Source organism: Bombyx mandarina, chromosome 18 (genome assembly GCF_030267445.1).
Source record: "Bombyx mandarina strain Sakado chromosome 18, ASM3026744v2".
Taxonomy (NCBI): domain Eukaryota; kingdom Metazoa; phylum Arthropoda; class Insecta; order Lepidoptera; family Bombycidae; genus Bombyx; species Bombyx mandarina.
Window position 1 is genome coordinate 7011616 of NC_143224.1, and position 72089 is coordinate 7083704.

A 72089-nucleotide genomic window follows, 5' to 3' on the forward strand; every position below is an offset into this window, starting at 1 on the left:
CAGACTTGTAAGTAAGCGAAGTACCATTAAACGTTAAATCCCTAGACTTACGCATCTAATCAATAAAGCTGTGGTCACGTTGTAAAGCTTCGAAAACATGAAAGCATCGTTATTTAAAATAGTTATCGAAAGTGTAGTATAGTCTATAAAAAAAAAGTATTTATCTAATATATTTGTACACACAGCTGTTAGAAGAAACACGACAATAAGGAAAGTAAACATTACATGTAATAATTGTAGTAGTTTTAATTATGCTATAAAATATGATGTTTTAATATTTTAATTTCTACGATTCATTGAAGCTAAAAAATATTAAGAATTGCGATTATGTTTTGTTGATCTATCATTGTATATCATCAGCTCTGCTACTTTTACTATACCTTCTTTCCATAAAGTCAGTAAACCTTTACCAGTAAATATTTATTACCATCACAGACAAACAGTTCACAAAGCGACAAAGGTAAGCCAAACCAAAGATAATTTTCAAAGAAATATCTACGGTTTTTTGGCGAATTGATAATATGAGCGACAACGCAACGACACACCTGCTCCTTAATGTGCATTAATTTAAAAACCTTTACGTTGCAGATCCGGATAAGAAAATCTTTGATTAAAACAAACTTCAAAATAAAAAAAATCACCTTATTTTAGGGATTGTCATGTCAGGGAATGTCAGGGCCATGCTATTAATGAATATCTCAACTTCTTATCTAATTGAAAACTCTCATCAAAACATTAGGTTATATTGGTAACTTTGTAGACAGGAGTTCATGATGCGCAAAATATTCGCGACAAGTATGTACCGAATGGCGATGTAAGTGTGTGTAGGCCCACAATACGCCCGAGCATAAGAAAAACTGGTCCAGTTTAATAAAACCTTAATAAATCCCAACTCTATGGGTTTATTTATTTCTAAACTCCAAACAAAAAGTATCTCAGAAATAAAATTAGTTCATGTTCCCGTAATCGTTAATTAATGAAAGCGTTCTATTCCAAAAAACTATACGAAGAAAACAAAAATAATTGTTGAAATAGTAACTAAAAAGAATAGAATAACTAAACCATATAAATCAGTTAGTATTGTAGGTACATATTAAATTTGATGCCAGACAAGAACCTATCAATAATAATAACAATTGAAAGATGCCTCAAGTCCAAAGCAAACTAGGTAGCTTTGTACCTAACTGTTGTTTTGTTATATTATACCCGGAAAGGAATTGCGGCTAGAGTAAATTGTTTGAAATAAGTGACAGTTAGTTGCGAGTATACAGGAAATTGCTATTGAGTTTCATAATTTTAAACACAAAGACAGTCACAGTTGGAAATCTAAACAGAGCAACTATACAGATGACTATTATCCATTTATATATATTATGTATCTCTGTGAAAGCCTGTATGTGAAAATTATCTTTTCTTGATTTTCGAAATTCTTCATCAGTAAATAGTCAAATTCTGCTTCACTTTACCTAATATGTATTATGAAAATTGGCAATTATGTTAAATTCTTCTGATAACAAAATAATTAGGCAATTTCAATAAAGATCAAGCTGTTTTGACAATGCATATAATATGGAAAGTGGGAAACGTATACCGCACTGGATACTACTAATAAATTCGAGTTTGGATAAATTAAAATGTGGTATTTGCCCACTGTGTAGTTAATTTGTATTCGAATACCCGTAATCCTACTTTTATAACCTGCATGACTGTTTCATAACTGAAATGAGTAAAGACATAGAGAATAATACCAATTCATGTGAAGTCATAACTTACCTAGCCAGTAAATACCTAAATTGTTAAATTTTGCTGATTTGATTTTATGACACAAATTTTTATCATTATCGCGAATATGCGAATATACCACGTTAGGTACCTACGTATAAAAAAATATGCATATGGGGGTCTGTCGAAGCTTAGAGTTGGCTAATTATACACAAAGATATGTAAGGAACTGATGCTATTAGGAATAAGTATTTATAATATTTTAAGAATATAGTACATACGTAGTAAGAAAGCTAGTAGTAACTTGGCAGATTATGGACAGAACCCTAATCAGTGGCAAATATATACTTGTATCTGAAGGACGCATTTTAGGTCGTCAAGCTAACAGAGTAGATGAATATTAAAGAGTAAGTATGTATTTACAAAAATTGCATGACTTAAAACAGTAAGGCGTGGTCTACAGATAAATTTAAAAATTTTAAAATCGCACATAATAAACCGCAGCGGTAATTTAGGTAACTTTCAATAAAATTAAATACGAACAAATCTTCTTAGAACCAATAAATTTTGAGTAAACCAAATACGAAACAGTGTGCCTTGATTTATTTCGTATAACACGAGCTTCACATAAAAGGGTGACATTGATACACCCCGCTGTTTCTTTACGTTTAATGTTATTAGCCCGAAATGGTTTCCACTGTATCGTACTAGGACGGGTCTTTCATTGTAAAGCAAATGATAATGGTAATGGCTGGACACCATGTTGCGCGTTGTCGGGACACGTGACAATAAAGATTTTAGAAGGGGCACGGGGTACGTGTCAAATTCGAAGGATTTTTCAAAGTTAACCACATCCTCCTCTGTTTTTATTTGAATCATAAATTTTACGTATTACATACAATGTATTGTACTTAAATATTCATTGCTTATTTTTTGGTTCAGTTCAAATTTCATTTTATTACTCGTTCGAATGCTATTGATCACTATAGTGGCATTAAAAAATAAAACATAAAATTCCACTTATTTTGAAAAATTATGAATATTGTTTCTTATTTCCGTTGGAAATTCATATATATTTATGTGTGAATTACATCAACCCACTCCACATCTAGTTACCTCCCACTATAACGAGCACTTGAATGTTAGATAATTATTGTTGAGTTTGTATTGCTTGAATTTTTTTTTTTTTTTTTTTATTGCTTAGATGGGTGGACGAGCTCACAGCCCACCTGGTGCCAAGTGGTTACTGGAGCCCATAGACATCCACAACGTAAATGCGCCACCCACCTTGAGATACAAGTTCTAAGGTCTCAAGTATAGTTACAACGGCTGCCCCACCCTTCAAACCGAAACGCATTACTGCTTCACGGCAGAAATAGGCAGGGCGGTGGTACCCACCCGCGCGGACTCACAAGAGGTCCTACCACCAGTAATTACGCAAATTATAATTTTGCGGGTTTCATTTTTATTACACGATGTTATTCCTTCACCGTGGAAGTCAATCGTCAACATTTGTTGAGTACGTATTTCATTAGAAAAATTGGTACCCGCCTGCGGGATTCGAACACCGGTGCATCGCTTCAACACGAATACACCGGACGTCTCATCCGTTAGGCCACGACGACTACAAATTATCCTACTGTCGAAATTAATTAATTGGAAATTTAAAAGTTGCAAGAATATCACAATATAATTACAGACTTGTATTTTTTCCTGATGTAATTCAGAAAGTTCTAAAATTACTTAGCAAATGCCGTTTACTTTAAGAATTTTAATAACTTTTTGTTGTACTTAATTTTAAAAACTTCCCTGTTTCCCTTTTGCTAAGAGTTGAATCCTCAAAATAAATTATATTAATAATTATTTTTCTTGAAAAAATAATAATGCCAGGCACTTCTAGAGTTACAATCTCTTTGTGTGCCGCGCCTTTCTCATAGGATTTCATACAGCATGCACTTAGAGATAAAGGGTCTACTATTACGCCGATAATTTACAACGGAAACGGTTAAACAAACACAGATGCGCGTGATTTCATTACGATCAAATACTTAGGAATGTACTGTAAGTAAATGAAGTCATGATAAATGATAAACAGCTTATGCTTCAATATAGCAGAATAAAGGTAATTTTTTTTTTTATTGCCCTTGGTGGCAGACGATCACACGGCCCACCTGATGGTGAGTGGTTACCGTCGCCCATGGAATGCCAGGGACAGAGCCAAGCCACTGCCTACCGATTAGAGAATCATCCGCAATGCCGTTAATTAGGCGTTGTGTCACCAATCGTGAATCCCGGTTTGAATATTTACAATATCTTTAGAAATTCAGTTAAGATTTTCTGGTTTCTCAAGGTAGGTAGCCTAATTGAAGCTATGAGGTCTACCGGCTTCAGTAATCAGCTAGTATACGATCTTGTATGCAAATCGACCAATGCTTTGATTTGAGAAATATTTGGCAAAGAGTACCAAAGAAACAATTTAACACTTTCAAGAATGTAACACTAGCAAACTATGACGAATGTAATCGGTAATAATACTGTTATTGGATGAATTGTTTAGCTGAGGGATGTCGGCTGCAAGTCAGTAGCGGTTAACCGATGCGGGCACACGGAATGTTGAACCAGACGTTTGACATTTCGTAATTTGACAATGACTTCCATAAATCAATAATACTCCCATACTTTAAATACCTCTAGTGCTCGCCAAACAATCGATTCTAGGTCTTAATTACTGACACCTCAAGATTTAGATTCATTATATGAATTACATTTACGATACGTAATACTTTGAAAAATAAAATATTTTTCGAATAAAAAAAAAGTTTTCTAAAACTCATCAATAGTTAGTAAGCAAACAAAATAAATCGGGTGACAAACGTTAGAGAAAATACCATTCATCTGTTTTGCCGTTGCTTGTTTATTAAAATTGAAAACCGTTAATGCTAACAACATTGTGACCCGTAAGAAATAACTAACTATAATATTTCAATACAATTTGATTCGCAATATGTAGCATATGGACAGCATCATGGACACAAAAAATATCTATATATTAATACGTGAAGCAAAAACTTTTGTATCCCTTTTTACGAAAATTGCACGGACGGAGGAGTATGAAATTTTCCACACTTATAGAGAATATAGAGGAGTGAGGAGTAATATTTTTTAAAAATTATGCCTAAAAAATCAATACAAAAACATTACACACATTACCATGTATTTGACGCACACACGCATGCATACTATTTATTTATTGTCAAACTTTTGTTCTTGATGTCTGTGGTCAAATTGAGAATAGATTATATATTGTCTTTATTAATATTTTTCTATAGTGTAGTCTTGTTTTTTTTAAATGCTCAGGGTGTATAATTACAAGAAGATTCAGATTAAATCTACTTTTATGGTTCATTTTGTTTTCATTTGAAAATTTACAAGGTTTCGAACATTTCACTGCTTTCGTGATCTTGATTTGATTTAATTCGTCGAAATTTTAAAATTATTCTTCTAACTGTATTCTAATGATTTATAAATTACATAATTAATATATAATTAGGTAAATCTGTTTTTATTCAATTTTTTCTAATCTATCATGAAAATAGATAAAATTAAGAGTTTTTAAAAATATAGATAACAATTTAATGCTGCCCCATCGCCTATAAAACTCACTTAATACATATTGAAAAAAGTTAACCAAAAATTTATTTAAAACGATAATAACAGTAAGATATATATAAGATACCTATATAATATATCAAATAACTGTTGATTTTTTAACATAAGCATCACTTATGGTTTAAGTGCGATTTTCTGTACATACAAATAAGCTTTTGACGAATTGAAGAAAAATTTGTGTAGTAGTTTTGCTTTGAAGTGTAATACACTAAACTTGTCATGATAACGTACGTGTTTAATTAAACGTGTAATAATAATAAGCAAGAGAATGTACGTAATTACAGGCCCAACATGCTATTCCGCCAAATCTGGTTTGATATTAACGGATCTAATTAATGTGTTAATAATAGATTCTAATAACGGAATGTGTAAATTAGTTGTAACATTATTCAACGTAAATTTTGGTTGAATAATATCTAGTATTCGTAATATTTTTTTGTGATTCGATTTAAATCCATTTACATGCTGCCTCAAAAATATCGAATGAGCAATAAAACGGCCCACATTATAATCATCATCATCCTGTGCCAATTTTCTTACATTAAAGTAAAAATCTAGACAGTTACAATTTTAGACTTAAATTGATTTTCTTAATTTGCAAAAATAAAGACCTTTAAAGCATGAATTATGCATTTATAATGCACACTTACTTCAATTAACTAACAAGGCGATTCATCAAGCCGATTACAATTCCAGTTTTGAGAAATGTACAATCGTTGACAGATCGGCTGCCGGTGACAGGTTGCCCATAATGAATTCCGCAATTACAAGGACTACGTTCACACTCGACAAATTTACAAATACATCATTTTTGCACTCTAATGCAATGGTTTAAAGAATTATTTCCTTTGTTGCGTCAGCTTTAAAATGGCCTTTAGAAACCCACGATCTAATGATTCGATTAATCCACTGAATAAGAACTATTAGCTGTTTCCACGAGCTACATTCTAATTTTTTGCTCTTAATAGCTTTACTTCTTGTTTTTGAATAACTTTGAACATCGTAAATTATGGATTTGTTCTTGGTAATATGTGCATTGTGCAATATGTAAGAAGTATGTGCAATTTTTTTTTATAAACGAAGTATTACTGGTGGCCCGGTGGCCTTTCCAGTTTCACCAGAACAGGTATGCGAGCACGGGTTCAGCCATGAGGGGTAGGATTTGCTAACAGCTAACCACCCGAGTACCTCCAAAAGACACCTAACAACTCAAGAGTAGCTGCTTTGCAAATGAATCTACTACCGGATCGGAATCACGACCAGCTGAGAAACTCAGAGGGCTGATGCTTACGTTAGATTGGACGTCGAACTCTTTACCGAGTTCGTCGTGTACAGTTACCGAGATCCCTATGCTGCTCATAGTGTGAGAGGTCAAGGCGTATAATTCAAGAGTTATGGAACAGATGGATCCGTAAGGACGTGTCTAGGGCGTCGACGTTGACTGGCTCCTGCGTGATCAAAATTCGGGGAACATGTGCAATCTGCATCAGTATTTAGATCATAGAAACTATGATCTATGTTAGAATATAATGTAAAAATAATCAAGTCATTGAAATCAAAGTTAACGAAAGAATGTCGTTGTAACAAAATGAAAATAGTTATAACTAATTAATTTCGAAGTTGTGACGTTGAAAATTATTGCAACTGCCTGAATTATTCTGTTGGGAGCAGGTGAAATAACGCCAGCGTTTCTGTTAACTACTTCATGCTGCTTTCTGCATCTTAACTTCAACAGTAATTAAATTTCCTCTTTTTGATAAAAAAATTGCTAACTTTGTATGCGACAATAAATATTGTGCAATGGTTGACGTTAAGTAGCACCTACTTATTTAATGTATAATATAATAATAAGTTGAATTCTGATGTTTTTAATATTTAACGGCTTTTACGGATAAAGTTAAATATGTATTAAATATATGTGTTGAAGTCATGTCGCAAGGTGGCTTATGGAATTCGCTATGTGAATACTACGGGGTCTCCCATAACCGCTTAACGCTAGATCTGCCGTGAACTTGATCACACATGTAGTGCAATAAATAAAGGAAATCTGAAACCAACTTCGAGTATTTCTGTGTCCAACTATAAATTTTTATCTAAAAAAAACTCGCCAGTAAATTAATATTCAAGAAAAAATTAATAGATAAAGGTAATGGGAAGTTAGCTGTCGTTAGATAAATACAGCGAATGGTACTATTTACGTTCAACCTTTGCATGTTAGTATGACGTTATTGGCTTCCGAATGATTACATTAATGGATTCCACGTTTTAACGATCTTTTAGCTCTTGAAATTGACCATAAAAGAGATACGGCTTAATTTACGACCATCAAGATGTTACATCTAGCCGGCTACTACAAAATTACTCCCATGCGAATTGCAGCATCAAGGAATCAAAGTGTTTAAGACATACGTTTCCCCCTTTTTATTTCGGGTCGTAAAAAATCCATTTGTGATTGTGAAAAATAATTTAAGTGCCAACGAGAAATTCATATCACCGCTCACACAAGTTTATGATGCCACGCTAAAGCTGAAGTTAAATAAATAACCGCAGAATTCAATTCGACAAACCGTTATAAAATAAGCTGGAGGCAACAAAGTCAAATTGTTCCGAGCGGTTAACCACAAAGCATTCTGTCAGGTAAAGCATGGATTTCAAAGTTTACGCTTAGAATCGATTTCGAAATCCTGCCCTTTCAATATTTCAAATAGCACATGCATCAGTGTGAACGTTTTTAACCTTCTATTTGCATACCTGTTGATCTTTGACAGCGAAAACTCTCGCCGTTAGATCTCACCAGCGAGAAACATTTTTATTTTACATTACTCTCGTTTTATGCTAAAAATTTGCTATCGACAAAAATAGTAATTAGCGAAAATTGTATATAATATGTATTCAACGAAATTTTAGCTTTTCGGTTCTTGTGCACTTCACAGAAAATTAAAGAGACCATTTCTCATGGATTGCTTACGTTTCTTTTTGCTCGAACGAGTTTTATGTTTTCATTCAATCAGCTCTGTAGGTTTTGTGTGGATCAATGGCCTGTCGCCCAACAACAAAAAGTTTCTTTAAATTATTGCCGCGATACACGTTCCCGTGAGCGTCTTGAAAACGTCCCCCGGCTATCCCTAATACTCTACGAAACCAATTTGAATTCAATTTAGCTTTTTTTCGAACAAGCTTTTGTTGGCTCTCAGTTGTGTTTACCTTATTCGATTTCTGTAATTTCATTCATAACAAACTGGATTTGGGGTTCGAAAAGCCCATCGGGGTTGACAGGGGCGTTTGAAATAATATTCTCTTTGATAAGAACCGGTTTGGTGCCGTAAGTGGTGGGGTTCGTGATATCAGACTAGAGATTTTGAATGGGATTTGTCGATGTGAAGTGACAAAAACTAATTATATTCCACAATGAGTTGTAAAGGGCAAGGGATCTGTTAACAGTGAATTCATTATCGATTTCTATAGTTGATTGGGTTGGTTTGGTAAATTATAGACGTAGAAATTATAGTTGATTGATATAAGGTGGATCTCTATCAGCAAAAAAGGCAATAACAGAATCCATGATACACATATTTCTAAAACAATAATTTCACTCCTATATATGGATTATATCACATAAAACAAACGAATCCATTTTAATCATAAGCCCTTATACTAATTATTGTTAAACAACACTCAAACAAAGCTTAGCCAGTATTCTATCCTGCTTTAATAAAGGATAATCCAAAATATTACTTTTAAAAAATATCGCATTTTATCGCTTCCTTTTCTTCTATAGACAACAGCGAAATTCACTGTCTTATATTTAGTAGTGATCAAACTCCACAAATTAAGACTTCTAATAAATAATATTATATGATATTAATTATTTGCCACTGATGGTGATGGTGACTTGTAATCTTGGCTTATATGCTTCAGAAATATGCAAAATTTCTGCCTACCGAACCAAGCCATTGCCTATACGAAATATTATAAATGTTAACAAGGCACAAGGAAACATTTAACAAGATACAACATGTTTATTTTTATATATCAATCTCGTCAATAGAATTCCTAATAATTTTCCTGTCAATTTGTGCGAAGTTTATACAAAACAAGTATCCTGCTGGGAGAATGGGACAAGATAAACAATAACATGGCACCCCGTGGATACTTATTGTCTCGCTACGTCACCGATTATTTCTTATCTCCGACTAATAGACCATTGACAGCCGTCAGTTTGGTCTTAATAAGGAAAAAATGTTAATTTGAAAAGGACTAAAAACAGTTATTCAGTAGCATACGTCCGTGGATAATATGTGAGTTAGTTTAACGGTTTTTAAGAATGAATCATCAGTTAGATGTTTAATACAAATACTCATTTTCTTGTTCTGTTTTTCTCTCGTTGTTGAGGATCATGTTTTCTTTATAGTCTTTTCTTCATCTAGCTTTTCATTTTAACAGCTTTAAAGAATGGATTACGGAGATTATTGAGAAAATGCGCATAATGATATTTTTTGTCAGTTCATACAATAATTTATTACAAAATAAAACCTAAATAAAAAGCGAACATAAAGAAATATACCATTTTTCAAAATTGGATACTTAATAACTTTCATTTCGTTTTTATAATATTCTGTTCATTTGTCAAATTAAGGGGTAATCTTAGAATCGCCTGCGGCACCGTTTGCCCTTAGTGTATTGTGTCTGTTTATTAAAGGACCCTATTCTAATAACCCCGCTCCTTAAAACATACGAAGGGTAACATAATTATAGAATAATAATTTTATAAATTTTCAAATCTAAAAAGTTTCACTTTATTTAAAAAAAAAGGTAGATAGTTTCTATAGTAAGCTAATCAAATAATACTGCCTCAAACAATCGTAATTTCAAATAGATTGGCGATTGATGACCACATCATTGATTGTTGGTAGTGTAGAAAGTGGCTGGTAAATCGGCAGTAATAAACCAGTTAAGACTTCGATGGCTTTTTTTATTGCTCTTGTAGGCAGACGAGGCTCACCTGATGGTGAGTAGCTACCGACGCTCATGGATGTCAACAATACCAGGAGCGGAGCCAAGACACTGCCTGCCGCTTAATACTCTCCACAAGCCTCGTTTGATGTAGGATATGTGCTTTGTTTTGTTGTTGTGCTTAGGATACGTGGCAAAAAAAATCTCTGGAAGTGCACTGTGGATGAACGCAGTGGTTCTAGATAGTATGAATGAACTCTAGTCCGGTGGCGGGCGGTGCGATGGTAAAAACGAGATGGAGTCATCTCAAACTCAATTTTTGTAGAACTCCTATTATTACTTGTTGTGATCTTTCAGATGACAGTAGCTGTGGTAATAGACGTTGATAACGGGATGTTGGTTTAAGGCAAGGCTGCAGTTGCTTCGTCGCAGGTCAACAGCTCGGAGAAAATGACAAAGAGGAGATCTTGTACAGATCCAGTGTAATTTCTAGGTACAATATATCGACGATCCAAAAGTTGTTCTTCGAAACCGGTTCTTCTTGTTATAAAGCTTACAAGCTTAAATTGAAAATGTCGATAGCGCAATTTTTATCAAATATAATATTATGTTCTGGAACAGCTAACGCCAATGCCAATTGTAAGAAAAAAAAAGTGATATTCAGATGGAAGGTACTCACAGTAAAGAACAATTATTATGATTTAAAAAAATTGGAATTATTCGAACAAAATAAGTTAAAAGCTGTTTTTTCACGTGCTAGCAAAATCACTAATGCTTCACAAGATACTCTTATTCAGTTAAAAACACAATAATGAAAGAAGTAAAATCAATATGAATGGTAAATTACCGGTACCTCTTGTGATTCCGTACGGGTAGGTACCACCACCCCGCCTATTTCTGTCGTGAAGCAGTAATGCGTTTCTGTTTGAAGGGTGGGGCAGCCGTTGTAACTAAACTGAGACCTTAGAACTTATATCTCAAGGTGGGTGGCGCATTTACGTTGTAGATGTCTATGGATCCCAGTAACCACTTAATACCAGGTGGGCTGTGAGCTCATCCAACTATCTAAGCAATAAAAATACTAGATCGTATTCTAGATTCGTATATATCGTTTCGTATATACTGTTGTAATATAAATAAACAATTACGCATTTCGGTTATTAAAAGCAAACATTATAAATCAAATGAAAATAATTGTGCTTTGTTTAGCCCGGGGTCAGTACAATCAGGATTTTGTTAGGTTTTTTTTCACCCGAGACTCCATATTAAGATTCATTTGCATAAGCTGAACTGTTTGTTTTTATATGTTTTTTTTTTTGGGTGTTGTGTTAATTGATTTATTTCGACTTTTGATTGGGCAATAACTTAGAATGGTATTAGCAATTTTACTGTTTTAAATTGAAAACATTTTTTTTTATTTAACCCACATCAATGCTACTTACTAATTAAAACAATCTAAGACGATCAGTAATTTTTGGTATTGACCGAGCACATTCTTTAAAAAGAATAGAACTTTTACAGTACATAATATTATCTTTATTCTTTATCTTTATTCTTTATTGTACACACAGTTAATATAATATAGTAATTGCGAAAAGTTATAAAATGGCGAGCTTAACTCAACAATTGAGTTATCTACCAGCTAACCATTCTTAAAGAGGGAAAGCTTTACATGAGTGGGTAGAAGAGTACAATCTCAATATTAATCGAATTTTGCGGTGAAATTTATACCAGTAGCTATATCTAAATTTTTTTTCATGTTACCAGATTGAGAGGAAAAGTAAAAAAATATCCAACTACACTATTCAGAGACATTTCTATTACAACGGTCACTCAAATCAAATATGAATGAAAATAATACTCTTTGAGGTCCTCATTCAACAGCTTTCTAACTAAAGGTGTTGTAAAGACAGCCTCTCCGTAAGGACAGTTAATTAATTCTCAAGTAATCTTTCAAGACGATCGACGCTATCCAAAGTATCTTATGTGGTATCTAGATCCGATATGCAGATAGCTAATGCTGTGTAACAAGTATAACAGGCGTAACGAGTAATATCGCTGTGATATTTATCGGTCTTGATAGATTCAAATGAAAGTTGGGAGTGACGTAAGCTCCATCGTTAAAAGGTGTTCGAATTTGAAATACGATAGTTTGTAAATCTTAACTTTATAGTAAACTTCATTTGATCGTTAAATTATTTTTATTTTATGTGGAGAAAAATTGGTGTATGCCCGTAGTCAAATGTATACAACTTTCGATGCAATCAAAGTCATTCAGTTATGATTTAGTTGAGTCCTCAGGTATGTACCTATTTTTTCTAAATCATAATATTATAACTAAGATATGCTTACAAAATATTTTTGTGATGGTTATAGATCTGCACTTTTTTGGTGTAAGTATTTTGGAACGAAGTTCCTTATGGACGATGCGGAGGGTACCCTAAACGGGAAAAAACGTCCGTAACGTAAGATTTTTATTAGTAATGCACACAGTGTCCGATTTAACTTTGTAATAACGTACATAACATATTTTTATTACATATTTTTTATAAATCATTGTGAATAAAATAAAGATTAGTAAAGTAGTTTTTATTTTATTTTCATCAAAAAAAAAATTAAAATAAAAAATAGTATACCCGAATAATTAATTTATTTATACCTCGAATAGAACTCAAAATTAATATTTTTATAATAAAGAACTTCGTTCCTATTCGGCGTCCCACGACACCACATATCTTTTTTTAACAAAGTCTGGTATATTTTTCATTGATTATGACGTTACGTTGACAAAACGGTGACGTAAGTATTGGCTGCTTATGCCAATCCAAATTTTATGTTGAAGCACATGAGTATTCAAAAATACCACAAATATTGTAAATGTCCATTTTTGTGAGAATGCGAGTTCGCGTGACGCTTTCACGCAAAAATCAATGGATGAATTTTTAAGGAATTTCCACATTAGCTATATACTGTGTTATAATAACACATGAATGACCATTAGCTATAACACAGTATGATTGACCCGCGATTGCAGGTGCACGAGTAATTTCAAGAAATTAATGTTTTATGCAATCGACAGCGATCATATCTGAATGTGACCGGATTTCAATATTTCTTAATAGTTTTGGGATCAAACTTACCCATTCTAATATAACTAATTTTCAAATGCCATATAATTTTGCATCCGATTTCTTACTGTCCCATTATTATATAATACATTTTCTGGATGCTTAGTGAATGTTAACTCCAGGTTAATTGACCATAAATTAAGTCTTTATTTAACTCACCTTCTAACTTACTCCTCACGTTCAGATACGCGGGGTTAAATTTAAACAACACCACTTTGTCCACTAATTACGTACCTGTATCGCTGCTATGTTTTTTAATTAAGAAAAAAGTTCTTACTTGCAAACAAAGGCTTCTTCCAAACAAAGCAGTCGGTATTTTTATGTGCACTTAAAGATTTTGAAAATAACTTTCTAAGATCGTTTATGCTTATTAAAATTCTTGTTTACTAATATGGATGGATAGTCACAAGATATTTAACTAATGAGGTTGCTTTAACGATGCATTTTGATTTTATTGGCTTAAATCAGCAGAAGAGGTGACGGTCGATCTAGGTGGTAAAATAGGTATTATGAATAGTAGCCCATTGATATCTGAAATTTATTACAGGTTCTACTTATATATGTTTGAAGTATTAATATAATATGTTTTATTAGATTATTTGGTATTAATATTAGATTAGTAAAATAAGTATATAAGTTAGGCGGCAGAAGTAAAGACAAAAAAGTATATTATTAAATATTTATTAGATATACAAGGTGAAACGTTTTTAAAATTTTTCGGATCTCATAAATAATCGAGATTAATTTAAGCGCATTATTTCGCTTTACATTCATAACATTAATCATAATGGGATGTCACATCGAAAAAATAAATACAACGTGCTCAGCGTGAATACAAAATAAATTAATTCAAAACTGAAGTGCCTATTTAGTTTTTTTTATGGTCACGCAATAAAGCGAATCATTCTCATGGTTTGTTTCCGTATTGTTAGTTTTTAGTCGTCACGTAATATATTAGTAAAATATTGGTGATCTATTATATGTATTATTGTTACTCAGTGAAATTGTGACGCGTTCCACATTCCTTTAACCTAAGCAGGTTACAATAATTTATACAATATATTCACAATTTAACTGCTTAGGTACATTTTGTTTCGAATTTAATTAATAATAATGAACATGATTTATTGAATTGCTCCTTCTTTTCAAATTACAAGCCTTTTCTTAAATTCCATTCTGTAAATTTGAGATTTGGTGAAGCTTTACAATATCTAAGTCAATACACTAATTGATGAATGGCTGTACAGTGCACACAGTAATTTCTGGAAGTTTTCCGGTCCTGACCAAATGCTACAAATTTGTTCACTTGACATACGATATAACTTTCCCAATAAAACTGAGTTAGAGTTCGGGTTGAGCCAAACAAAGCAATGTGTCTTCTTTCACTGTTATCTGTGGCCTACACCTGTCTGACTTGGGTCTGTTTGTGGCCCGAGTTCTAATTAGCCTTGGTAATGACTGGCGACAGTTCATTAATTATAACAGAAACGGTGGTTTCGTGTTTGTAAACAAAGGATCCGTTGGTTTTAGAAGTGACTTTTTCACTTTTTTAATTACTTAATTCGTAACGTGATGAATGAGTTGACTTTAATTTAAGCTAAATGAAAATGGTAATAATCACATAAACATCAAAAAAAAATGTAAATATTACTCGTGGTAGGAGCTCTTGTGATTCAGCGCGGGTAGATACCCTGCCTATTTCTGCCGTGAAGCAGTAATGCGTTTCGGTTTGAAGGGTGGGGCAGCCGCTGTAACTATACTTGAGACCTTAGAACTTACATCTCAAGGTGGGTGGCGCATTTACGTTGTCGATGTCTATGGGTTCCAGTAACCACTTAACACCAGGTGGGCCGTGAGCTCATCCACCCATCTAAATAATAAAAATAAAAACTAATCAAATCAAAATTTAACCTAATATTTGCAATAATAAAACTATGTATTTGTCATACAACTTCGTGACCGATAGATAGTCCCTTCTAACCCCGCTAATCATACCTTCATTTGATGTTGCCCATTAGAGTAAAACAAAACTCTATTAATGACCCCGAAAATTACAAAAACAATCCTGAACATGAAAGAACGAAGAACTTGTGACTGTATCCGAAAGAGAGTTTCGGTAACATCTGTTGTTGAAATTTTGTACGACGCCAACGGTCGACTTTTGTAACTTTTTAATATCCTATGGCACTTTTACATTGTTCGTTAACTTTAGTATGCCAGGCACCAGATACGCGACCTATAATATTAGCAATTCAAAATTGAAAAATAATAACCGTACTAGAGAGAGAGAGAGAGAGAGAGACTAAAGAAATACAAACAAAAATAACAAAGCTCTAATAATATAATATACAGTTACATACAGTAATATGCAGTAACAGCAAATTCTACATTTTGTTGGCCTGGTGTCAAAAGCAGTTTAAATATTGAATTAATTATGATTAGGTTGGTTGGTTGAAGTTGTTGCTTTGTTGACATTGGTCAAAGCAAAACAGAGTAGAAAATAGAAGTGTGTATACCAGAATTTTAAATCTAAATAGTGACAAGTGCTGTGAGGAAAATAAAATTAAAAATTGAAATAGACATAAAATAAAAATATGTAGAGACAACTTTAAAGCTTTAATAGAATTTAATATATTTAATGTCGAAAAAACTTTCAAACGCGTGAACTATCGACCTAATACAGATAAGTTAAAGATGAATAACCTTTTTTAGTACAAATGGATAGTCATTTATAAGTAACTTTAATATTGTATATAGCTCTAATCCAAGACTAAACTACAATCTATACGATCACACCTCTAAGTTCAAAATGGGCAATTCAAAACGAGATCTCGAAGTATAAATCGTAATCAGAAATCAGAAAAATCAGAAACAAAACCAGTTAAAGGTTGGCAGCGGCTTGGCTCTGCCCCTGGCATTGCTGAAGTCCATGGGCGACGGTAACCACTCACCATCAGGTGGGCCGTATGCTCGTCTGCATACAAGGGCAATAACAAAAAAAAATTAGGGTCTACCACATTCAAAACACCCTTAACCTTATTTTTTTAATTAAATTAAAGACTCTTCGAATTACATAATTTATATTCATTAATCAAACTTTTTCGAATTCAAACAAACAAACATTGACGTTTTAGTGACACGTGAAAAAGACACCTCAATAATACAGTAAAATAATAAGATATCTTATCGTAATTAAAACTGACGTATGGATACAAAGATTCATTAAGTGGCTTGACTTCTTAAAAGGCTGTTGGAAGCTCATCACGGTGATTCAGCATTTAAAGTTTAGGCCCCTAATTTGAACGCCAACTTCGTACAATCTCACTGGTGATAATAAAATTTAAGATTGTACATAATTTTATTGTATTCAATTATTTTGAACATATACGAAGCCATGTGGCAGTCATTAAGCAATATAATATAAAACTTTGACCTCATGATGAAGCAGGCATGAGTTTGTAAGCCCATACATAACAATAAACAAGTTGAATCTTTATCTTCTTTAACTTAAATCTGGAGATTTAAGTTTAAGGTTAAATCTGAAGATTTAAGTTTCTATCTTTCAATAAATATGTAGTTGGGGTTTTCACGTCAAAAAATATGCCTATTATAAATATGCCAATTATATTATTACAATTACAATTATTTTAATAATTAATTACATATATCGACTTCAAAATCTCAATTATATAGTTGAAAATGCATAAATGTCGTTCGCTTAGCCCGATTAAAATTTTGAATCTATTAACAAATATATCGAAGACTCTCATAATAGTTTCTAAGCTCAACAGTTTTGTAACAAAATTAAGTCGATCGTTTTCGTCCTTCTGTTTGGTAAAACATCTAAAGTAATCTACTTTATTAACTTCATCGAGGATTAATAATATTTCATCAATTATTGGTGGGTATTGTTCTGAGTTACGAGGTGCTCATCATTTACCGACGTGACTGAAATGTGTTGAATGTCGCGTGAATTGTATTAATTTTACAATATCCGACATAAAATATAACCTCCTTTTTTTAAAGAATTATAAGTGGGGCTTAGCGTAGCATTAAGAGGAGCACAGATATCAGGTCATTTAATTTTAATCTTCTTCAATTACCCATGACCACCAGAACTACAAAATATTAGAGACGCTGGAATATAAAATGAATGAATGGATTATTGATAAAAAATTGTATAAATTTTTAAAGTCTGAGTCTACCCGTTATCATAGGGATTGCAACAGTGCCGAAATATCCTTACTTATTCAACGAGAAAATCACGTTAAGAACCCGTTAAAATTGTAATAAGGTAGTCGTAAAAGCTTAGGATAAATAGTTTTTTTTTTTTTTATACGAAAAGCTGACCAAACCAAATTCTCCAAGAAGTTGCCCTTGCTTTTTTTAATTTTATTACAAAAATGTACCTTGAGCATAATGAAATGGTAACAAAAAAGTATAATAAGAATATTTTTTACACACCGTGTTTACGAGGCTTTTAAAAAAAAAAAAAAAAAAAAAAAAAAAAAAAAAAAAAAAAAAAAAAAAAAAAAAAAAAAAAAAAAAAAAAAAAAAAAAAAAAAAAAAAAAAAACTCGTTACAGTTCTGCAAAACAAGAAAAAATGGCGCGCTAGAATCAACCCCGGAGGCAAAGAAAAGAATCTCATGTCTCAAAACGATATGCGGCCTCTCCGGGGTCACCATCGAAGCCCCCCATAAACGTGGTACTCCCGGGCAATGCCACAGGTGCCAGCTCTATGGCCACTCAGCGCGTAATTGCCACGCGCGCCCCCGCTGCGTGAAATGCCTCGGCGATCACGCAACCACAGAATGTTCGCGTGTTAGGGAAACCGCGACGGAACCCCCAAGCTGTGTCCTATGCCTTAAGCAAGGGCACCCGGCAAACTACCGCGGATGTCCTAGGGCTCCGCGTAAACGCCCGAACCACCCAGCCCCCCGAACCGTCGACCCAAAGACTTCGGCGCCTTCAGTGCCGAAACCAGCCTTCGTACCGGCTGCGGTTCCCACCGTCTCGGCGTGGAAAAAACCGCTGCCGTATACGAAGGAGGGAATACAAAACGTACCCCAGCTCCCGCCTGCGACACGTCACGCGCCTCAGCCCCTGCTCGCACCTCGCCCCGCGCCCGCGTACCGCCCCCCGCAACCCTCAGTCGTCAACGACTTCGCGCTCGTGCGCGACTTCGTCACCGCGGTAAACTTTGACCGTCTGCGATCGTTCGCAGATGCTATCCGTAGGTCGGTAACCCCCGAACAGCGGCTCGCGGCCGCTTTCGATCACATGGACGTCTACGAGTCCGTGTCTCGCACGTTATAAAGATTCTTTACCGGTATTCAATGGCGCAAAAAGGTAGAGAAAAACCGTATTCCCTTACGTTAGCATTCTACAATGCTAACGGACTCGCGCGGCAACGCGATCAAATTTTCGAATTCCTCCGCGACAATCTTGTAGATATTTTGTTAGTGCAGGAGACCTGTCTGAAGCCCTCGCGTCGTGACCCGAAAGTCGCGAATTACGTCATGGTTAGGAATGACAGACTCACCGCCTCCAAAGGCGGGACTGCCATTTACTATAGGCGGGCCCTGCACGTTGTCCCTCTCGATACTCCCTCGCTCTTACATATCGAGGCGTCAGTGTGCCGTATCTCGCTGACGGGACACCAGCCGATCGTCATCGCATCCGTTTATCTCCCCCCGGACAAGCCCCTCCTGAGCAGTGACATCGAGTCACTGTTCGGCATGGGAGACTCCGTCATCCTGGCAGGCGATTTAAATTGCCACCACACTAGGTGGAACTGCCATCGTACGAACGTTAACGGTAGGCGTCTCGACGCGTTTATAGACGACCTCACTTTTGAAGTAGTCGGTCCCCCAACTCCAACATGTTATCCGTATAACATCGCGCTCCGTCCGAGCACTATAGACCTGGCATTGCTTAGGAACGTAACTCTGCGCTTACGTTCCATCGAAGCACTGTCAGAGCTCGACTCAGACCACCGACCTGTTCTTATGCAGCTCGGTCGCCCTCACAACCCAGTCACTGTTACGAGGACCATGGTGGATTGGAATAAGCTGGGCACGTGCCTAGCCGAAGCCGCTCCGCCAATCCTCCCTTACGGCCCGGATTCGAATCTATCCCCCGAGGACACCGTCGAATCCATAAACATCATTACCGATCACATCTCTTCCGCGATCATTAGATCTTCAAAAGAAGTCGATGTGGAGGACAGCTTCCACCGCATCAGACTATCCTCCGAACTTAGGAATCTCTTAAGAGTTAGGAACGCGGCAATCCGGGCCTACGATCGGCTTCCCACGCATTCAAACCGGATTCGGATGCGTCGTCTACAACGCGAAGTCCACTCCCGCCTAAGCGACGCGCGTAACGATAATTGGCATAGTTATTTAGAACAACTCGCGCCCTCCCACCAAGCATACTGGCGACTAGCTAGGACTCTCAAATCCGAAACTACCGCTACTATGCCTCCCCTCGTACGCCCTTCAGGCCAACCACCGGCATTCGATGACGATGACAAGGCTGAGCTGCTGGCCGATGCACTGCAAGAGCAGTGCACCACCAGCACTCAACACGCGGACCCCGAACACACCGAGTTAGTCGACAGGGAGGTCGAGCGCAGAGCTTCCCTGCCGCCCTCTGACGCGTTACCCCCCATTACCACTGACGAAGTTAGAGACGCGATCCACAATCTCCAACCTAGGAAGGCATCCGGCTCCGACGGCATCCGCAACCGCGCGCTAAAACTCTTGCCAGTCCAACTGATAGCAATGTTGGCTACCATTTTAAATGCCGCTATGACGCACTGCATCTTTCCCGCGGTGTGGAAAGAAGCGGACGTTATCGGTATACATAAGCCGGGCAAACCGAAAAACGAAACCGCTAGTTACCGTCCGATTAGTCTCCTCCCGACGATAGGCAAAATTTACGAACGGCTCCTTCGGAAACGCCTCTGGGATTTTGTTACCGCGAACAAAATTCTCATAGACGAACAGTTCGGATTCCGCTCTAAACACTCGTGCGTACAACAAGTGCACCGCCTCACGGAGCACATCCTGATAGGACTAAATAGGCGTAAACAAATCCCGACCGGCGCCCTCTTCTTCGACATCGCGAAGGCGTTCGACAAAGTCTGGCACAACGGTTTAATTTACAAACTGTACAACATGGGAGTGCCAGACAGACTCGTGCTCATCATACGAGACTTCTTGTCGAACCGTTCGTTTCGATATCGAGTAGAGGGAACTCGTTCTCGTCCCCGTCAACTGACTGCCGGAGTCCCGCAAGGCTCCGCGCTCTCCCCGTTATTATTTAGTTTGTATATCAATGATATACCCCGGTCTCCGGAGACCCATCTAGCGCTCTTCGCCGATGACACGGCTATCTACTACTCGTGTAGGAAGATGTCGCTGCTTCATCGGCGACTCCAGATCGCAGTAGCCACCATGGGACAGTGGTTCCGGAAGTGGCGCATCGACATCAACCCCACGAAAAGCACAGCGGTGCTCTTCAAAAGGGGTCGCCCTCCGAATACCACTTCGAGCATCCCACTCCCTAATAGGCGCGCAAACACCTCCGCCGTTAGCCCCGTCACTCTCTTTGGCCAGCCCATACCGTGGGCCTCGCAGGTCAAATACCTAGGCGTCACCCTCGACAGAGGGATGACATTCCGTCCCCATATTAAAGCGGTACGCGACCGTGCCGCCTTCATATTAGGACGTCTCTACCCTATGCTTTGCAAGCGAAGCAAACTGTCCCTCCGTAATAAGGTAACTCTCTACAAAACTTGCATACGCCCCGTTATGACGTATGCAAGCGTAGTGTTCGCTCACGCAGCCCGCACCAACTTGAAGCCCCTTCAGGTTATTCAATCCCGATTCTGCAGGATAGCCGTCGGAGCACCATGGTTCCTGAGGAACGTGGATCTCCACGATGACCTGGAGCTTGACTCTGTCAGTAAGTATCTACAGTCGGCATCGCTGCGCCATTTTGAGAAGGCGGCACGACATGAGAACCCTCTCATCGTAGCCGCTGGAAATTACATACCCGACCCAGTAGACCGAATGGTAAACCGTCGACGTCGCCCAAAGCACGTCATTACGGATCCTCCTGATCCATTAACGGTGCTCTTAGGCACCACAAGCACCGGTCACCGTCCTTGTCGAACCCGTCGCTTGCGACGAAGGGCTCGACGAGCGAACTAACCCATAGACACAGCCCACTGAGTTTCTCGCCGGATCTTCTCAGTGGGTCGCGTTTCCGATCCGGTGGTAGATTCTGCGAAGCACTGCTCTTGCTAGGGTCAGTGTTAGCAACTCTCCGGTTGAGCCCCGCGAGCTCACCTACAAACGTTAGGGTGAAGCTGAAATAGCCTCTCAAGGCTATCAGCATAGGTAGGAAAAAAAAAAAAAAAAAAAAAAAAAAAGAAAAAATGGTGACAAAATAACATGATTTACGCTGTGAACAAAATCTTTTATGAATTATGTACTTTTAAAGGGCGACAGCTGCTAACAATGCAGATTTCTCTTTGTTTCCTTTTAGACAATTACCACTTATTGCTCAGTTTCAAAAATTATTTCGAGTTATTAAAAATGGAGATATTCGAAATAGGATTTTTTTTTATTGCTTAGAAGGGTGGACGAGCTCACAGCCCACCTGGTGCTAAGTGGTTATTGGAGCCCATAGACATCTACGACGTAAATGCGCCACCCACCTTGAGATATAAGTTCTAAGATCTCAGTATAGTTACAACGGCTGCCCGACCCTTCAAACCGAAACGCATTGCTGCTTCACGGTAGAAATGGGCAGGGTGGTGGTACCTATCCGTGCGGACTCACAAGAGGTCCTACCACCAGTAAAACCAGGAATATAGCCGACTGGTTCAAAAACCGTAATAAGCAAGAATCGAAATGAATGACACGTTCAATACGACTCAATGAATGTGACATACTTATTTCTGATTATTTTCGATTGTACACACAATCAAGTCGTCGATCTTGATAAACGACATATCTCTCTCGACGTTTCGACTTCAAAACAATAATAAGCGTTTTCTTTTTTTTTTGTCTTTCCGATAAATAATTCATATCATAATCCGAGCGATGGAAGCGATCACAAGTCTACGTTGCGTCGACTCATCCGACAGGTCTAATTTAATGCGTGCATTTATTATTGGTAATGGAATTAACCAAGCCCGATTATCATGTGATTTGATGGACACACTATCTTCTGATCACGGCATGGCATCGTGCCGCCCACTGCACTTATAAACACCGGCCGGACCCGCAGACGACGGGGTCATTACCGCTAATTATTGTTATCTAAATGGTAGTAATCGGTCTGCCGTGTTCGTTTAGTGCACGAGCTTAGATAAAATAATAAAAAAATCACTCAGCGCGTAATTGCCACGCGCGCCCCCGCTGCGTGAAATGCCTCGGCGATCACGCAACCACAGAATGTTCGCGTGTTAGGGAAACCGCGACGGAACCCCCAAGCTGTGTCCTATGCCTTAAGCAAGGGCACCCGGCAAACTACCGCGGATGTCCTAGGGCTCCGCGTAAACGCCCGAACCACCCAGCCCCCCGAACCGTCGACCCAAAGACTTCGGCGCCTTCAGTGCCGAAACCAGCTTTCGTACCGGCTGCGGTTCCCACCGTCTCGGCGTGGAAAAAACCGCTGCCGTTTACGAAGGAGGGAATACAAAACGTACCCCAGCTCCCGCCTGCGACACGTCACGCGCCTCAGCCCCTGCTCGCACCTCGCCCCGCGCCCGCGTACCGCCCCCCGCAACCCTCAGTCGTCAACGACTTCGCGCTCGTGCGCGACTTCGTCACCGCGGTAAACTTTGACCGTCTGCGATCGTTCGCAGATGCTATCCGTAGGTCGGTAACCCCCGAACAGCGGCTCGCGGCCGCTTTCGATCACATGGACGTCTACGAGTCCGTGTCTCGCACGTTATAAAGATTCTTTACCGGTATTCAATGGCGCAAAAAGGTAGAGAAAAACCGTATTCCCTTACGTTAGCATTCTACAATGCTAACGGACTCGCGCGGCAACGCGATCAAATTTTCGAATTCCTCCGCGACAATCTTGTAGATATTTTGTTAGTGCAGGAGACCTGTCTGAAGCCCTCGCGTCGTGACCCGAAAGTCGCGAATTACGTCATGGTTAGGAATGACAGACTCACCGCCTCCAAAGGCGGGACTGCCATTTACTATAGGCGGGCCCTGCACGTTGTCCCTCTCGATACTCCCTCGCTCTTACATATCGAGGCGTCAGTGTGCCGTATCTCGCTGACGGGACACCAGCCGATCGTCATCGCATCCGTTTATCTCCCCCCGGACAAGCCCCTCCTGAGCAGTGACATCGAGTCACTGTTCGGCATGGGAGACTCCGTCATCCTGGCAGGCGATTTAAATTGCCACCACACTAGGTGGAACTGCCATCGTACGAACGTTAACGGTAGGCGTCTCGACGCGTTTATAGACGACCTCACTTTTGAAGTAGTCGGTCCCCCAACTCCAACATGTTATCCGTATAACATCGCGCTCCGTCCGAGCACTATAGACCTGGCATTGCTTAGGAACGTAACTCTGCGCTTACGTTCCATCGAAGCACTGTCAGAGCTCGACTCAGACCACCGACCTGTTCTTATGCAGCTCGGTCGCCCTCACAACCCAGTCACTGTTACGAGGACCATGGTGGATTGGAATAAGCTGGGCACGTGCCTAGCCGAAGCCGCTCCGCCAATCCTCCCTTACGGCCCGGATTCGAATCTATCCCCGAGGACACCGTCGAATCCATAAACATCATTACCGATCACATCTCTTCCGCGATCATTAGATCTTCAAAAGAAGTCGATGTGGAGGACAGCTTCCACCGCATCAGACTATCCTCCGAACTTAGGAATCTCTTAAGAGTTAGGAACGCGGCAATCCGGGCCTACGATCGGCTTCCCACGCATTCAAACCGGATTCGGATGCGTCGTCTACAACGCGAAGTCCACTCCCGCCTAAGCGACGCGCGTAACGATAATTGGCATAGTTATTTAGAACAACTCGCGCCCTCCCACCAAGCATACTGGCGACTAGCTAGGACTCTCAAATCCGAAACTACCGCTACTATGCCTCCCCTCGTACGCCCTTCAGGCCAACCACCGGCATTCGATGACGATGACAAGGCTGAGCTGCTGGCCGATGCACTGCAAGAGCAGTGCACCACCAGCACTCAACACGCGGACCCCGAACACACCGAGTTAGTCGACAGGGAGGTCGAGCGCAGAGCTTCCCTGCCGCCCTCTGACGCGTTACCCCCCATTACCACTGACGAAGTTAGAGACGCGATCCACAATCTCCAACCTAGGAAGGCATCCGGCTCCGACGGCATCCGCAACCGCGCGCTAAAACTCTTGCCAGTCCAACTGATAGCAATGTTGGCTACCATTTTAAATGCCGCTATGACGCACTGCATCTTTCCCGCGGTGTGGAAAGAAGCGGACGTTATCGGTATACATAAGCCGGGCAAACCGAAAAACGAAACCGCTAGTTACCGTCCGATTAGTCTCCTCCCGACGATAGGCAAAATTTACGAACGGCTCCTTCGGAAACGCCTCTGGGATTTTGTTACCGCGAACAAAATTCTCATAGACGAACAGTTCGGATTCCGCTCTAAACACTCGTGCGTACAACAAGTGCACCGCCTCACGGAGCACATCCTGATAGGACTAAATAGGCGTAAACAAATCCCGACCGGCGCCCTCTTCTTCGACATCGCGAAGGCGTTCGACAAAGTCTGGCACAACGGTTTAATTTACAAACTGTACAACATGGGAGTGCCAGACAGACTCGTGCTCATCATACGAGACTTCTTGTCGAACCGTTCGTTTCGATATCGAGTAGAGGGAACTCGTTCTCGTCCCCGTCAACTGACTGCCGGAGTCCCGCAAGGCTCCGCGCTCTCCCCGTTATTATTTAGTTTGTATATCAATGATATACCCCGGTCTCCGGAGACCCATCTAGCGCTCTTCGCCGATGACACGGCTATCTACTACTCGTGTAGGAAGATGTCGCTGCTTCATCGGCGACTCCAGATCGCAGTAGCCACCATGGGACAGTGGTTCCGGAAGTGGCGCATCGACATCAACCCCACGAAAAGCACAGCGGTGCTCTTCAAAAGGGGTCGCCCTCCGAATACCACTTCGAGCATCCCACTCCCTAATAGGCGCGCAAACACCTCCGCCGTTAGCCCCGTCACTCTCTTTGGCCAGCCCATACCGTGGGCCTCGCAGGTCAAATACCTAGGCGTCACCCTCGACAGAGGGATGACATTCCGTCCCCATATTAAAGCGGTACGCGACCGTGCCGCCTTCATATTAGGACGTCTCTACCCTATGCTTTGCAAGCGAAGCAAACTGTCCCTCCGTAATAAGGTAACTCTCTACAAAACTTGCATACGCCCCGTTATGACGTATGCAAGCGTAGTGTTCGCTCACGCAGCCCGCACCAACTTGAAGCCCCTTCAGGTTATTCAATCCCGATTCTGCAGGATAGCCGTCGGAGCACCATGGTTCCTGAGGAACGTGGATCTCCACGATGACCTGGAGCTTGACTCTGTCAGTAAGTATCTACAGTCGGCATCGCTGCGCCATTTTGAGAAGGCGGCACGACATGAGAACCCTCTCATCGTAGCCGCTGGAAATTACATACCTGACCCAGTAGACCGAATGGTAAACCGTCGACGTCGCCCAAAGCACGTCATTACGGATCCTCCTGATCCATTAACGGTGCTCTTAGGCACCACAAGCACCGGTCACCGTCCTTGTCGAACCCGTCGCTTGCGACGAAGGGCTCGACGAGCGAACTAACCCATAGACACAGCCCACTGAGTTTCTCGCCGGATCTTCTCAGTGGGTCGCGTTTCCGATCCGGTGGTAGATTCTGCGAAGCACTGCTCTTGCTAGGGTCAGTGTTAGCAACTCTCCGGTTGAGCCCCGCGAGCTCACCTACAAACGTTAGGGTGAAGCTGAAATAGCCTCTCAAGGCTATCAGCATAGGTAGGAAAAAAAAAAAAAAAAAAAAAAAAAAGATAAAATACTGTTTTATAACGCAAATTCCTTGTCATTTTGTGTCCCCAAAAAGTTTAAAAGGTTTTTTTTTCCAGAGTTGCATTTGGTTGTCTTTTTTTTTCGTAATGACAGAGCGGCTCGCAATCATTTCTTTTGATCGTACGTCGCCTTCATTACTTGCGGTGATACGGACATTCTCACTTTTTACATCAAAATTATCCAGTAGCCATCACTCCAATTACGATTGAATTAGATTTTTGGGTATTACCTTTTTTTTGTTTCCACCGGAAATACGAGAGCAGTTTGCGTCTGTAATTTGTTAGTTAAGTTTGAACTACACTGACGTTCTGTTCGTAAAATGAATTTCTAAAAGCCTATTGTTCAAGAAAATTACTCGAGTGAGTCGGGTCACGTACACCTGTTTTCTAAAACGATAATAAATTCCGCAACACAACTTGCGTCCTTACTATTTCGAAGGTTAGTTAATATTTAGACATGGCTTACCTTTGTCGTCAAATTGAAGCGTACTAAATATTAAAACGAAATTCAAGATACATATTATTTTTTATTTATTTTCCTTAGTAATTTCAATTTATTGCGAAATAAAATCTAAATATGCTACGTAGCCAACATTTTCTCAAGTTATCTGTGATTGAAACAAGAATAAATACATCGAAATTCTAAATAGCGAATATCATACTTGAAAAACACAGGTACCAGCTTTGATAGGGAATCTAAACTAAATCTATGTTACACTATGTGGTCACTAAACGTTATACCGAAGAGACGGCACAAGTCAGTAAAAGGGGATTAAATACGTAAACTTATGGAGCCACAAACTACAGGATAGACGAAGAATGTTCAATTTCGTTGGCGTAACTAAAGAGAGCAGGTGCACTGGACGTGACCGTCTGAAGCACCAGTCAGGTTTAAGGGAAATTAAAAAAGAAAATTACATTTAAACTCGGTAAGGTATAACGTACTCCATTATCTCGGAGCAGCCTTTGAGGTCACGTCTTGAAAATATGGTTTTAAGAGTTCAGAACACAGCAGCGTAGTAATGCTGAGTATATTTTATTTGGTAAATTTCTTTTATAAATGTGTATGAAAGTCGCTGTTCTTTTTTTAACGTATATTTTATTAGATTAGGTACGTAGCACGTAGCTTACGTGCAATTTGCTGTTTGTGTCTACTGGAGCCCAAGGACATCAAAGCAAATGCCACTTTTGAGACGTAAAAAATCTTATCTTATAAACGTAAATTAGTAGACTACCTGAAAGCTTTCTTGATAACTGGTTGTAATTATATCACACCGTGAATGCCACTAACTACCTTGAAATACCTGAACATGTAGAAAATATTACATTTTACTAGCGCGAATTCGATAAAGTACATATATATATATATATACTTAAGTATATAGGATTGACTAAGACAAAATTGTGAGGTCTAGCTTATTTCAATCCCACACCTTTTTATACCCTCCTCCTACAAGCATTAATGTTAGCAGAATGTGACACTGTCTGAGCTCCAAGGTGTAGTAACTCTTGATTATATTGGAACGTTTTGTACTTCCATAAGGAACAAATCTTAGCGGCCCAAATTGGTAATACCTCAATACTAGCTCGTATTAACATTTAATTTATGATGGCTTACCAATGTTGATCTAGATAAAAATTCCTTTTTTATTTAGGCTCACTACGCCTACCTATATTTTGTATGATCGAAGGATAGCGCATATTTTGATGCATGTATGTAACTTTTTTTAATTTTTTTATTGTATAATTGGGTGGACGAACTCACAGCCCACCTGGTCTTAAGTGGTTACTGGAGCCCATAGACATCTACAACGCAAATGCGCCACCCACCTTGAGATATAAGTTTGAAGGTCTCAAATATAGTTACAACGCCTGCCCCGCCCTTCAAACCGAACCGCATTACTGCTTTACGGTAGAAATAGGCAGTGTGGTGGTACCTATCCGGGCGGACTCACAAGAGGTCCTACCACCAGTAATTACGCAAATTATAATTTTGCGAGTTTCATTTTTATTACACGATGTTATTCCTTCACCGTGGAAGTCAATCGTGAACATTTGTTGAGTACGTATTTCATTACAAAAATTGGTACCCGCCTGAGATTCGAACACCGGTGCATCGCTCAACACATATGCACCAGACGTCTTATCCTTTAAGGCACGACGACTTAACTGGGAGAATGTTTAAAAAAAAGTGATATTATGAGTTAAATTAATTAAATATCTTTATAACTGTCAGAAACATTATGAAATGATGGTTTACAAATAAAAGAAAATAGGTTGACGTTTGCCGATGCTAGGCAACGATGTTGGAGAGACTCATGAATTTGCATCCAATGTGCCAAGGGCGGAGAGTCCCACTGATGTTATCACAACAACAAATGTTGCTGTTGGCGCTGTTACGAAAACTAACACGGCATGGACCCGTAACATGAAATAAGTTGACTTGTTACTCGAATTAATAAAATTTTAATTTAGTTCCTTATTAAAAACTATTAATTGACTAGCAATAACACGAAATATTTTCTTACATATCATACAAAACTTCCTTGGAATCCAATCCAATTCCAACCAATCCTTAACATAAGAAAAAAATTAAGCAGCTCCCAAAATAAATAGGAATCGTAAGTGTGAAGTGATTAATCGTTGATGTCAGTTGGAACACATGCGACGGGGCGTTATTTCGGAAAGAATGTTGGGAACGTGCTTCCACGTTGACCCCCACAGAGTAACAAATACCCGTTCTGAGGGGCCGAACATTGGCTATTCGTAACGTCCGAACCTTATTTGAATTCGGTGTTGTCTCAATTTCGTATCGCTGCCCGTTATTGGGACAATTTCGCAAATGCACGTCTATTTATCTGTACGTTTGTGTGTGGACACATTGGGAATCATATCCCTAATATTCAGATTACTATTATTATTCGAACATGATGTTTCCGATTAACATGCCACCGATTAAAATATGATAAGAGTAAATGTGAAATTGCTTAATGAATACGTGCTGCCGTTCCGCTTGAAGTAGGTAATTTCTTTTTTGAACAACCCCCTTTATCCTTCGACCGAGATACCGAATGCCGTCTAAAGCCCACTATTGGGACGTCTGACCAACTAAGTTCACGCCGACAATGCCTCTCCATCGATCGTCACAGTTAGTGGTCTGTCATCTGTACAAAGGCTGTAACTTCTGCTGTCTCCAGCGTCAAATCAATATCTGACAGCATTAAATTAATGTAGAGAAAGAAGATATATATATATATATATCTCTCTCTCTATCACAGATTCCTCTGTGTCCTTCTACGAGATGGTGGGCTCTCAAGAATCGAGTGTTGCCTTTCAGGACTCATCGTTTCTGAGCATCCAGTAGCCAGAACGGTCTGCAGCGATAAGTATGATCCTACTTGAACAGGGCAGGGCAGGTCGCTTTTTAATGATTGGCTATGGTTAATTACTACATTAAGATACGCTATATTAAAAAGCAAAAGCTCATTAGTTTCAGTAGTATCTATCATATTTTTCTTAAAAATCTTTTGTTGTCAGCTAAAGACTGAATACACAAAATATATCTGAGGATATTTTAGAATCATAATTTTACCCTCTCACCTTTACCGTAGGCACACACGAAAAACTCGTCGAGTATTTTATATGAGATACAATTTTCATCTGGCACCATTGTGCCCAGGTTCAAGGAAGCAGGAAACCATTACGGCGCCATATGCGCAAGGGATGTCCCACGGCTTTTGGCGATACTCCATTGAAAAGTCCTTGGATTGACGAATTTCGTGAACAAAAATCTTTTTTAAATTTCCGAAATATAGTGGTGCGCTCTGTATTTGTGATACAAATTCGATGGATTTTTTAAATATTTATGTAATGGATATGTAATGGAACTAAAAATTATCATAATATTTTTCTATTCTACTAAAAGACGTTAATTGTCTTAAAGGACAGAGTCCATAAATGAAGAAGAAAAATAATAAATAAATAATAATAAAAAACTAGGAACAAATCACGCACGGTCATCCGGCCCCAATTTAGGATTCTCTGTGTTAGGCTAAGTTCATATGAACGTGCGGTACCGCGCGTCACCGCGCGGTGGTAGCATCTGTCATTCACATGACAGAATGTACGCGCGAGAGTCTGGCATCAACATTGATTGAGAATGGACGTGGAGGAAGCAATTTGCTTATTAATTTTATACCGAAAACTGAGACGTCGGAGAAGAAGACAAAGACGATACTGGGTGCATCCTATTTTAATTGAAAGACTTTCTTCAAGCCTTTTTGTAACTTTATATCCCGACATGAGACTACACGAATAAAATTTTTTAACTACCTAGTTTAGGATGTTAGTAGAATCTTTTTATTTTTTATATGATTGCGTTGAAAACTATTTAAAATCGATAGACACGATATCGTCTTCGCTAGGTACTCATTTTTCTTTGATCTATGCGTCTGTCCGTCTCAAACTGCGCGGATCAGCTGAACAGGTAGATACGTTTTGCAGAACTTGTAGAAGAAACGGCGCGCGGGTCGTAGCGCAACGCGCGGTACCGCGAGGCAGCGCGCGTTTACGTGAACAATAAACACTACTTAGATTTTACCGCGCGGTGAGCAGTTCCGCGCGGTACCGCGCGTTCATGTGAACTTATCCTTATGGGTACCAGAGGCTGATAAACATACTTAAATATATACATATATGGATAATAAGCACCCAGTCAAAGAGCAAACAAAACTGTTCGTCACACAATATTTACCCGACGTGGGAAACGAACCCACGACCCTCGACACAACAGTCAGGCCCACTAGCTACTCGTAATGCACCACCGAGTTAGTCAAGACAATAAGAAGTAAAAATACACATAAACTAAAATGCTTATTTTATAAAAAAACGTCTACTATGGAGCAACAGTATCTTAAGCAGCTATGGCTGGCTTAAACATGTAGAATAGGGATCGCAGCGCATAAAATAAAACTTCCACTGTTCCAAAATCTTCTATTATAATAATAATTAATAATTAATATTTTTATTACGTCTTGCTCATTTTTCAACCGTCTTCGCCATCTTCCTTTTCTCTGTCATTCTGTCTGTCATTCTCTTCTCTCTTTCTTTCCGTTTTATCTCACTCACATCTTAATGCTCCGTTTCACACCCTTTTTGCATACGTTCCGTTCTTACCAATATTACATACATAATTTCAAAGTACTTCTAAGACTACATACATTGATTATAGAATTAAAACATTCAGTGATACGTCACTAGCTCCGTAACGGTAACAAAAAATGTATTATAGGACTTTAGAGATTTTACCTACACCACGAATTTAATCTTCAAAGGTTTCATACATTCGGTGCTCAATGAATTTGTAACAGAGACACTTTAAATAAACGCTGTCATCATGTCAGATGTTTTATATAAATCGTGGTCTTAACGACGTCGGCACTCTATAAAATTTATTTTTTAATAGCTTTATGGGCTCGGATTTGTAAGGTTTTACGTACCGACACATTTAGGGCTCGTTCCTGAACTAATATCCTCAATAATGGCGTTAAATTGTTGTTTATTACACGTAGGTGTAGTCTATTAATTAGATAAAGGTAATCTATGAAAACTTTAAATCATGTTCAACACAACTCTATTCTGAGTCATCATTTTAATAGTTCCTTGATTAACATTCGATTGGATTAGTCCAAAAACGCAATTTATTATTTTATGTGACGTTAATGACATTTGAAGAGAAAAAAAACGTAAATTAAGAAAAGTATGTACTACGTCAAAGAATTTAACGCTAATTAATAAATTTTAATTAAAATAGCTTAGGATAAATTACAATAGTTCTTTATTAGTGTTTTTAAAATTAATAAATGAATTTCGAAGCCAATGTACAAGCTGTCTACGTGAGATAGATTAAATATTCTGGGAGGTCGGATCCGAAAATTGAAACAGGAAATTGAAACTATTAATATGTTTTGTTGATTAAGCCATGTATGCGTCCATATATATATGATCAGTAGGCACATTGTACATATTAATAAGTTCTGTTATTATTATATAAATGTTAAAGTATGTACATAATATATTTCGGTGTTTTTTGTCACTCACGGAAAAATAGATTAACGAGTTTGGATGACATTTCAAACAAAAATAGTTTTCATTAAAATCTGGATTCACACTTTTTACTATGGTAAATGACATGGCTGAATATATATATATGACAGTAAATACGACAGTGTGCTCGTAGCATTGACTGGAAATTTCTAGGCTAGAGAGAGACAAAAGCGACTCTTTATTTCAGGAAAATGCGTGTTTAATTATTACTGAATTATAAGTTTAACGCAGGGGAAGCGGCTGGGCACATCCTAGTATTTTATATGTGACTAGTCCTACGACAAATAAGTCTTAAAACTGTCTACGGTATATATCGGCTTGGTTGCATTTATGGCATTACTGATCTGCATGAGCAATGGTTACAGTTCTCCATTAAGTAACCCATATGATAGTATCGATTACAATAGAAAAAAACATTGAAAGACAACTAACTGGTTGGTCTGTATTATTTATTATATATTTATTGTTTTATTATATATTTATTGGGGAACTCAGTGCTGAAACACAAGCGTATACATAATCTAAAGAACTCATATGTGTTTGGGTTCTACCAGAAAAGGGTTGATATTTTTTTTAAGACTAGAATAAAGAAACATTAGAAGCCTACAATAACTTTCAGTATTGAACCGACTTACGCTTCATATTATTAAGATAGACAAACTTCTTATTTATCGTAGTGTGTTACTATTAATGTGTCCGCATATATACCCTGCATATTTCTGTCGCGAAGTAGTCATGCAATTCAGTTTTAAGTATAGATCAGCCATTACCCTCTCGACCACTTTTCAAGCATCCCCTCCCATATTAGATGCGGCAACACCATTTCCGCGATCGCTCTCTTTGGCCAGCCAATACATTGGGGCGCGGAAATAAAGAGGTCAGCCACTATACAATGACTGACTCGGTGGTGAAGTAGTTAGCGGCTCTAATTACTGGCTCGCAAGTCGTGGTTTCGATCCCCACGTCGTGTGAACTTTCGGGCTATGAACGTGTTTGTTTGCCCCTTTTCTGGGTATTTAATATATGTCGATCTATATAGTTATATGTATTAGTTTCTGGTTGCGGTACAGGGAATCTTAGCTTGGAGTGAGATGACCGTGTGTGATTTTTCTCGAGTTATTATTATTAAAATATCACTAAAGAGTTCAAGCTTATGTATCATCTTGCGGCATTAACATTGTGATGTCTACGTCCTCCGATAAATACTTAACATCAAATATCCCTTTATTTTTGTTGGTTTGGAGGCTTTGCCGTTTATCGAAAATGGGTGAGCAAACTCGAGAACTCGGTCGAGAGCGGAGGGTTTCCTGGGAACTACCTGAGCAGATCGCAAGGAGACGTTAGGAGCTTAAGGGCAGTTGCTTTGCGAGTGAATCTACTACTGCATCGAAATTGCAACCCGCTGAGAAGATTCGACGAGAAATCAGCGCGTTGATGCTATGGCCACCAGACAGGCTTTGAGCTGGATTACCTGTACGGGGCAAGAAAAAGTTCAAATGTCTCGAATAACCTAATCGATGACCGTAGCCTAGAAACGACTCATCGCTTTACTATCTCTTGTATTAGTATTCAACTTTAACACAATCCAAAAATGACAAAGCATTTACATTCATTTGTTCTCAGTGCTCGAAGTCGTCGTGGCCTAAAGGATAAGACGTCCGGTGCATTCGTGTGTAACGATGCACCGGTGTTCGAATCCCACAGGCGGGTACTAATTTTTCTAATGAAATACGTACTCAACAAATGTTCACGATGGACTTCCACGGTGAAGGAATATCATCGTGTAATAAAAATCAAACCCGCAAAATTATAATTTGCGTAATCACTGGTGGTAGGACCTCTTGGGAGTCCGCACGGGTAGGTACCACCACCCCGCCTATTTCCGCCGTGAAGCAGTAACGCGTTTCGGTTCGAAGGGCGGGGTAGCCGTTGTAACTATACTGAGACCTTAGAACTTATATCTCAAGGTGGGTGGCGCATTTACGTCGTAAATTCTATGGGCTCCAGTAACCACTTAACACCAGGTGGGCTGTGAGCTCGTCCGCCCATCTAAGCAATAAAAAAAAAACTAATTCAATTTTATTCTATTCTCAGTCTAATATTTACAATTTTAGCTTGTAGTTTGACCTAGCTGTTGAGTGCTTTTGTCGGTTTGCCAATATTCTGCTTGCTGTAGCTACTTTTTATTTATTACAGAAATACCTCAAAATAACTTCCATATGACGGGCTCCCACGGTCATTGTCAATCAAAGTCTTTCAAGTTGACGCGAAAAAAAAGTTGTAGGTACATTACACTGATTTATATCTCCCTAATGCGATGTTTGTGAGAAATTATTATGCTTGTAAGAAACATTGCAACAAAGGGCTCACCCTTCAAGTATGTCATGAGCTGTTAATTATCGGGTAGATCGAAATAGTTTTATGTAACGTGAATATGTGAGCGTGCTTCCGGATTGCACAATGCCGGCTATATAATGACTCATTAACTTTTTCACTAACCCTTTATAATAATATACCTATTTGGTATCAAACCATAGCAGAAAAGTTGTATAGGGTGACTACACACTGTCTGAGTTGTCGTTTGTAAATCGAAATAGTGTTGTATACCATTAAGCTTTTTTTTTGAATTAACAATAAGAAATATTTAGAAAAATTTAATCTAGAAGATGATCAATAGTTTTGCACAGCAAAAAAAGAAACAAAAGATATACTTGAATTTTCTAAGTTGATTAAGTTAAATTATGCGTAGGTACTTTACAAATTTTAATGTTAACGATTGACTTCCACGGTGAAGGAATAACAACGTGTAATAAAAACCCGTAAAATTATAATTTGCATAATTACTGGTAGTAATAATTTGAGTCCGCACGGGTAGGTACCACCACCTTACCAATTTCTGCCGTGAAGCAGTAATGCGTTTCGGTTTGAAGGGTGGGGCAGCTGTTGGAACTATAGTGAGACCTTAGAATCTCAAGGTGGGTGGCGCATTTAGGTTGTAGATGTCTATGGGCACCAGTAACCACTTAAAATCAGGTGGGCTGTCAGCTTGTCCACGCATCTAAGTAACAACAAAAAACATATCTATATTGTAAAAATATTAGAATTTGTAATTATTCTTATTATTGTAAGAAATTCATGACGACAATTCGACCGTCAAAGCAACAAGTATGTATCCTTTTACCATAACCTCATCCAGCGTAACTACCATACTTCCGTGACCAATCGTGACGGATAGGACCAATTTATCAAAAGCGTGCTTCAATTCTATAATAACTCGGTTGCGTGTGTGACTGTATAATATTCTATTATAAACGCCTGAACGATTAATCTTCAGTATGTTATTACTGTCTAAGCCGGATTAATGACTGTTTGTTGTGTGACCGAAAAGAACGAATTTTTAATCCTTTGAAAAAGTTATTTCGACTTAATCATTCTGTTTGCTTAGAGCGTGTACTGTTTTGTTTGAAGCTATTTCTGTATCGTAAAATACGTTAATGCGTGTAAGTCGGATTTAATATGTACAAAAAGAATAAGATGTTCTCATTCAGCTTTGTCCAATAAATCTTCTCTAGAACTTTTGGAACGAAGTTCCTTACGGCAGGCTTGGAGGGGATAGGGATTTTGCTGCGCGACCGAACTGAAAAAAATGTGATAGTAAAACCGTAAGAAAAAATCCGTGGAAAAAAGTGCGTGGAATAAAACCGTTAAATGAGACGTGCGCAGGCGCGACAGTCGCATACACAAGCGAGTAGTGTATAATACCTTTCTCTTTCTCCTTCTTTCTTTTCGTTCTCTAATCCCTTCTCTCTCTATTTAGTAGTTATTTCTATTTTTATGTAATTTTATGTTGTCAACCAAAAATAAAGAGATATATTTTGTTATTTTAATTGATAATTTGAATTATTTTTTATTTTATTTTACGTAATTTATTATTTCCTAAAATACTGAATTTCATAAATACTTTCCGTACTTAAATAAAAACTAATCAGAAAAATTTCAGAGAAAAACCAAGAAAACCTACATAAAATTGAGCACCATTTCTTTTTTTGCAAATTGTGTCATTCTACATTAGCCGAAGGAACTTCGTTCCTACCTGGTGTCCCACGACACCACATCTTTTTATTTTTATAATTAAAAAGTCATCGTAATATCGATTTCCTTTTTGTAATTCGAATATTTTATTCGAAAGCTCATATACTCTAGGTCGTAGCTTGTTATAAAAACAACTTATATTACGAGAAGTTGTTACGGCTATCTAAAGTCGTCCACGTGGCCTAAAGGATAAGACGTCCGGTGTATTCGTATCTAGCGATGTAACGGTATCCGAATCCCGCAGGCGGGTACCAATTTTTCTAATGAAATACGTACTTCACAAATATTCACGATTGACTTCCACTTCCACGCTGAAGGAATAACATCGTGTAATAAAATAAAAACCGCAAAATTATAATTTGCGTAATTACTGGTGGTAGGACCAGGGACGTCTTAAACTAGGATGGGACCCTTGGGCACACAAGAATTTGAGGCCCTTTTGGAAAGTAAAAAAAGCGAATTATAATAATATTTTTTTACTGAGTATGAGACCATTTATTATAGGTAATCAAATACAGTATGATGTAATATGTCATTAATGATATTAGAATGCTGCTGGTTTTTTGGTTACGATTTCGATAACGGTTTCTTTCGGAATTTCTGTTGAGAAAAATCTTCTATTACAGGCATAGTATATGCCTTGTAAATACCTTCTGATTACTGATTTGTGAAAAAAGTGTAATGTGCCCAACAAAAATGTTTTGAGAATAAACGTGTGAGAGAAATTGTCGGTCTTTCGGGGCCCCTTGTGAATGGGGGCCCTGGGCACGGGCCCCGTGTGCCCTTATGGTAAAGACGGTATTGGGTAGGACCTCTTGTGAGTCTGCACGAGTACGTACCACCGCCCTGCCTATTTCTGTCGTGAAAACTGTTTCATTTCAATTACTGAATTCATTTCGGCTTGAAGGGTGGGGCAGCCGTTGTAACTATACTTGAGACCTTAGAACTTATATCTCAAGGTGGTTGGCGCATTTACGTTATAGATGTCTATGGGCTCCAGTAACCACTCAACATCAGGTAGGCTGTGAGCTCGTTCACCCATCTACGCACTAAAAAAAAATCGGGATATTATTTTAGTTATTATATATTATTAAACTAATATTCGCACTACATTTTTTACTAGTTGCAGGGAAAGCCTTATGTATAAGTTGTCACGATCTCACTGCGTATTTCTGCCACGAGGCAGCTGTGCGTTCAGGTTTGCGGTAGGCAGCGGCTTGGCTCTGCTCCTGAAATTGCTGAAGTCCACGGGCGACGGTAACCATTCACCACCAGGTGGGCCGTATGCTCGTCTGCCTACAAGGGCAATAAAAAAAATGGTGGACATGGTCGTAGAGAATGGTGGTTAACCAAACAAACACAGGTGAATATCACGATCCTGCCTTTTCTTGCCACGAAGCGGTCAGGCGAGATAAATTTGAAGTCACAATTTCATTATGTAACGACTCGACTCCTTCAAGCTGCGTTTAGAAGTAGGCACCAACATCACATTCAATATCTATATTATATATAAAAATGAATTGCTGTTCGTTAGTCTCGCTAAAACTCGAGAACGGCTGGACCGATTTGGCTAATTTTGATCTTGAATTATTCGTGGAAGTCCATACAAGGTTTAAAAGGTGAATAAATATGAAAATACTCGAAATTAAAAAAAAAAACAATTTTGTTTTTCCTTTGATGTGTCTCCCGTCGGACGAATTCCTTTTGTTTGTTTTAAGTTTATTTTATACAAAGGTTTAGGTTTAAGCACTACGAAGTCTGCCGGGTCAGTTTCTTAATAAAATACATATTCAAGTTTTTCAATTTCGCATTCCAAATTCAAATGTGCTATTAAGTTAAAAATTCATGAATGTAAACAAAATGTAATTGAACCATTAACGCACATATTACACTGTGAATATTAAAGTCGGAAGGTGCAAACCGTTTCCAGTGGTCGGACTTAGATTATAGGTAATGGAATTAACCGGCTCCGATTATCATACAATTTGATGGACGTGCTATCTGCTACAGCGAGTCGACTAAACAAAGTAGCGGAAATACAGTAAGGTAACATAGTAAGGTAACATTAGTTTCTTCTTCTTTTTATTATGGTTTAAAACTAATTATTGAGTGATGATAGATGATAAAGAATTATGATTGAATGATGAATTTAATTTTTTTAATTAATTGGTTCCCGGAGCTCATAGTACACCTACAACGTAAGTACCGTCACCCACCAATTCATTCAGGTGTTGACTCGATCTCACCTCCAACATCCTACCTCTCCTAATCCTACTCTCCGAAAACTTAAACATCATGAAGACGACAAAAAAAAAAGAAAAGGGTTTCACAGGCGGTCCCCCATTCCACATTTAATGTGGATTTCAGCAATGTCAGGGGCCTACATAGCAACCTTGACGCCGTACACCACCACCTTGAGACGGCGCAGCCTGCCCTGCTTTTTTTAACGGAGACGCAGATATCTGCTCCGGATGATACCTCATACCTTGAATACCCCGGCTACGTATTGGAGCACAACTTCCTGCGTAAAGCCGGGGTGTGCGTATTCGTCCGGGCTGATGTCTGTTGTCGCCGTCTTCGGGGCCTCGAACAACGGGACCTGTCCCTCTTGTGGCTGCGCGTAGATCACGGGGGCCGTAGCCGAATCTACGCGTGCCTGTACAGGTCCCACAGCAGTGATGCAGGTTCAGCTCTGTTTGAGCATGTGCAAGAGGGGACTAACCGCGTGCTTGAGCAGTACCCATCTGCGGAGGTGGTGGTTCTTGGAGACTTTAACGCTCACCACCAAGAGTGGTTGGGATCCAGAACCACTGACCTCCCGGGTCGGACTGCCTAGGATTTCGCCTTGGCCTACGGCTTCTCCCAGCTGGTGACACAGCCCACCCGTGTCCCAGATATCGAGGGGCACGAGCCTTCTTTGTTGGACCTTCTGCTGACCACAGATCCGGCCGGATACAGTGTGGTGGTCGACGCTCCGCTTGGATCGTCTGATCACTGCCTTATTCGTGCTGCCGTACCACTCTCTCGTCCTGATCGTCGAACGACGACCGGGTATCGAAGAGTTTGGCGGTATATGTCAGCAGACTGGGATGGATTGCGTGAATTTTACGCATCCTACCCATGGGGGCGGTTCTGCTTTTCCTCTGCTGATCCTGACGTCTGTGCGGACCGTCTTAAAGACGTGGTGCTCCAGGGGATGGAATTGTTTATTCCCTCCTCTGAAGTGCCCGTTGGGGGTCGCAGCAGACCCTGGTATAACAATGCCAGCAGGGATGCTGCACACCTCAAGCGGTCCGCATACGTGGCATGGGATAATGCCAGGAGACGTCGGGATCCTAACATCTCAGGGGAAAGGCGGAAATATAACGCCGCTTCCAGGTCCTACAAGAAGGTAATTGCCAAGGCGAAGTCGGAGCACGTCGCTAGAGTTGGCGAGCGATTGAAGAGCTATCCCTCCGGGAGCCGTGCTTTTTGGTCGCTCGCCAAAGCTGCAGAAGGAAACTTCTGCAGGTCTAGTCTCCCACCACTGCGCAAGTCCGATGACAATCTGGCCCACAGCGCGAAAGAGAAGGCTGACCTTCTGGTCAAACTCTTCGCCTCGAACTCGACTGTGGACGACGGGGGTGCCACACCACCGAACATCCCCCGGTGTGATAGCTCCCTGCCGGAAATCTGCTTCACACAGTGTGCAGTCAGGCGGGAGCTCAGACTCCTGGACGTCCATAAGTCGAGTGGGCCAGACGGCATCCCCGCAGTGGTTTTGAAAACGTGCGCCCCTGAGCTGACACCTGCGCTAACGCGTTTGTATCGCCTCTCTTATTGCACTAACAGGGTTCCGTCTTCATGGAAGACCGCCCACGTCCACCCTATCCCCAAGAAGGGTGACCGGTCGGACCCATCGAGCTACAGGCCTATCGCGATAACTTCCTTGCTTTCCAAGGTGATGGAGCGAATTATAAATACACAACTCCTGAAGTATCTTGAAGATCGCCAGCTGATCAGTGACCGACAGTACGGTTTCCGTCACGGTCGCTCAGCTGGCGATCTTCTTGTATACCTTACTCACAGGTGGGCTGAAGCCTTGGAGAGCAAGGGCGAGGCTCTTGCTGTGAGCCTTGATATCGCGAAGGCCTTCGACAGGGTCTGGCATAGGGCACTTCTATCGAAGTTACCATCTTACGGAATCCCCGAGGGTCTCTGCAAGTGGATCGCTAGCTTTTTGGATGGGCGGAGCATCACGGTCGTTGTAGACGGTGACTGTTCTGATACCATGACCATTAACGCTGGCGTTCCACAAGGTTCGGTGCTCTCCCCCACGCTTTTCATCCTGTATATCAATGACATGCTGTCTATTGATGGCATGCATTGCTATGCAGATGATAGCACGGGGGATGCGCGATATATCGGCCATCAGAGTCTCTCTCGGAGCGTGGTGCAAGAGAGACGATCAAAACTTGTGTCTGAAGTAGAGAACTCTCTGGGGCGAGTCTCCAAATGGGGTGAATCGAACTTAGTTCAATTCAACCCGTTGAAGACACAGGTTTGCGCGTTCACTGCGAAGAAGGACCCCTTTGTCATGGCGCCGCAATTCCAAGGAGTATCCCTGCAACCTTCCGAGAGTATCGGGATACTTGGGGTCGACATTTCGAGCGATGTCCAGTTTCGGAGTCATTTGGAAGGCAAAGCCAAGTTGGCGTCCAAAATGCTGGGAGTCCTCAACAGAGCGAAGCGGTACTTCACGCCTGGACAAAGACTTTTGCTTTATAAAGCACAAGTCCGGCCTCGCGTGGAGTACTGCTCCCATCTCTGGGCCGGGGCTCCCAAATACCAGCTTCTTCCATTTGACTCCATACAGAGGAGGGCCGTTCGGATTGTCGATAATCCCATTCTCTCGGATCGTTTGGAGCCTCTGGGTATGCGGAGGGACTTCGGTTCCCTCTGTATTTTGTACCGTATGTTCCATGGGGAGTGCTCTGAGGAATTGTTCGAGATGATACCAGCATCTCGTTTTTACCATCGCACCGCCCGCCACCGGAGTAGAGTTCATCCATACTACCTGGAGCCACTGCGGTCATCCACAGTGCGTTTCCAGAGATCTTTTTTGCCACGTACCATCCGGCTATGGAATGAGCTCCCCTCCACGGTGTTTCCCGAGCGCTATGACATGTCCTTCTTCAAACGAGGCTTATGGAGAGTATTAAGCGGTAGGCAGCGGCTTGGCTCTGCCCCTGGCATTGCTGAAGTCCATGGGCGACGGTAACCACTCACCATCAGGTGGGCCGTATGCCCGTCTGCCTACAAAGGCAATAAAAAAATAAAAAAATAAAAAAAAAAAACCTTGAGACTTGAGTTTTAAGGTATCCGTTTCTACAGCACAACGGCTGCCCATTCCTTCAAATCGAAACGCATTACCGCTTCACGGCAGAAATAGGCAAGGTGGTGTTACCTACCCGAGCGGCACCCAAGACATTGTACCACCAGTAAAATTTTTAGGTTTACCAGATTAAAATTAATCTAGCACACGATATTTTTTTGGAATTCAGAACACTACTATTTACGTTCCATTCAAATAAACATATTTTTCAGTTTTACCATATACTAAATTAAATAGGTAGCAGACATTATTTGGAAATGTAATTTTTAAATGACTTCATTTAACTGGTCGCATTAACCACTTAGCATTAGGTAAGTTACTTGTTTCTCTTTCTTTAACAGCAGTAAAAAAATCACAGATCTAAAAAGTGAATTTTAGCCAGCTAGCGTATTGAAACTACCGTTCATTTCCTATGCAATGTTGAAAGCCTGCAATTGAAGAAAAAAGGCCCCCGGCTACCACCGTCCCTATTAGATCTAATTACTATTATCTCTCTCGCTCTACGCTTCTCATTTATTTTCATTTTTCTTCCAGATAAGTCTCCTTTGTAAAAGGGCAAAGTGTCAGTCCGGGGACATGAGTCATTTATCTGAGAACTACTTAGGTCACGAGTGGGGCGGGACCATAAATTTCGTGATTTATCAATTTAGAGTAAAAAGGATGAAATCGATTTTTTGTTAATCACCGGGCGTGGTTAATATCAAAAGAGATACATATACCTAATAGGAAATATATTGAAGTGATAATGATCTAAGTTTTTTTAGATTATAATAGCATCGCAATTTTATCCTTCGATGAATCCGTGCATCATACAGCTGTTTGGGAAAAAAATGCTTTTACCGCTAAGATCGGCTCTGCTCCTTTTATGTTAATTTTCTCATAAGTGTCCCTTAGCATCGATGAACACTCAACATTAGGGTAGCGGTTCATCTATCTACTTCCAAACTAAATTATGCGTCCAATAGGTCACTTGATAAATAAATAAAAACGAATAAAGACGCATTAGAGGCGCAGGTATTCAAATGATTGCTCACAAAATAAGCCTCATATTATTACTACTTCACTCAACGTTTTTGTTGTAATTTATACTTCACTAACGAATATACCGATAAATAACTTTAATGTAACGGTCCTGTTGCCCAGGTGTGTCTCGTTCCGAGTTGTACCATGGCTAATAAGGTCCCTCCTTTCAATCTATTGCACCGTGTAGTCGTCATTAATAAAATCCAAGAGATTATGTAGAAGTTTCATCACAAAAAATTAACATTAAAAACATTGATTGATTTGTGCTGATATTCGTTATTTTGTATCATAAAACATCAGTGTTACTGGTTTATTATGGAAAAATGGGATTGTTTCGTAATAAATTAAATCGGATGTTTTACCGTGCTCTGAGAATTGGAGGTATTAATGATCACTGTCTCAGAGGATACTCGTATACAAATTCGTGTCATCACAAAAGTTATTCAGTGCTGACAAATAATATTAAAGGGTGGTGTTTCAATTCAGATAAATGTTGTACGTATCCCGATTCAAAATAACATCTGTCTTTAGATCTGCCTGATTTTAGGCGTACGACGAGTGCAGGCAAGTGCTTACTTACTAAATTTCATAGTATTCATTATTTCACTAATTATTTTAAAAAGTGACAATTAATCAAGGATTTCTAATTCGAACCGAAACATACCGCTATCTTTTGTTTTAAAACTTAAATTCCATTCACATATTTAGATATTTATATTACCGAATGAATTTACCACACACAATTTGAAACTTAGTTCAGACTGTGTCTTAGTGTCCGTCTTAGTGGTAGAGCCAAATTATCGTCATGGGAAAAAATTTAATGATTAGCATTGAGTTTGTAAACACGAAAAACTTCTCAGCTCTCTATCTCCTACAGAATTTTATCAGTTTTCAACTGAAGAGCTGTGTCTGGTATGCAGTATTCTTTTAATGGAAAGTTATCGCTAACACTGAATCCACACAGTCTGTGTGAGCGAGTGTCGGCATTGTGGTCGACCATATTAGTATCGATTTGAAAACTTCACACACCGTAGTCCACAATGTGAGATAGCTGTATCGTAAGAGTGCGCTGAGTTGGTTGTGTGGTGATGCATACAGCATGGCACCAAACGGTTTCTAAACACGAATGGTACTAAAAACTTCTAAATCCATATTAAATACAAGATCAACTAATTTAATTACCGTAAATAATTATCTTTGATTCATGTTCAAATCAAATCAAAAAAATTTTATTCAACATAAATGAAAGTACATACTTGTTGAGCGTCCAAAAGAACTACGGCCAATTCACAAAAACAAGCCTCCGTCCTGAGGGGAACTGACAAGAAACTCAGCGGGCATATTGTCTTTTTTCTCTTTTTTTTTTTTTAAATATTAGATTTTTTTTTAAATATTCATGTAAGCGTTACCTTGTACAAAACCTTATTTATTTGTATAGCCTAAATTTATGCAAAAAAAAAAGTCCACACGGTGTAACATAACGACGAATACACCCTTTAACATGTCAATTATCTGACTGTTTAGTATTTACGTCAATTTCAATTTGAAACCGAACTTGTTCGAGTTTTATTGACGACAATTTGAGTTGTTAAACGACCTTTATTCACGTTAATTACAACACTTTAGTGCTGATCGATGTGATAATAGAATGTTGTTTGAAGGTTAATTTTAATTAGTAATAAAAACAGGTTAGGCCCTTGTTTGCGGGTAAATTAAGGATTCAGTATTACTTCATGAAAGATTGTTAATATTTTAAATTTTTACTCGAAAAAAATACTATTCTACACAAAATGGTCCTATGCGACCTGTACTAATTTCACGTAGATTCCGCTAATTTATTATTACTATTGATGCTCCACATGATGTACTTACTATATGAGTAAACAAATCAAATGATAATTGAACTTAGTTCGATTTTTGTTTTAAAATATATATTTTGGGCCTACCTCTAAAGAACCCAAAAGATAACAGTATAGATGAATTGAAAGTAATGTTCAGGTTACTAAGGTTAAGTAAGAATTTACAGTTTTTTATAATAACAATTTGGATATTTGACTGTTAATTAAAACATACGGAAATGTAACGCGCCATATCGATGTAATAGTTTTAATTGTAGCGCGAGCTGTGAACTCTGGTACGGGTACCGCTTTCCCCCTATTACTGCCTCAAAGCATTTAGGTGTTCTGAACTATAGAACTTAAGTGTAATACAGTCGAATTTAAGACTTCATCCGCATCTTTTATTGTGAATCACTTCATTCACGTCGTGGTTTACAGGAGCTGAATTAGCGCGGGTAAAAAATAATTAATTTTTTTTAAATCTGCTCTTCTCAAATACAAATTCTTAATAATAAATCTCCGCAGTTTATTAATAAAAATGGGATCAGTTTATAAGTAAAAAATGCAACGATATTACCCCGCGAATATACAGCCGTGCTTTTTCAAAGGGGGAACTCAGCGCGGATCTCCCCTGCATTAAGCGTAGGAATCTTACACCCCCGATCACCCTCCTCGGGCAATCCATACCCTGACCCAACGGGAAAGTCAAGTAACTGGGAGTTATCCTTAATGCATCCATAAATCAGCCCACACATAAAAAAATTTGCGACCGTGCAGTATTTATCCTCGACAGATTTCGCCCTATGGTTCGTAATCGGAATAAAATGTCTCTGCGTAACAAGCTGACACATCACAAAACCTTCATATGACCCATTATAATATACGCGAACATGGTGTTCGTTCGCCGACATAGACACTAATCCCTGCAATCCCAATTGAAGGTTAGTCGTCAGAGCTCTCTGATTCGTGAATCGATCAGGAAATACCAGAAGTCAGCGTCGAAACTGTACTTCGATAAGGTCATGTGTCATGATAATCGGCTCATCGTTGCCGCCGCTGATGACTCCTCGACTCTGGCTCACGCAGCAGCTAGTCATCGTCGACACCTTAGATGCATCCTTCCTTAATGGCGTGGATCCATGAGAACCATTAACTGTATGATTAGACAACTGCATCACTAAAACTAAGAGCATGCTTAGGGATCCTGGTAGGCGTGCAACGTAACTTATACATCAGCCCACTCAGTTTCTTGCCGCATCTTCTCAGTGGGTCGCTATTCCGATCCGGTAGTAGATGAATTCGCGAAGAAGTTGCCCTTAAGCTGTTAGATCTTCTTTGGAGATGCTCGGATAGCTGCTAGCAAATCCAACTCTTCTTGACCGTGCTCGTTCACTTGTCCTGGCGAAACTGGAAAGGCTTCAGGACCATCAGTAATTCTTCTTTCCATAAAAAAAACCATTAAAATACGCGTTTATATTGAAGACAAAAGTTGTTCGGTATATATTTTCACTAATTAACAAACACAAGTTTCTAAATATTTGCTCGAGCATAAAACAAGAATAAACAATCTTCGTTACGGTACGTTATAAAAGAACATTGAAGAGCGTAAGATCTGATTTAGATATGATGATTATGATCTAAAAAAGTTAAGCTCCAACTTCAGTACATGGGAATCATTTAAATGAGGCTCATAATTAAATGGATTCGTTGATAAGCGACTCGGTACCATTTATTTCTAATACACGATAAAACTGCCGCTTGTAATTAATATTATAGGCTCAGGATGAAAATGGTAGTGATTTTTATTAAATCCCCGGATGAGCTCAAATTTTTCATTAAGATATTATTAAATTAAAAATCATTTATTTCAGATGTCTATAGATGTGTATTTACATATTTTATTTATTTATTACACTTCATGTAAAATTTACATTGGCGGACTTAATGCCTAAGGCGTTCTCTACCAGTCAACGACAGGTAGTGCAGAATAAATAGTGTTAGGTGCAATGAAATTTATAATACCTATAGATTACAAATACATACACAAAAAAAATACATATATACACAAATACATATACATACATACATATAATAGTTTATCCAGTATTAAAAGGAATATATTAATAAATTCACTTAACAAATAACTTCATCTTAACATATGTGTGTATATACATATTATTATATAATAAGTTTACATATCAGCAAATTGTTTTAATTTATTTCTTATTTACTTACTTCTTACTAACTTACTTACTTACTTCTATTATTTTTTTCCGTTACATTAGTACTTTATTTTGGCAACAGACTATATAATAATTTGCAATAAAGTATTCTTAACTGTTAGGTACACTTTTTTGAAGGATTTTGTAATGACAACGGCCATAACTCTACACTCGTTAGTGGAAAGACAGTTTTATTGTACAAACTCATAGGTAGAATGCTTGGATGTTGTTCGATTGCATAGTTTTTATTGGAGGTTTCAAAGGATTTACGACATTACAACTAGTGGCTTGTGAGCGTGATTTGAGATTATTTGTGGTAATTTCGTGGGCTGTTTTATTTGAAGCAATGTATTTGCATTGTATTTGGTACAAGCAATTTGAAGTACAATTAGTATAGGTTTTTTTTTGGGTATTCGCGGGTTATTGAGAAATAAGTTAGTTTATTATCACGGTGTTCCGTAACTAAGACATCTCTATCGTATTCCAAACTTTGGAAATAACGAACGTGACATTATCAGAAAAAGTAGTTTAAAAAAACAGATTCCGGTATCCACCTTCATCTGTCATCATCAGATCAACCCCGCTTTCAAGCCTCAGGGTCCCCCTGATGTGAAAAGACAGAGACAGAGATATTACATCGTGAATGAGATTATATTGACAAGTGCAGTCAAAGTGTCTATTTACCTATTCGAACCGGAACAATATTAAATAAATTGCTCATGGTCCCAGTAGAATAGAAGATGTAGGTATTTTTAGGACATAAACGACATAGCCGACTTATTTTTCTCTATAACATTACGCAAATAAAGCTTAAAATATATTATGAATATGACGTAATATGAATATGACGTATTCATAATGTAGAAATACATTATGAATACGACTCAAGTGTTCCAATCGATATTTTATTCACAGCTTTTTTTACCTAATTTAAACCTTATCGTTAGCTTAACATCAAAATATATTCAGACTCGTTCAAAAACAATATCTCATTTTGAATCCACAACTAACAAACATACCGGAATTATTAAGCGATAGAGATAAGACTTAATATTTACTGGCATAAATAAACCGACGATTGTATCCCGTTGCCTAAATGGAGCGGCCATTAGCATTTTTAGATTACTATCGAAAGGATTAAAGCTGCCTATTAAAAACGACAAATTTATTTAAATGCTGCTAAATTAAACGAATATGCAAATCGAAATAAATACTAGCTGTATATTGGCAATTTAAAAGTACGTCATTCGAGTTTGCGGTATCTAAAAGCGAAATGATATTAATGTTTCACTATGAATTTTAAAATTTATTTATTTAGATAATATCTTATAAACTTCTACTATTTATTCTAAACGTATGTATGTATAATGTAATCAGATATTTTGTTTTTATAGGTTTTGGTTAAATATTCTTAATATAACAGATTCGTTTTTTATAAAACAATGAATAAATTGGAGATGCTTATTAAATTTTGTTCAAGTAATTTAGCGATAGACAGAGCATCAGTTTTAAGCCGTATGCGTCTGATATTGCTGATTTCCATATTTGAGGTTAGCCGTACACCATTGGGTAGGTAAAAATATCAGTATTTATTTTAAAATATTACAAATGAAACTAATAACTGTATTATAAATTATCTATGCATTATAAAGAAACTGATTTTATTAAATTTATAAACTATAACAAATCTTAAAGGTTGCAAATTACTTAAAGGTTTAGAGAAAGGATAGTAAATTACATTAGTATTAGGTTTTATAATTGTAGTAATTTTTACAGTAGTAAAGTTATATTGCTATTATCCTTATATTACTACTATACTATACACTAATATTGAAATGCATACTTTAAAGTTCATAAATCCATCATAAAACTCAATCCTACATTCAAAATGCTCATTGTGCGTGACAAAATTTTTTTTGTATTACAGGTATTATAATTTGAGTGAGTATATGTTTTTCAATAAAGCCACATTCTATGCGGTACACTTTAGAACAACATTTTTGATATCCGTTAACGTTTAAGGTATATGCATTTCAAAAACATTGTCTCTCTTTCGCCTCAAGGGAATACAAAGTTTGGTCGTCTGTGTCCAGACTAAACCTGTAATTGGCGTCGAGTTCTGTTTTATTGTTTGTAGTAAATCTTTGTTTTAAATGCGAGCGCTAGCTAAAGTTTATGTAGGACTTAATTTGTAATTGAATGTATTGTTGTGAAGTAAGAAAAAGTTTTTTCATAAATTCTATTTATCGGTGCGTTACGTCGGACTAAAATCAGTGGATAAACTTAGTTACAAATGTAATGTAAAAATATGTAAATATACAATTTTCTTTGAGAAGTAGGTGCGCGTGCAACTTGGTGCACGTGAAAGAAGTGAAACTTCTTTTGCGGTGTGTAATATTTTGATTTTCTTCATTTTTCATTCTTAAATGAAATTTCTCTTGTAATAGGGAATGCTGTGTATTAGAGAAATTACCTCTTCACCATTTACATATCTTTTAAATTATAAATAGTTTTTTTTTTGAAATCCGTCATTAAAAATAAAATATAAGCTAGTTAGTATGTTACTGCCATCTACAGGAGCAATAAAACTAATAACAAACCATCTAGTGGCCAACGCCCGTAAACAGAATGTGTATAAGAAAAACGACCTAGCTTGCCTTCCCCCTCTCCACGGTCGAGTGATTCGCGAGACGCTCTGGCTATTTTCTCACTCTCGATCTTCCTAAATTGTATATTTTCTCTCTATCCGTAACGAATCTGTCGCGAGTAATATTTTACTCTCAACGCGCCTATAGAAGCTTCACTTCAACAAACTTTGTTAAATACACTTGTTAATGATTTATGTTGGCATATCTATTTATTTAAGCTCTATTTATTTACCAAGTTTATCTCCTTCCATTGAACATGAGTTACACACGAATTACAGGACATATTCACAATATGCCGTATTAACAGTAATTAGGCAAATTTAATACGTGTTAGAAAATTAACCTAATTATAATATAAATTTTCAACAATGATAATAACTCTATCATTATTTGTATGCTAGAAAATTGTAGATGGTCGGATGTTATATTTTTTTTGTGCCTTTGACGGCATATGAGCGAATAGCTCACCTGATGGTATGTGTTCAACTTACGGCCTGGCCACGGGGATCGGCGATGCGAACGACGAAGCGGTGGATGAGGCAACCATTCGCGCAGCACCGTTTGCAGGCCACGGGTACTCACGTTCGCCGCCGCGACTAGTAAGGAGATCCGACAGCGAAATGTCTATATCGAAATTATCTCGATATTACTTACAAATTAATAGTTTTTTGGTTCACGACCTATTATTTGGAAAAGATTGTGGAGTACATGGTTTGAATAAGAATCGGAGTATAGATGGAGAATTTCACAAGAAGTACGAGAAACACTTTGGGTGGCTAGACTTCCAAATGGCTGGTCTAGCTAGTATTTCAGCTATAATTTTTTTTTTAGGGCTTTGATTGGTGGACGATCTCACAGCCCACCTTGTGTTAAGTGGTTACTGGAGCCCATAGACATCCACAACGTAAATGCTCCACCCACCTTGAGATATAAGTTCTAAGGTAGTTAAATAGCTCAAGTATAGTTACAACGGCTGCCCCATCCTTCAAACCGAAACGCATTACTATTTCACGGCAGAAATAGGCAGGGTGGTGGTACCCACTCGCGCGGACTCACAAGAGGTCCTACCACCAGTAATTACGCAAATTATAATTTTGCAAAGATACAATACAAATGAGACTTTGCGTCGTCGTGGCCTAAAGGATAAGACGTCCGATCCGTGTCGTATCTAGCGATGCAACGATGTTCGATTCCCGCAGGCGGGTACCATTTTTTCCAATGAAATATGTACTTAAAAATGGTTCACGATTGACTTCCACGGTGAAGGACACCGGACAAGGTGAAGGTAACATCACACAATGTTACCTTCACCTTAGTTTATAAAAATCAAACCCGCAGAATTATAATTTATACTTAACACCAGGCGGGCTGTGAGCTGGTTCAACCATCTAAGCAATAAAAAAAAACTTCTAATATTAAAAAAAGCTTTATGCTCGTTTGATTATTTCTGATAACTTAAAAAAAGCCTGTTCTTTGGACCACAAAACTGTACGTGAAAAATAGTGAATTCACCACGAGTGAACAGTCTGCTCACCTCAAGCCGTACCACATTCTGAGTTGAAATTATATCGGCTCAAAATGAATTCTCGAAAACGTATTTTGTAAATTAAGCTAGTCATTATTCAAATGAGCACATTAATTAAAACTCAAATTTCGAGGTTTTGAGTAATTTATTCAACGATATTAATTTTATTTTTATTAGCGTGATCTCGAAAGGTATCTCATGAATGACAAAGCTCACTTTGAGACATGAGATCGAAATTTCAAATGTATTGTATGTATATACATAATATGTATCGTATATAGGATACACATTAAATTGGAATTTGTAGGCAGCGGCTTGGCTCTGCCCCTGGCATTTTTGAAGTCCATGGGCGACTGTAACCACTCACCATCAATCAATCATCAATATGCTCGTCTGCCTACAAGGGCATTAAAAAAACCCATGACAGCTTCGCGGCAGAAATTAGCAGGATTGTGGTACGTACTCGTGCCGGCTTAAAATGGGTAAAGTATTTGAGATCTAATTAGTATTTGAGGAGATTTTAGCATCTCCGTTTTACCATCCCGCAATCTGCCCCTCGAGCAAAGTTCACCACTGCGCTTATAAACAATTCATCATCTTATGTGCCAGGTACCATTCGACTTAAAACGTGTTGCCCGCTTCAATTGGTGATATACTGAGTGCTATACTTCTTTAAATGGGGTATGAGGAGGGCTCTGACTGGTAGAAATAAGTAAAATGGGGGGTCCTATTATTTTTTGCTTATTCTTATAAATGAGTGAAAAAATTGAGTGTGAGAACTATAAAAAGCGAACTGACGATGCTACACCAGGTAGGAGACGAAAGAGGATATTATAAATATAAAATCTTATTTATTTTATCGCGTCGTAATGCACGTGTGTCATTTGCGTGACAACGTATCACCTGGTGGATGACTGGGGTTAAAATTCTAGTATCTGCACACACTGACTCATACGGATTAGGGTGGCGTTATTTTGTTAAAACGTTGGGACATCGCTCTAAATGTCACTTACGATTATAGTGTTCCGCCGGTAAGAGTAATTCCATCTATCGCCGAATAGTCGAACGAATATCGAAGGATAGAGTAGCACCTAGAACGCTCGTGAAGCACAACGCCATCTATTGTCAGAAACACAATATTGCAAATGTGTGGAATATTCTCGAAAATTCTAGGGATGTGGTATCTGCTATAAAAGCGTTGCAGAGATGACACGCAGTCAGTCAATAATCGGCACTACTCGAAGCGAAACAGTGAACGGATCACCTGCAGCGAAGCGGAAGAAGCGAATTGAGAGTTTTAAAGTGTTTGTTGAGGGTTTTAAGTGCTAATACAGTGTTAACTTGTAATTCGGTAGAATTTTTTATTTATCCCGAACCCCAGCGCGTAAAAATAACCATATTGCTCGTTCACAATTATTTTGTCTGGTACATAAAAAACGACCTGCCGTGCTGAAGTCATGTAGGCTCATCCTCTATAACTTTGTTGCCGTTAGTTACACTGTAAAAGTGAGACTTGGAACTTATATTTCGATGTCGGGGGCGGCATCTACGATATTTTTGTTTATGGGCTCCGATAATCACTTGGCGCCAGGTGAGCTACCTGTTTCAGGTAAAAAAAATACTTTTACTGGTCCTAGAATGTATTGTCAGCTCACACGGCTAGGTCCTACTATCTGAATAATTTTTATATAATATAAATTATTCACGCGTTCTGTTTAAATAATATGATAACTGGAATCGATAGGAACAAAAAGAAAATAGGTCGAATAGTTACTGGTACTCGTTTTCTTTCCTACCTACCTCGAGGCCTTTTGTCTGTTTCCTGTCATCACTATGCTGCCTTAGTCTGTCGTATTAAGATGTTAAATGGGCAGCAACACTCACTTTATGATATCTCTAGTAATGAAAAAGAGAACCGGAAGACAATCTGCTCATCTAGAGAAATAAAAAAAACCTGGTTATTTCTCAGCCATAAACTACTATTTATTTCAATTAAAAATATATGGAATTCTATCTTATAAAAAAAATTAAAACTATGGTAACAACAGTATCGGTTTCCCAACCGAAACGGAATATAAACTTATGTATTTTTGCATGACAAGTTTACTTTATAGATTTTTATGAAGGATATTTCACTTCGTAATTACGAAGCCCTGATTTACATAGCGCGCATTAAGATCACTAACGCTTATACTATTGTTAAATTTTGTCACGTAAAACTGTTATTATTATTTTTTTCTTTTCTTAAGGGTTTCTTTAGACGATAATGCATAACATTTTGCGAAAATTCTTACATGTAAATACATTTACCTATTTGTTGGTCGCAACCAGTGTACGCTGTTAATATTATCCAAAAAGTCGTCTGAAAAATGCCAACATCAACCATACAAAGTTTCAACGCTATCGCATCAACTCCATAGCTAACAAAGTTAAATAAAATACAATAGTTAATAACAATCCAAACATTCCCTTTCAGTGACCGTTGCAATTTACAATGAACATTTGCATCGTTCATAATCATATTATTACTTTTAATACAGGTGCCAACATAAAGTAAGTTACGAATTCTTGATGTGAATTACCGTTCACTAGAAATGACAATCGCTTATCAAGATTGAAGTAATACTTAAATATGACTATTTCACTAGTGATTTAAAGCTACAACAGCTTCGTGCTATTAAAGTGAACCCCGTGGTCGGAATTTGATTCCCGGTAACAAGTAGTAAATTTTTGTAAAATGATATTTGTTTTCGAGGTCTAGGTGAACTATAAACTATAAATTTATAGACTATAAATCTATAAACCATACAGCGTAATTTTCTACTATTAGCGTACTACATAGCGTACCTACCTACATGTTGAAAGAAATACACGAAAGATAGATTAATTCAACATTTAAATTTAATATTATTAAGATTTGCCAGTCTGTTGAATGAATGAATGAATGAAAATTCTTTATGGCACAAAAGTGTTGTACAAAGGCGAACTTAACGCCATGCAGCCATTCTCTTCCAGTTAACCCTCGTTGATGAAGTGAAAGAATCAAGAAGTGCGTAGCTGTGTTAAAGTTAATACATGGCGATAATTTAAAGAATTACAGTAGACATGAGTAAAATGAATACCAGGTTATAATTACAATGCCAAAACAAATACATAGATACATAAATACAAAATACATAGATAAGAAATACATATCAAATGAAATAAATTATATAAACCACAACATACTACAAAACAATCAAACAATCCGTATGTACTTTGAAAAAGAGATCATGTACTTTCGCTTTCAAAATATTAACTGAACGTGCTTCACTTCGCTTATAATTTTGCGGGTTTGATTTTTATTACACGATGTTATTCCTTCACCGTGGAAGACAATCGTCAACATTTGTTAAGTAGATACGTATTTCATTAGAAAAATTGGTACCCGCCTGCGGGATTCGAACACCAGTGCATTGTTACACACGAATGCACCGGACGTCTTATCCTTTAGGCCACGACGACTACAAAATCTGATTGAATTATCTGATTGAATTGAAAATTTTACATTTGTCAATGACGTTTCAGATTTTTTGCACAGTACATTAACGCACGATAGGTCGCACTGTGTTTTTAACAAAAAAATATGCCATAGATCAGCGATATTTCGGTAAAACAAAAAGTCATGCGTTGATCACTTATCAATCTGACATACTAAAGTGCTTCTCGATTCTGTAATGCCGATCTGTTCTGAATAATGTTATTACTGAGGGTCAAACTCAATGGTTCGGAAAATCTTTATGAACGAGAATATGTACAGCCGGAAATGGTCAGGAAATTGAAAACAAATATGATATAGGTGACCTGATTTAATATTTGATCGACTGAGTAGACTTCGGTCTATTGTATTTTGTTTAGTTGATGACGCTTTTTTCTCCTACGTCGCTACACTCTTGGCAGAGTGGTCATGGCCTGTTTTCAGTAACGAGTTTTACAACCCGTGATGTGAGGCGGACCAAAAAGGTAGGATAATTGACTATGTCAAAATAATTATTGTATTAACTGACACAAGGTGGAAATTTTGTAATCGTTTCCAAAGAAGATGTACGAATATTGAAACCTTTATTTTCCCTACCTATGCTGATAGCCTTGAGAGGCTATTTCAGCTTCTCCTTGACGTGTAGGTGAGCTCACGGGGCTCTAACCTACCACCACCACCACCAACTAGTCTACCACCGGATCGGAAACGCGAACCACTGAAAAAATCTGACGAGAAACTCAGTGGGCTGTGTCTATGAGAATTGAAAGCATAAATCCAGTTGTGCTATTAGTTCATATTTTGTGAAACCCGCAATATAACGCAAAGTAGGTGGGCTCACTGCGTAGTTAAAGAAAGCGAACGCTGGTCATATTATTTAATTTTCGTCTTACATCGCTTGCTCCAAAACAGCATTAGTAAAACGCAATTTAAAATGTCTACACCATGCTTTACGCTGGAACGAGCCCTTTTTTGTAAATACTTAGTAATGCGATAACCATCTTTGCGGAATTTCATACTTACTAACAGTACTAATGGAAACAAAGGGAGGCGAAGGGCTACAATTTTATAGCTTTTGAATGTATGTTATTGTCGTTTGTGTGCTGTAAATGCAATGAGGAATTCACCATAGAATGGGCAGCTTTATTTCTTTCGATTGTTATAATGACATACTACAGTCTTCAAGCTGAATTTACTGTTGCAACCACTGTACTGATAATTGGCCACTGTAATAAAATTATTCTATTGTCCTTGACTATTTTGTTGGTAGTACATTTACTGGTGGCAAGGCGTGTATTGTGGTAAGGCGTGTTATGAGCACAGTGTTATATACGCAGGTACGTACTACCACAGTACCTATTTCTGTTGTGGAGCAGTAATGCATTTCGGTTCGAAGGATGGGCAGCTGTTGTACTGTGAAACTGAGAGATGTCATGTGTCAAGGTGGGTGGCGACACTTACGTTGTGTAGGGGCTCCAGTAACCACTTAACATCAAGCAGACCGTAAGCTCGTTCTACCTATCTAAGCAATAAAAAAATGTAAGTTAAAAATACAACAATCTTTTTAAATTATAACTTTACTACAGAACTCCAGTATACAATGTTAATATTCAATTATAAAGTATTAAGTGCATTAAAACTTTAATTGGTCAAATAATTAAAAGCAACATTAAATGTTGTTTTATTTTAAATCCGTTTGCTTATAAAGGTTCCATTCGGACCACATTAAATTTAATTCAGAACACAACAACATAGTCGGTGGCAAAGTACACAGAAAGAAACAGATGGAATAAAACAAGCGACTTGGTAACGAGCCAGAGTTCGAGTAGGGGCATTGCGAATGTACTAGCACCTACAACACCTCTTACCAGTTTGTTATTTTATTTGCTCACTACTCAGTCAATTCTATAAGCAGTCGATAGTTTTGATTCTTGGAATTTAATGCTCAACTTATGTTATTCTGGTCAATTCCAAACGTTCCGTTGTGAGAAAGTTTATGGGTAACCGACACTAATGTTTGCTTAAGCCCGGCGATTGTATCTACTCTGCCTTTTATTATGTTTGATATTAGCTCGAAGCATCGTTTAAAAGGGCGAGCTAACGTTTTCCACTCAGAACCTTCATTTGTTTTTATTTCATTTTCAACTGTCGATATTTTTGTTCCCAGCTCTAATTCGATGCCTCCTTGGGCCGAAACAACTAATGGACTGCGTTATTACTGGCTACCTCGACGAAAAAGTGCATTAGCGTACCGTAAGTGGAATAAAAGTATTTGAATATAGAACTTAAGCAGAGTACGCTGTGAGTGCTCACGCCACTTAACATACAACATTTCGCCTCATTTACTGTAATCGCTACAGTTTTATTTCACTGCGGATTTGGTAGCCGTTATCCGCATTAAATTGACGGTCTATATTTAAATTATACATATATAAATTGAAATTCCAACGAAACGGTTTTAATTTTATCTGCAAAATAAATTGAAATCCGTTTAATTTTCGATACCGGAGTCGTTAGCGTATATTTCTCGTATAATGTTATATTTTTATGTTACTGATTCGAAAAAAAAAACAACTTTTTGAACGTAGGTACGGAAAAGAGACGTTCCATAAGTTTGGAACTTGATTTTGTCGTGAAGTTTGCGAACCTCTTTCTTTGACTCTTATCACGGTTAGTTAGGTGCGCTTTGGGAACACGAAAATAAAGTTTCATCCCTTTGAAAATTGCATTTGACATCTGAGAACAAGCCTTATCAACTTTATATGGCAACCATTTATATTGGCTTTTAAATTTTCGACAAACATTCCTTACCTTCCATTGGGGAGGTAATAAAATATGACAGATATGCGAATCTTTCATACAGTCATCACGGTACAAAGTTTCTTGCAATAAATAGAGTCATTAAAAGTAAAAATTATAGGTGTTTCGTTCCTTCAACGGTCAAGTCAAATAAAGTCCTTAGTTCGTATTTATGAGTTATCCACAGATTTATTATTTCTCACTTGCCTCGCAACTTTATAGTTCGCAGTTAAACAGACAAAGAGGCTGGATATAATGAATTTCGAGGTTTTTGAACGGAAAATAAATAATTCATCGTGAAACAGACGTATGCGTCTAGTAATACAAGAAAACATTTTAGCTCATATCGTAAAGTCGAATGAATGAGAATGCTCATAAAATTTTATGTCGCGTACCAAGTGTCACCTCATCTCAATTACAATTACAAATTTTCAGTAGAGTTCAGAGAAAACCGAGGCTAACAATGTTGGACGTTAATTTTATGTTCGTTATTCATGCGTCTGAATGAAATACTATTTATTTAATGGAACCGCATTCGGATAATATTATAGCAGCACAAAGTATTATAAGCAAAATTGCTATTGGTGTCTGGTTTATGATGTGGAAAATTTACGAGCTTCGTCGCAAAACTTTACCGGGAGATATCTTGGTTCTTATTATGTCCACTATCGTCTTTATTTATAGTTTTCACCTGAAAGGAATATTTTTTATCACGCCTTTTTAATACCCCCGACCTTTATCTATCCATTTAATCAAATGTTTCAAAGTAATTTCGCACCAAATTCAAGATCTCCAATTAACTTGGCGAACGAAAATTTTGACGCATATCAAAAACTGATGACAATAAAATAATCGGACCAATTTCACCGAATAAATAAAATATTTGTTTTAATCGCTATTTCTGTCTGATATTAAAGACCGCATTTTAGTTTTAAAAACAAAATTTATTACTGTCTTGTCCTGAGCTCCGATCATAGTAAATAAATTGAAATGGAATTGCTTTATATATATTATTACTGAAAGCATTACAGTACAATCTAACTTGAAGTACAGTTAGTGTTTATATTGAGATCAGAACCGTATTACATCGAGCGATGCATTCGTAATATTCCCACGGAACTCTTGACATGCCTACCTACTTAGAAAGGTATGTGCGTACTATTCTATTATTAAATAACAAATGCTCATCGATATTAAATAAAATAAAAATAAAATAAAAATCATTTAATTCAGACCATCTTAAGTCCATATTATGTTCTAGGTAGAGTAATACTTATAACTATGTTAGTAAAATTAAAATTTTAATCTTTATTTTAATTTTAATATTAAGTTTAATCTCTCATTTTTATACTTATTATATTTTTTTCGTCGTTTGATATACTTTAGTTTTCTTGGTCACGGACGACTCGTCAGTCGGAAAAGTACAAAAAATGTTTTCGTCAGCGGTTTTGTCTCAATATTTTAATTTTAAACACATGTTTGACGAAATAATATTATTATAATATGTAGCTGAGCACAATTTGGGTAATTTGAATGCGTTTGTTTTCGATTTACATAAACAAAATAGCTAAGAAAATATAAATTAAAAAAATGGCAACATCGACTTGATTTATAACAAATTTGCATTCAGCCCTATTTCGCTGAGTCACATTTTGAGTGGGATCGTATTGAGAACACACTCCTTGGTTTCAATATCGAAGCAATCGCAGACTTTAGTTCAGATAGCCTCCAGCCAGATCTAGGCCTCTACGACCTACTATTAAGGATTGTCTCAGAGCTGCACCCATACGAGCACCACCCTATAATTTGCGACAGCGCGATCGTTGTGATTTATTTACATACAAGTGTGTCTAGCTATGTTTTTTAGGGCGATTACGGATTTTCGAGTGAAGCGTTATATCGGAACATAGATTTTACTAATTACGTTCATGTGAGTTACAACCGGCAGTTCGGATTACGTAATTACAATGTAGCACAATTGTGATGTATGGATTTTGCGATTTATGGATGTTATTTTTTTTATAGTATGGAATTAGAATTCCTCTTGAAATTGCAAGCGCTTTGAGTTAAGCAATGTGCCGATTATGAATTCATAACTATTTGGACACAAATAAAACCTTACATACCTTCTTGCAGCCTTAAAAAGGGATATTTAGATTGTTGATTGCTTTAATCAACATATAATCAACCGCTAAGGCTACATTCATAAGGCTCCTTTATTGGGCGGTAGAGAAGTAACCTAAAATTGCATTAAAAGGTTATTGTAACCTTTGGATACCTCAAATTAATTTCCGCGCCCCCAACTTTTTTTTTTTTTTTTTTATGATTGAAGGATTACTGGTGGCCCGGAGGCCTTTCCAGTTTCACCAGGACAGGTGGGCGAGCAAAGGCTCAGCCAGGAGGGGTGGGATTTGCTAACAGCTACCCGAGCGCCTCCGAAGGAGACCTAACAGCTCAAGAGCAGCTGCTTCGCGAATGAATCTACTACCGGATCGGAATCGCGACCCGCTGAGAAGATCCGGCGAGAAACTCAGCGAGCTGATTCATGGGTTAGGTTGCACGGCGAACTCTTTGTCGAGTTCGACGAGTACGGTTACCGAGGTCCCTAAGCCTGCTCCTAGAGCTGAAGGCGTCTAGTGCAAAGGTTATTGAATCTGAGGGATCCGTAAGGACGTGTCTAGGGCGTCGACGGTGACTGGCTCCTGCATGATCAGGATTCGGGGAGTAGTCAGCGGCGGCTACGATAAGGCGATTATCATGACGACCCCCAACTTATCTCGTCATAACAAAGTATAAACTATACGATAAACTTAAGATGATTAAGATACGATAAAAGGTACAAAAAATTTTCAAAGAACCGATTCTTTCCAGTATACTTAGATTAAATCATTTGCACCGAATTTCGTAACACACTCAATTTTTTCATAAAAATAATAATAACATCTCGAAACTTATATACAAAAATGACAAAAAGATTTCGACATTTCTAATGTTTACTGTAAAAAATAGAATAAATTGAAATTCCTATTACGTTCTAAACGTATTCAAGTGTAGAGTTACCCGCACGCTTCCATGGTTTCTGATCGTTTCGATACTAAAATAAAAGTTATTGCTGTCGTTAAAAATAAAATACAAATGACAGACGGACTGATGACAGTGCAGTATTTCATATATTTAATAGGGATCACCATGGTAAAAAACGATTTTAAGCCATAGAACATACTTTCATTCTCAAGTTCTCAAATATTCAACGATATTTACTTGTTTTATGACGAACGTGACCAAAGAAAGTAGTAATGGGCCAATCTAAACTATTAATCGTAAAACATACTAAAAATATGCAATAAAATATTATTATTATGAGCATTTTGGATTATTTATTTTTTGTTTATTGCATAGTAGCTAATAATAAAATGTACTAATAATAATAATAAGTAGTAGTAAGTAAGTAGTAATAATAATAGTAATAAGTAGTAATAGCAATAATAATAAGCACTATACATTTAGCCACTGTGCTACAACACAGTATAGGAGGAAAAACAAAAAACGTAATCCTGATTTAAATAAAGTTTTGAATACATGCGAAAATGCAACAGAAACGGGGTAGCACGAATAAATAAGTAGGTGAAACAAAGGCTCGGTGCACACACGGTCACAATAAAATTTATTTATTATTGTGCATGCCCGCGCCGCACGCACCTCTATTTCATGAGGAAATTTATTGTACGCCGATTCCACATTATGTGATACCGTTTGCAGCACAGTTTCGGGTATTTTTTGCCTGTTTCCATTTTATTCTAGAAAAGTAGCGAGACCAATATCTTTTTCCCCTCTGTTCTGTGTAATTAACGTATAAGTTAAATTAAGCCGTAAATAAACTCAAGCTTCTACAGTAGTCTCAAAAATCTATTCAAAAATGCAAACAGAAACTGAAAAAGGTTAAATTTAATAAATAAATCACTTGAGTGAACTTACAGAGCAAGCGAACCGAAGATCTGCAACGCATATAAATAAAAATAAATATTAATATGTTTGTCCGTTATTCAAACAAAAACATCAATGCCAGGGGTAGAGCCAAGCCGCTGCCTACCGCTTAATACTCTCCACAAGCCTCATTTGAAGAAGGACATGTCATAGCGCTCGGGAAACACCGTGGAGAGGAGCTCATTCCATAGCCGGGTAGTACGTGGCAAAAAAGACCTCTGGAAACGCACTGTGGATGACCGCAGTGGCTCCAGGTAGTATGGATGAACTCTACTCCAGTGGCGGGCGGTGCGATGGTAAAAACGAGATGCCGGTATCATCTCGAACAATTCCTCAGAGCACTAAAAGTGGCCTAAGATCAGCGGTTTGTTCGCATATAATAGTCTGGCCATCTATAAAGCAAGCATACGTGATCTTTTAATCCTTGCGCTACTAGCCCACCGAGTTTATCGCAGGATCTTCTCAGTGTGTCGCGTTTCCGATCCAGTGGTAGATTCTGCGAAGCACTGCTCTTGCTAGGGCCAGTGTTAGCAACACTCCCGTTTGAGCCCCGTTAGCTCACCAACTCACCCGGTCTCGCTGACATAGCCTCTCAAGGCTATCAGCTTAGGTAGGAAAAAAAAGCCTCTTGTTATTTTGCTAAGAGTTAAATTTGTACCTTGAGTACTGGTGGTAAGGTATGATGATCATGCTTGGGTTTATCTATTTTCCAATGCGGCTACGGTCTCATGCCTCAAAATGGGCTGTGTAGTAGATGAGAAGATGAGCTCACCACCTCTCTGATTTTAAGTAGGTATACGGAAATCTATACTAATATTATAAAGAGGAAAGATTTGTTTGTTTGTTTGTTTCGAATAGACTCCGAAACTACTGGACCGATTTGAAAAATTCTTTTTCCATTAGAAGCCGACATTGTCCCTGATGAACATAGGCTACTTTTTTTTAATTTTTTTTTTATTTTTTTTTTGGTTTCATGTGTGTTTTAATGTTTCCGAAGCGAAGCGAGGGCGGGTCGCTAGTTATCTATATATATAAAAATGAATTGCTGTTCGTTAGTCTCGCTAAAACTCGAGAACGGCTGGACCGATTTGGCTAATTTTGGTCTTAAATTATTTGTGGAGGTCCAGAGAAGGTTTAAAAGGTTAGATAAATATGAAAATGTTCGGAATTAAATAAAAATAACAATTTTGTTTTATTTATCGATTGAGGCACTACAAAGTCTGCCGGGTCAGCTAGTATTAAATAAATAAATAAATAATCTGCTCGATTATTTTCGTATTTCGATAATTCGCACAGAGTCACCTGGCGTTAAACTAAGATTCATTGTAATAAACGAACTAGACTAACGGATAAACTAGACACTGTTATCAAGTTTAAATAATGGGTATCACTGCTCAATAAAGCGCTTCTTAGTTAAGCATAACAATTTAAAGAACGTAAATAGACTAAGCAAACCAGTTTGTTACACGAACGTTTGCTCGCAGTGGGCCTCGAACACACGACCGTCGGTCTAGGAGTGAGTAGAATCATCTAATGCGTCACCAAGTCGGTAAACTTATTACGGTCGTTACTGCAAACGACTGTAAGCTCATTGACATTAGTAAAAGAACTTCACAAGCTTAATTCAAAATAGCTTACGAACAGCATTCATGAATAAAAATTTATGGACTTTTAAAATACCTAATAATATTCAATTTAAGATTTTTATTCTAATTCTAATTGTAGCCGAGACTGTTTGTAATAAATTTGGTAAAGGACCAAAGCCAATTATTTTTCATTAATTTTAATATTCAAATGATTTTAAAAACTTAAGTAAACGTAGACTTTTATAGAACTAAAACATTAAGTTGTAGTAATATTTTTTTAGAAAACAAACGGTTTGTTTTGTACGTTACAAAATTTCAATCGGTATTATTGTCTTCAGGAAATAAAGAGGCGTGCCCATCATAAAGTTGGAAGATACACGCTGCCTTCAACCAATAAACTTAAACGTGAAGCCACGTGTTGTTGTGGGGTTTTTGAAATAATTTTCAAAGGAAACATCATTGTGTGTCATACAAAATCGTATGAATGCCTATGAAATTGCAATAACATGATCTTCACTATTCAACGATGCGTCAACAGATTTTTTAATGATAATCACTGATTATAAACTGGATATTATCGCATTTGGATATTATTTTCCTTTGTTAGTCACTGAAACACTCAATCGCATAATTAATTTCAAAAACTTGCAAAGAATTTATTAATATCATGTAAGGTTTGTTGTAAAATAATAAAATTTGTTAATGTTAAGGCAATTTTCGGATTGCCAAATAGGAGCACTGTTGGTGGTAGCAATAACAGCAGTGGGGACGTGACGTAATAAAAAAGGCGGTAGTCTGAAAAAACGAAACAGAAAGCGGTATATTCGGTAGTGAACAGATGTCTAAAGATTGTACAAGTGGAGTTATAAATAAAGCGATACAGAATTAAGTAAACTACTGCAATCTGTGTATTTATTTCCTGGCTTTGGAATCCGAGTCTTACAGTTATAACTGGGTAGGTAGTACGTAAGTCACCGTGATCTTAAGGATAAGACGTCCGGTGTACTCAAACGGAGCAATACGTCTATGCCGGTGTTCAAATCCCGCAGATATATGCCAATATTATTTTATAGGTATAATGAAATAGTTATTTAACACATTTTCACAAATGGCGTTCACGATGAATGAATTAATTCCTCAAATAAAATTAGTTTGCGCAATTACTATGCAATTGAGACATGTAGGTGCTGGATATTGTACTGCGATGTATGGCTTTGGGTACCTACACCTTAACATCGGGTATCTTTATGACCTACGAGCATATCTTGGCTACCCTTAACTTCAGGTTTTTGTCTCACAGACTACATAGCTAAAGACATTTTTTTTCTGTAGGAATCATTATCTGATCACCAAAATCCCTATATATATGACTCATTATCTGTACATTAATTTTGAAGGGGAGGCCAAAGTAAATCCATAAAACATTAATTTAATTTAAGGAAGGAAGTAATAATTAGCTTCCGCGAAGAAGAAAGATATTGGTTATAAACGAGACTCAATGTAAATAATCTAGTTGGCTTTATGAGGCAATAAAATATCTCGAAAATTCTGTTATTCATCCACCAGGCGTCTCAGGTGACGTCAGTTGGATCGTCGCCGAAACAGGACAATTTTAGATGTTTTGAGACGAATGATTAAATTTAAGGAATTTTTTTAGTTTTGATTTGGCATAGAGTGAATGCTTCAAGTTGATATAATATTTTTTTATGCCTTTGCAGGCAGACGAGCATACGGCCCACCTGATGGTAAGTGGTCACCGTCGCTCATGGACGTCAGCAATGCCAGGGGCAGAGCCAAGCCGCTGCCTACCGTTAAGTACTCTTCGCAAGCCTCGTTTGAAGAAGGACATGTCATAGCGCTCGGAAAACACCAATATATTGTATAACTAATTAATAATAATGAATTACTATTGAAGGAATATTCATTGATCGTTTTTTTGTTTAATTCTATTGTAGATTATTACTCTGTCTACGCGCTCGGAAAACACCGATATGTTGTATAACTAATTAATAATAATATATTACTATTGAAGGAATATTCATTGATCGCTTTTTGTTTGGTTCTATTATAGATTATTACTCTCTCTACGTTATACCTATAGACAGAGAGACACTATTTTGGCTCTAGGGACTTTAGAGGCGCATTTCATTGAATAAAACTAAATTTAAAATTCCATATTGCTATTTATCGTTTTTTAGTAACTATAATTATAATATAAAATAATAAGAGTTATTTTACGATTCGCGATAACCCTTCTTTTTTTCGAGCAGTGAGCCGACCCTCAGACGAGGTATCCGCGCTTAAGGGACGCGCAGGGTATTGTGAGACCTGACGGTTTGCAGATGTTAGTAGCAGAGCAAAGATGTCTTTTAGGTCCAGCCCACCAAACGACTCCCCTTGTACCATTGCACCCGACGTCAGATCTCCACCTGGGGTCAAAACTAGGGCAAAGTAGGGAAGTAATATTACAAACAGACTCGCGACCCCACGTCTAGGACGCCCGACCGACGTATCGTCGAGGCGATAGTGTACGATCCTATGTCGGTCGTCTCGGTACAACAACCCGTTAGGTCACCTCAGGTTGCCGATGTCCCAAAATACCTAACTGAACCAGAACCAGCTTGCCAGGTCGGAATGCGATTGCGATACATCGCCAACCAGTTGCTCTCACACAGCAATTCCATGCTACGCGCTAGAGTGCAGGTAACGCGCTATGTGACCTCGCCTCGAGAAGTCGCCTTCTACAGGGATCGGAGCTGGGGAAAAACCCTTCTCCGTCCCCTGGTTTGGCGGAGACCGATGCGCTCTCCCTCTCTGGTTCCGCCGCCTCCTTCTGCGATATGGTGGGGACGCAGAAGTTGAACATTGCCTTCCAGAACTCGTCGCTGCCGAGAATCGTAGCCACAACGTTAGACGGCAACAAATCCGGTCTTAATTCAAAACGAGGACACGGAGTTTCACCCAACCACGCGAATCAGTGCGCGAACGTATGCTCAGCCGTGTCCTTGTCGATTCGCGAAAATCCTAAAATCAAAACTTTTTTTTTTCAATACAGGCACGAACTTATTACTAATCTGCTGGTGAGTGGATATCGGTCGCTCAAGAACATTAGTCATTCCATAAGTAACATCTGTAATAACTTAACTAATATAATATAATTTTTCGTATATACAAAATAAACTTTTTTTTTTTTGTCTCATAGTTTAATTTACAGAACTATTAATGTAGACCCCTATTAAAATTACTGACAGTAAACGTGCCGGGCTTGTACGGATTGGTCCCACCGTACTACCTATTTTCGCCCCAAGACAATCGTGCATTCCGATTTGAAGCGTAATTTAGTAATTATTTATTATTATCATAATTTTTAATATCTTGGGCTAGTACAGCACCAAGCGTTCACGTTCAAGTTCACACGCAACTATCGAAAAAGCTGCTGTGTTCACATGACCGCCACAGGTCGCCATAATACATGGAAATCAGTAATGTTAGGGATACACCTAAGCTTCTGCCCACCACGGAACACTCCGTTCAAACCTCATATGATCAAAGCACTCATGAAAAACCAGATTAAAAATGGCAATAATTACCTCTAGATACGTGCTGTATTCTTAAATATTGTTTCTATGTCGTAGAGATAAACTTAGCTCTGGTGGTGAAGCGATGGAAAAGGAGATGGCTGTAAACAATTCTACGGAGCAATTAACAATGTAAATAAACAGCTAACGTACTGTCAGAGTGAGTAGTGTTTTTCGTTAATGGACGTTAAGTTACGTCCTGCTAAATCGAGTTATTGGTTCAAGTAATATACACTAATTATATACAACACAAAAATTTATTGATATCATTTTAATACATTTTTGGTGTTAGAACTGTTAACGGTTGAAATTTAAAGTGAATATAAATTCATGATAATGTGGGTATATACAACTTTTAGATAAGTTATTTTTCATTAGATTTTGCCCGATGAAGCGACTACTTCATTATATTTTATTAAGTTCATTAAGGACAAAATTAATAACTGTGTAAGATTACTGCGAAAGTAGGTACATTTCATTAAAATATTATGAGATTCATAGTAAGGCAAATTAGAAATTCATCAAAGATTCGTTAAGATAATATTTAATTTTGTCTGTTTCCTCTATGTAATTTAAATACAGTTGATCAACTTTTATACAGAATAATTCATTTCTAAAAGAAGCAAAAGGAAATTTCTATTAGTGGCTAGCTGACCCGGCAGACTTCATAGTACCTCAATCGATAAATAAAATACCAAAATTTTTGTATAAAATAAACTTAAAACAAACAAAAGGAAAAACAAAATTGTTATTTTTATTTAATTTCAAGCCTTTTCATATATCTTTTAAAGCTTCGCTGGACTTCTACAAATAATTCAAGACCAAAATTAGCCAAATCGGTCCATCCGTTCTCGAGTTTTAGCGAGACTAACGAACAGCAATTCATTTTTATATATATAGATAACACATCGCCCCGTACTGTACTGATTTTTGAACCAACCAACTCAATTTTTTCCCATAGATATTTTACTTAAAACATAAATTATGCAAAATGTGCAATTATAAAGGATCCTCAATGCGCTAAAACGTATCCCTTACTTCATAAAATGTAACGACAAACGTTGCTAATGCCTGGAAAGACAGGTTCAGTAGCTCGCTTAGTTCCTATTAAGCAGACCTTAGGCCACCGAGCCTCTGAGGTTAGGTTCTTAATTAGCCATCGCTCGCAGCTGACCGCCTGGAAGTGAGATCTAGGCACGTTTTCACAAGGTCAATAATGCAATTGCGCAAGGCGTTTTCGTCTCTATTCCGCTACGTTAAAGACTACATGCTAGTGAGTTGCATTTTGCAATGCCCGTGTGGTTGGACGTGGGGTGACATTCATGTGCATGTAGTTAAAGGAAGGTATCGATCCGAATTACCACAGTGTTGATAGTCCGGCTAATAAAAGCCTTAGTAATTTGTTGTTAATGAATAATGAATGGATTGGAAGTGAAACGAATTGAAATAAGATACTGATCGATGCGTTTATACAAAAGCAAAGACGAGAAGCATTTCTAATTTAAACTGAAACTTGCTATGATCGTTAGCAAGATCAACGGGTTTGAATTTATTATTCAATGAATTATCTGTGAAATACGACATCGCTATTCAAGTCACCGTATAATAACGCCATACGTTATACAATTATCTTATTACTAGCGACCCGCCCTCGCTTCGCTTCGGAAACATTAAAACACACAAAAAACCAAGCAAAAAAAATAAAAAAAAAATAAAAAAAAGTAGCCTATGTTCATCAGGGACAATGTCGGCTTCTAATGGAAAAAGATTTTTTCAAATCGGTCCAGTAGTTTCGAAGCCTATTCGAAACAAACAAACAAACAAATGTTTCCTCTTTATAATATTAGTATAGAAAAGTGATTTATTATTTGTGTATTTTGTATGAGTCCCGGTATTAATCGATCGCTGGATTTTGATATTTCAGTCTTTATTTGTTGCTTAGAGTTATTTTCAGTAAATGTTGGAAAATATTTGTGTATTAGTGATAGACAGTAAGAAAACTATGTAATTAAATGTAATTATTTTTTCTAATACAGAAAAAACTCAAGAGTCGTATATATGTAGTCATTATAGTAATATTTCGTTGTTTTTTTTTTATTGCTTAGAGGGGTGGACGAGTTCACAGCTCACCTGGTGTTAAGTGATTACTGGAGCCCATAGACATCTACAACGTAAATGCGCCACCCACCTTGAGATATACGTTCTAAGGTCTCAGTATAGTTACAACGGCTGCCCCACCCTTCAAATCGAAACGCATTACTGCTTCACGGCAGAAATAGGCAGGGTGGTGGTACCTACCCGTGCGGACTCCCAAGAGCTCCTACTACCAGTAACTCAAAGGAAACGAAGGAATAAAATCCGTTAGTATAAGAGTAGATGTCAATTCAAATCTAAAATAAATCACTTACAAGTCGAACATATTATTATGTGAAATGTTTTTTTTTCTTTCATAAAAAGCATACGTACAGACAGCCCTTCAGATAGAATGTGGTCCACGTCGCTCATGGTTCTGTAGCATTCCATTTCACATGACAATTTCAAGCGCCTATAAAAGAATATATGAATATATATTTTTATTACTGATTTGACTTCAAAGTAAATCCGGTGAGATCATTCAGTAATCTTACCTTGTTTGCCTGACTAATACCCTGTCTTCTCATATTTCAACTAATATTGTGAGTAGGGTAAGTTTGTGAGCCTCTATAGCTTATTACAAAGATAGATGGTTAATCTCTCAATATGCGTCGAAATTTGAAATTGAACATTGAAATTAGGGTGCCTATAATCGATTGCTTTACCTACTAAGCATTTTAGGAATCAACTTAAAGTTTATTAAAATAACAAAATTACTTTTACAGTGTAATCTCGTGTTTATTTATATCATTATATTATATTCGATGTTTCAAATAATTTTAAGTTTTCGTTGTCCCGAATGATTGTCACGGAGCATTTAATGTATTAAAGTTTAAATTATGTCAACGACTCGTGTAAATACAAGAAAAAACTCAAAGATTTTTCAAATCTGATTCTGTTTATATTAATTAAAAAAAACACATTTTGATTCCAAGATTACTTAAACAGCCGTTTTGCAAATCAAGTGAATCAAATTCACTCAATATCGCATTGGCGCTCTTAAAACTTAAAAGCTAAATTGAACACCTAATTAGCATTTGGTAAGCCGGATTGGAAGCAGCAATACCAATAAACAAGAAGATAAAAGAGCGGCCTATAAAGCGGCACGAATAAATATTGGATCGTACTAATTATCATAAAAGTACATCCTTGCTTTAGTCGTGAGCCATTACCGAATAGCTGTCATTAAGGACCGTGGTAAGATAACCGAAGACTGAGCCACCCACAGTGCGCGTACGTAGTAAGATTCCAGCTTACAAGATTGTAACTTACTTTTTTAAATGACCTAGGTACACAGTTTATCTCGTCAGAAACTTGCCACATACAAATGGCCTTTAAGTGCTCGCGGACTTCGAAGTAATTTCGATAAATATGTGCAGTTATTTTAATTTGTAAAAAATTGCATGCACAAGAGATATTACTTTAAGTATTTAGGAATTGATGTGAATGTTAGCGTTATAGACGAATCGAGATGAAAATTTTAGTCTTGTTGAAGCTCATGAATATTCACAGATTTTTAAAAGTTCACAAGAACTCTGTAGTTGAGAAACCGCACTAAAGAGCATAGATTACTCGGTTTTCACAAAGTCGAAGATAAGAAAAAGTGATGTGTAAAGTTAGGGCATAAATTTCTTGTGAAGCGTCTGGCTGGGTTTCGATCCGATCCCCGAGATTATCCTGCTTCGACAGTTTGACATAAGTTTTTTAGGTTCTGTTATGCAACAAATTTCTTATCCAAGACGTAAAGGTGTCTTTACACTGAATATAATATCATTTTTTGGTAATTTTTAGGCAAGTGCAGACATTAATATGATATAATTTTGTATTTTTATTTAAATTCTGAATTTTAAAGCAACATATAATAAACAAAACATAGGTTAAAACGTTTCATTATTGCATTAGGATTTCTTAGAAGGTTATGGGTTTGCAACAACGTACCTACTACAAATGGCGAGCCATTCGTTTCAAGAATTGGGCATATTTTTTCACCAAATAGATAAAGACACGGAGGTGTGATCTGGCAGTACTAGTTCTAAGCTTAGTCAAAATATTTTTCTATACGTTACGTCAAAATAATAAAAACATGAAAATCAAAAAATCTACCAAAAATCTGAAGCTTCTAATGTCGTGTCAATAAAAAATCTCATTCTGTCCCCAAAACCAAACTCAAACATCAATTATTTTTATGGCCACCAAAAACGTTCGTTGACTGTGACGAAACAATTTAGCCGTAAATATTAGTTTTGTCTATAGATAATAGACTTTTCGACCATAAATAAAACATAATTATATAGAATGAATCGGTAAGCCAACTGTGTATTTTTTATCGGGTGCTATAATAATGTCGTCACGATAAAAATCAATTGCCGAAGTTCGTTGCTCAGAAGCTTTTCATAATTATAACGATGTAGAAGGTAGCCGCGGGCTGAACCCGTAACAGTTTGCTACTGCCGTATTCAATATAACCAATTATTGTATAAAATAAATGAAGATAAGTGTATCACGTCCAAACAATTTGTACCTATCACATAATTCAATTAATAATTCAGCAGTATCACAGTTTTATTTTTTATATGGTAAAACGGGCGTTACCTAAGGAGCCCTTAATTCAATTACATTATTTAAAGTGAAATAATCGCTTGCCTTAAAACACGGAAATATTTTTGAAAATGTGCCCAATTAAAAAAGCCTCGCGGAATAACGCCTTCGATCGGGCCCGAGATTTAATCGGCCCACGATTCGACCTTAAGCACCGATCGTACAACAATTAAGATCGGCGTGTAGGTAAGAAATTTAGCTGTGACGGCTTTTTTAAAAACAATCTGACAGAGCGCTCGCGGTGATCTTAAATTGCCAGGTGAATTGTGTTATAGTTTCTTTTTCACTCTTTTTTTTAAATCAACAAAATAATTCTTATGATCAATTCAAAAGCGAAAATAAACTTTTTGACACCGCTACTCGCACAAACTCAACAGCTACGAATGTAAAGCGCGTTAAGAACGACAGTCGCGGCTCTTAAAAAAATTTAATTACCAATCGATGTTTATTTTTGGAATGGTGTCTGGGTCTGCGGAGG